The sequence below is a fragment of the Petromyzon marinus genome, chromosome 13, assembly GCF_048934315.1.
Source record: "Petromyzon marinus isolate PM22_M1 ecotype Great Lakes invasive population chromosome 13, UKy_Petmar_22M1.pri1.0, whole genome shotgun sequence".
Taxonomy (NCBI): domain Eukaryota; kingdom Metazoa; phylum Chordata; class Hyperoartia; order Petromyzontiformes; family Petromyzontidae; genus Petromyzon; species Petromyzon marinus.
Window position 1 is genome coordinate 15275060 of NC_133679.1, and position 59285 is coordinate 15334344.

Below are 59285 nucleotides of genomic sequence, written 5' to 3' on the forward strand. Positions count from 1 at the left end.
GAGTGTGTAGGCGAGCGAGTGACTGTGTAGGTGAGTGAATGAGTGTGTGAATGAGTGTGTAGGCGAGCGAGTAACTGTAGGTGAGTGAATAAGTGTGTGAATGAGTGTGTAGGCGAGCGAGTGACTGTGTAGGTGAGTGAATTAGTGTGTGAATGAGTGTGTAGGCGAGCGAGTGACTGTGTAGGTGAGTGAATGAGTGTGTGAATGAGTGACTGTGTAGGTGAGTGTGTGAATGAGTGACTGTGTAGGTGAGTGTGTGAATGAGTGACTGTGTAGGTGAGTGTGTGAATGAGTGACTGTGTAGGTGAGTGAATGATTGTGTGAATGAGTGTGTAGGCGAGCAAGTGACTGTGTAGGTGAGTGAATGAGTGTGCGAATGAGTGACTGTGTAGGTGAGTGAATGATTGTGAAGGAGTGTGTAGGCGAGCGAGTGACTGTGTAGGTGAGTGAATTAGTGTGTGAATGAGTGTGTAGGCGAGCAAGTGACTGTGTAGGTGAGTGAATGAGTGTGAATGAGTGACTGTGTAGGCAACTCTGTCGTGGACAGCGCTGTGGGGGGAGATCCAATTTTGATTGGCTCCTCCCCTCATGGCATATGTGTCCACCACAGGGGCTAAACGGGGGCTCTGGACGGGTGCGAGGGGCTGGTAACCCCTCCACCTTCAATTAATTACCACGAAACTACGAATTACACTTCACGTGGCCTCAGGGTGCACATAGCCTGGCACAAGCGTCGTGGTGACGTCACCGCCACTTAGTGGCGAATAGCGGTTGTTGTTGTTGTTGTGTAGGTGAGTGAATGAGTGTGTGAATGAGTGTGTAGGCGAGCAAGTGACTGTGTAGGTGAGTGAATGAGTGTGAATGAGTGACTGTGTAGGTGAGTCAATGAATGTGTAGGCGAGCGAGTGACTGTGTAGGTGAGTGAATGAGTGTGAATGAGTGACTATGTAGGTGAGTGAATGAGTGTGTGAATGAGTGACTGTGTAGGTGAGTGAATGAGTGTGTGCATGAGTGACTGTGTAAGTGAGTGAATGATTGTGTGAATGAGTGACTGTGTAGGTGAGTGAATGAGTGTGCATGAGTGACTGTGTAGGTCAGTGAATGAGTGTGAATGAGTGACTGTGTAGGTGGGTGAATGAGTGTGTGAATGAGTGACCGTGTAGGTCAGTGAATGAGTGTGTGAATGAGTGACTGTGTAGGTGAGTGAATGAGTGTGTGAATGAGTGACTGTGTAGGTGAGTGTGTGAATGAGTGACTGTGTAGGTGAGTGAATGAGTGTGTGAATGAGTGACTGTGTAGGTGAGTGAATGAGTGTGTGAATGAGTGACTGTGTAGGTGAGTGAATAAGTGTGTGAATGAGTGACTGTGTAGGTGAGTGAATGAGTGACTGTGTAGGTGAGTGAATGAGTGTGTGAATGAGTGACTGTGTAGGTGAGTGAATGAGTGTGTGAATGAGTGACTGTGTAGGTGAGTGAATGAGTGACTGTGTAGGTGAGTGAATGAGTGACTGTGTAGGTGAGTGAATGAGTGTGTGGATGAGTGACTGTGTAGGTGAGTGAACGAGTGTGTGAATGAGTGACTGTGTAGGTGAGTGAATGAGTGACTGTGTAGGTGAGTGAATGAGTGACTGTGTAGGTGAGTGAATGAGTGACTGTGTAGGTGAGTGAATAAGTGACTGTGTAGGTAAGTGAATGAGTGTGTGAATGAGTGACTGTGTAGGTGAGTGAATGAGTGACTGTGTAGGTGAGTGAATGAGTGACTGTGTAGGTGAGTGAATGAGTGACTGTGTAGGTGAGTGAATGAGTGACTGTGTAGGTGAGTGAATGAATGTGTGAATGAGTGACTGTGTAGGTGAGTGAATGAGTGTGCGGATGAGTGACTGTGTAGGTGAGTGAATGAGTGACTGTGTAGGTGAGTGAATGAGTGACTGTGTAGGTGAGTGAATGAGTGTGTGAATGAGTGACTGTGTAGGTGAGTGAATGAGTGTGTGAATGAGTGACTGTGTAGGTGAGTGAATGAGTGTGTGAATGAGTGACTGTGTAGGTGAGTGAATGAGTGACTGTGTAGGTGAGTGAATGAGTGACTGTGTAGGTGAGTGAATGAGTGACTGTGTAGGTGAGTGAATGAGTGTGTGGATGAGTGACTGTGTAGGTGAGTGAATGAGTGACTGTGTAGGTGAGTGAATGAGTGTGTGAATGAGTGACTGTGTAGGTGAGTGAATGAGTGTGTGGATGAGTGACTGTGTAGGTGAGTGAATGAGTGACTGTGTAGGTGAGTGAATGAGTGACTGTGTAGGTGAGTGAATGAGTGTGTGAATGAGTGACTGTGTAGGTGAGTGAATGAGTGTGTGAATGAGTGACTGTGTAGGTGAGTGAATGAGTGTGTGAATGAGTGACTGTGTAGGTGAGTGAATGAGTGACTGTGTAGGTGAGTGAATGAGTGACTGTGTAGGTGAGTGAATGAGTGACTGTGTAGGTGAGTGAATGAGTGTGTGGATGAGTGACTGTGTAGGTGAGTGAATGAGTGACTGTGTAGGTGAGTGAATGAGTGTGTGAATGAGTGACTGTGTAGGTGAGTGAATTAGTGTGCGAATGAGTGACTGTGTAGGTGAGTGAATGAGTGTGTGAATGAGTGACTGTGTAGGTGAGTGAATGAGTGTGTGGATGAGTGACTGTGTAGGTGAGTGAATGAGTGACTGTGTAGGTGAGTGAATGAGTGACTGTGTAGGTGAGTGAATGAGTGACTGTGTAGGTGAGTGAATGAGTGACTGTGTAGGTGAGTGAATGAGTGTGTGAATGAGTGACTGTGTAGGTGAGTGAATGAAGTAGGTGGACGAGTTCAGTGGGCGTGTCGTGGAGGTGTGCGCATCACGTGGTTTGTCTTTGCGAGGGGGAGCTGCGAGTGCGCCGAGGGGAAGGGAGAGTAGGGGGCGGGGTTGGGATTGAGGGGGGTGGGGGAGGGGCTGATGGTGGGGGGTGGGGCTGGTGGTGGGGGGTGGGGGAGGGGCTGATGGTGGGGGCTAATGGTGGGGGAGGGGCTGGTGGTGGGGGGTGGGGCTGATGGTGGGGGGTGGGACTCATTAGTAGCGCAGCGCAGTCATTAGCGGCGCTTTGTGTTGCGGGTTCGGGGCGGGTGGGGAGGGGTGGGGAGGGGTGGGGGTGCCGTGGTTGGGGGTGCCGTGGTTGGGGGTCGGCGGGCAGGCTTGGTCCAAGCCGGGGTCACCCAGAGGGAACGGGGCGGTCCGGGTGTGGGCCCGCGTGGTGAGTGCGTGGGTGAGCGAGGCACCACGGACCCAGGTGAGGGCACGCAGGTGTGAAGACGATGACGTGTTCCCTAAAGCCCCGACTGGACACGCAGCCCCAACAGTGAACCCAACTCTCGCTGTAACCTCGAAGGCCATGATTCGCGTGGGAAATTTCAGAGCAAACACTGCCGGCAATCGTCACTGCCACTGTGGCAAGCCTCGCATTGCTCCCCAAATCTGAACAATTCTGATTCAAGCTGCAAACCCTTCGACTGTGCGTGGGAGCTGCAACTAGACGCCGCGGTGGAGAGACGTTCACTCCCTCGCCTGGTAAGCAGGAGGTTCCTGGGTTCGATCCCGACCCTGACGCCTGCTGTACATTTGGACTTTGCTCGGTCTCCCCGTGGTCGTGTGGATTTTTCTCCGAGCCCTCTGGTTTTTCTCGACATTTAGAACCAACATCACGCGTTTAGAGTATGTTGCTGCTATACATTCCCACGTGATGAGCCACTTCGTTGCGCTATCATTTGTGGCCAGGTCGCTTCTGAAAAGGCTCAGTGGGCCTCACCTTGCTAAACAATTAAACGTCCAATCAGATCGGAGACGGAGCAACACGTGACTGCCTAATGTCGTCAGGCTTACTTCATTTGAAGCAAATTGTGGCTTCCAAAATCCAGCTCGAATGGGATCTGCACGGATGGCAGAGACAGCTTCTGATTGTTTGTCGAGTAACTCAGGTACCGTGTGGCTGGCTAATCGACCAGTCACTCATTAGTCACCTAATGAGTGACTGGTACTTGGCCTACCGCATCCATAATGAACCAGCCACGAGTACGGTGCGAGCTCTACCCCATCACAAATCACGAGGTTAACTCACAATCTAGATCAACCACTGGGCTTGCACAGTGTTCATCAAACCTTGCACTTTTATTGGCTCGAGAGATAACTCTGTCACTCCATTCCGCTGCCCTCCCCAGCCGCCGCAGTCGCTCGTGGTCCACGCGTTGCCCGTTGACGCGTTGCAGGCGATGATGGTTGTCCTCCTCAAAGTGCCACCGCGCCACTCGAGCTGTTTCGCGTTCGTTTCTCTTGTGAGAAGAAAAAACGTCGACTCCTGGAGGCCGCCCGGCAACTCTCGCCTCGCGGGCGACTCACGCGGCTGCGGCGGCTTCGGGGGGAGGGCTGGGTGGGAGTCGTGGTTAGGGCCCAGACCCCTCTCCCAGAGTCACAGGGTCTCACCCCGGGGTCGCGACGCTTCGACTAATCGAGTTTATTCGATGCGGGGATCCATCCACACCAACACACACCCTCGCTCACGCTGACAACAAGGTCGACGCCCACCGGAAAGCGTGAGGCAACGCCTATCCCAGGTGGGTCACCAACCTGTCCCTGATGTGTAGACTCCTTTGTCCACACGTCATGGACACATCCGTGCCCGTCCCGGGTTCAGTGCTGGCTGTACGCCTTTAAACAATTCTGCGTAGCAGAATGAATGAGTCCCAGGTGTGAGGTTGGCGAAGCTCACCTGCCCCACCAGGTAAGGAATAATACTGTACACTGACGCGCGTGTCGCAGGTGCGCACAATCATCTATCCCAGGTAAGGTGTGCACCTGTTGCAGTTGTTGAATTGTGTCCATGGCCGATACGCACACCTGTGCCTCTCGCAGGTGATAAGTACACACCTGTGCCTCTCGCAGGTGATAAGTACACACCTGCCCTCTGCAGTGGAATGAGTCGAGGTGAACAGACGTCACCCTACCCCACCAGGTGAACGTGCACGCCCCGGGTCAGGCCCTCCACGCTTTCCCGAGGCTCTGCAGGTGCTCCCGCGCTTTCATCCTGAGCGCCGCGATACTGGACGAGCGGCCTCCCACCCCCTCCCCACCGCCATCGCCCCCCACGGGGAATTTATCAGCAAACGCGGGGGGCCCGGAGTCCAATTCCATGCTGGCGTGAACAGCAACGGCTTGCTGCTGCTGATGCTGTTGGTGCTGCTGCTGCTGCTGTTGTTGTTGTTGGTGTTGATGCTGGTGTTGGTGCTGGTGATGGTGGTGGTTGATGGCGTGATGGTTGTGGAAACCCAGCGCCTGCATTGACGTGGGGCTGGTTCCACCTCCGCCACCACCTCCACCTCCTGCGCCACCGAGGAATCCGGTGGCTCCCCCGCCGGTTGCGCCCCCCGGGAATCCGACTCCCAGCCCCAACCCCACCCCGGGCGGACCTCCGTGGGGGGTTACGAACCCCGGGAGGCCGTGCATGGCCGCCCCCGCGAGAGGGGAACCCCCCAGCCACGTGTCCAGCCCGAGGGGCCCCGCGTTGCCGCCCGTGGCGGCCACCACCGCGGCGGCGGCGGGGGGGCCCGGGGGGAGCGGGTGGGGGTGGTGGTGGGGGTGGTGATGGGGGTGATGATGGTGATGGGGGTGGTGATGGGGGTGGTGGTGAGCCGCGGGGAGAGAGGAGCGACCGAAAGCGAGGGGAACCGGCGCGGGGTCGTGGAGTTTCATGGCCGTGGCCTCCAGCTTCTCTTGACGGCGCCACTTGGCCCGGCGGTTCTGAAACCACACCTGTGGACACACGTGACTCGTTAACACACGTGACTCGTTAACACACCTGTGGACACACGTGACTCGTTAACACACCTGTGGACACACGTGACTCGTTAACACACGTGACTCGTTAACACACCTGTGGACACACGTGACTCGTTAACACACGTGACTCGTTAACACACCTGTGGGCACACGTGACTCGTTAACACACCTGTGGGCACACGTGACTCGTTAACACACGTGACTCGTTAACACACCTGTGGGCACACGTGACTCGTTAACACACCTGTGGACACACGTGACTCGTTAACACACGTGACACGTTAACACACCTGTGGGCACACGTGACTCGTTAACACACGTGACTCGTTAACACACCTGTGGACACACGTGACTCGTTAACACACGTGACTCGTTAACACACCTGTGGGCACACGTGACTCGTTAACACACCTGTGGGCACACGTGACTCGTTAACACACCTGTGGGCACACGTGACTCGTTAACACACGTGACTCGTTAACACACCTGTGGACACACGTGACTCGTTAACACACCTGTGGACACACGTGACTCGTTAACACACCTGTGGGCACACGTGACACGTTAACACACCTGTGGGCACACGTGACTCGTTAACACACCTGTGGACACGTGACTCGTTAACACACCTGTGGACACACGTGACTCGTTAACACACCTGTGGACACACGTGACTCGTTAACACACCTGTGGACACACGTGACTCGTTAACACACCTGTGGACACACGTGACTCGTTAACACACCTGTGGACACACGTGACTCGTTAACACACCTGTGGACACGTGACACGTTAACACACCTGTGGACACACGTGACTCGTTAACACACCTGTGGACACACGTGACTCGTTAACACACGTGACTCGTGAATACACCCGTGGACACGTGACTCGTGAACACACCCGTGGACACACGTGACTCGTTAACACACCCGTGGACACACGCGACTCGTTAACACACCCGTGGGCACACGCGACTCGTTAACACACCCGTGGACACACGCGACTCGTTAACACACCCGTGGACACACGCGACTCGTTAACACACCCGTGGACACACGCGACTCGTTAACACACCCGTGGGCACACGCGACTCGTTAACACACCCGTGGACACACGTGACTCGTTAACACACCCGCGGACACACGTGACACGTTAACACACCCGTGGACACACGTGACTCGTTAACACACCCGTGGACACACGTGACACGTTAACACACGTGACTCGTTAACACACCCGTGGACACACGTGCCGACACTACACCCGTGCCGACACTACAACCGAACTCAACAAAACCAATCTATTAAGGCTATACCAGGGATCTTCGTCTTGTAATACATAAATGTTTGCGTGTCATTGTGTGTACATGTTTTAACGGTACATTTGTGTCTATTTTAGTGTGTGTTTGTAGAATTTACACACAGATGAGTGTGTGTGTCAGTGTGTATCAGTGTGTCTGCGTGTGTCCGTGTGTGTGCGTGCGTGTCAGTGGGGAGCGGTAGTGTAGCGGTTAGCGCTACGCTGCGCTATGAACCTGGCGACCCGGGTTCGATTCCCGCTCATTGCCAACACCAGTGACGATTATCTGAACCGGTCCCGGGCCTCCCCTAGGTCGACTCAGCCTCAAATGAGTACCTGGTGCGGTGTGTAAACATTGCCACTAGGGAGACAAAGGCGGCCGGGTGTGGTGCTGGCCACCCACCCCCTCGTGTACAGTGCCGGCCTTCATAGGTGCTCGCTAACAGCACTTGCCCCTACAGTCTGTTAAGGCTATATGGGGGATCTTTGTCTTTATCTTTGTGTGTGCGCGTTCAAGCTTCGCGTCGGTGTGTACAAGCACGATCAGAAGTATACACAAAGACAATGTTCCCCCGTGTAGCCTTTAACAGACTGTAGGGGCAAGTGCTGTTAGCGAGCACCTATGAAGGCCGGAACGGTACACGAGGGGGTGGGTCGCCAACACCTCGCCCGGCCGCCTTTGTCTCTCCAGTGCTGATGGTGACACACCGCGCGGGCTACATGACCCAGCCAACGCAGCCTTGCCTGACGGAGGAGCTCACCGATGGGACCTTGCCCAGATCTTTAAAAGATTTGTGAGCTCCTCACACAATCCAGCCTGGTTAAACCCAGGATGGATCGTAGGCAGGCTAGCCTAAATGTTTCTAATCGGCGAAGATGTTCCATTAGGGGGGTCCACATTTCGCAAGCGGGTAATGGGAGGGAATGACCGTGGCCGAGAAGACCTGAGGCTTAGTGCGGAGCGACAGACCAGGTAGCTTCCACCCAGCGTTACGCAACCGATTAAAAGATATTGCCGCTCGACTGATTCGGAGTGAGACCTCTGCTGTTAAACTGGAGCCGGTCATAAGCACACTGCCCAGGTATGGGAAACTCTCCACTTTCTCCACAACTGCCCCATCACCGATTGGGAGTTGTGGGGGTGGAGTGTCCGATGGTACAAAATACCCAGGCAGGTGCTTAGTTTTGGTGGGGCTGATGGTAAGGCCCCACCTCTTAGTGGCACGTTCCAGTCTCAGCAGCAGCGTCTCCAACTCCTCCTCTGACTGAGCAGCTATTACCAAATCATCGGCATACATAACGTGGTTGAGCAATAGGGAGCCATATCTTGACCGCACCCGGGCATCGATCAGCCTTCCATTATATCTGTACCAAATGGAGATTCCCCCGGTACAGCTATTGAAGGCTTCACGAACTACGTCGTCAAAATAGATGTTAAATAATGTGGGAGGCAGAGGACATCCCTGTCGCACCCCAAGGTGTACAGGGAATGGCTCTGACTCCCGGCCACGTAGTTTTACCCGGCCCCGCTCACCATCATGAAGGTCCTTAATGAGCGTGAGCAGAGGGTCAGGGACTCCAAAAGCACGAAGAACGACCCAGAGCCCAGGCCTACTGATGGTATCATAGGCCTTGACCATAATAAAGCAGAGATGTAGGTCTTGTTGGAATTCCCTACACCTCTGCTGTAGCAGACGGACAGTCACACACACAGTCACACAACAACAACCGCCATTCGCCACTAAGTGGCGGTGACGTCACCACGACGCTTGTGCCAGGCTATGTGCACCCTGAGCCCACGTGAAGTGTCGAACGCCCACTGGCAGGAGGTCACGGGGCAGACCCAGGTGCCACGGGTCGACTGACTGAGATGACTGGCTGATGCACCACCTGTGCCCCCTATTGTGCCAACCACACACTCACCCCCACACTCACCCCCACACTCACCCCCACACTCACCCCCACACTCACCCCCACACTCACCCCCACACTCACCCCCACACTCACCCCCACACTCACCCCCACACTCACCCCCACACTCACCCCCACACTCACCCCCACACTCACCCCCACACTCACCCCCACACTCACCCCCACACTCACCCCCACACTCACCCCCACACTCACCCCCACACTCACCCCCACACTCACCCCCACACTCACCCCCACACTCACCCCCACACTCACCCCCACACTCACCCCCACACTCACCCCCACACTCACCCCCACACTCACCCCCACACTCACCCCCACACTCACCCCCACACTCACCCCCACACTCACCCCCACACTCACCCCCACACTCACCCCCACACTCACCCCCACACTCACCCCCACACTCACCCCCACACTCACCCCCACACACACAAAGATAACAAAGATCCCCCATATAGCCTGTAACAGACTGTTGGGGCAATTGCTGTTAGCGAGCACCTATGAAGGCCGGAACGGTACACGAGGGGGTAGGTGGCCAGCACCACGCCCGACCGCCTTTGTCTCCCTAGTGGCAATGTTTACACACCGCACCAGGTACTCATTTGAGGCTGAGTCGACCTAGGGGAGGCCCGGGACCGGTTCAGATAATCGTCACTGGTGTTGGCCGTGAGCGGGAATCGAACCCGGGTCGCCGGGTTCATAGCGCAGCGCGCTAACCGCTACACTACCGCTCCCCCTACACACAGTCACACTCACCCCCACACACACAGTCACACACTCACCCCCACACGCTCGCACACACACATACTCACCCCTACACACTCGTACACGCACAGTCACACACAGTCACACACACACTCGTACACACACACAGTCACACACTCACCCCCACACACTTGTACACACACACACAGTCACACACTCACCCCCACACACGCACAGTCACACACACACACAGTCACACACCCCAACACACTCGCACACACACACACTCGTACACACACACACAGTCACACACTCACCCCCACACACTTGTACACACACACAGTCACACACTCACCCCCACACACGCACAGTCACACACACACAGTCACACACCCCCACACACTCGCACACACACACACTCGTACACACACACAGTCACACACTCATCCCCACACACTTGTACACACACACACATTCACACACTCACCCCCACACACGCACAGTCACACACACAGTCACACCCCACCACACACTCGTACACACACACTCACACACTGTCCCCCACACACTCTTACACACACACACAAAGATCCCCCGTATAGCCTTAACAGACTGTAGGGGCAAGTGCTGTTATCGAGCACCTATGAAGGCCGGCACGGCACACGAGGGGGTGGGTGGCCAGCACCACGCCTGGCCGCCTTTGTCTCCCTAGTGGCGACGTTTACACACCGCACCAGGTACTCAAGTGAGGCTGAGTCGACCTAGGGGAGGCCCAGAACCGGTTCAGATAATCGTCACTGGTGTTGGCCGTGAGCGGGAATTGAACCCGGGTCGCTGGGTTCGTAGCGCAGCGTAGCGCTACCCCCCCCCCCCCCACGTATACACAACAACAACAACAACCGCCATTCGCCACTAAGTGGCGGTGACGTCACCACGACGCTTGTGCCAGGCCATGTGCACCTTGAGGCCACGTGAAGTGTCGAACGCCCGCGGGCAGGAAGTCACAGGGCAGACCCAGGTGCCACGGGTCGACTGACTGAGATGACTGACTGATGCACCACCTGTGCCCCCTACTGTGCTAGTGTGTGTGTGTATACACACACACACTAGCACATACACACTAGCGCACATGCACACGCGCGCACTCTAGCACACACACTCGCATATACACTCTTACACCGTTGCCTGTATGCACATGTACACATCGGTACATCTCGGCCATCATTCACATCTTGATGAACAGAGCAACAATGACCACATCACCAGCATACACTGCATGGTTGGCCAATAAGGAGCCATCTATTGGTCGCACCCGGGCATCCATTAGCCTCCAACTCTACCTGCTGTACCAGATGGGAATTCCTCCGGTACAACCATGGAAGGCGTCTCGAATTGCGTAGTCAAAGAAGATGATCAATGGTGTAGAGGTCAGAGGACATCCCTGTCGCACCCCAAAGTGTACCTCGGCCTGCCCACCATCGTGAAGGTCTTTAGTGATTGTGAGCACATGGTCAAGGACCCCGAAAGCTCTGGCCTCTGAATGATATCGTATGGCTTGGTCAGGTAAATAAAGCAGAGGTGTAGGTCCAAACGCCTCTGTGATATCAAATGGACAGAATATGGCATCCGTGCAGGACCGCGCTCAGCCTGAAACCACATTGGGGCTACTCAAGTCTTTCCTCAGCTTGCCTGGCAAGGCGAAGTTGAATCATCCTTGCCAGGGCCTTTACAATCGTTGTGATGGCAAGCCGATGGTCAACGGGAAGCTCAGCTCCACGGTAGGTCTCAGTGTCAAGGACACGGACCCGTATTTACTCTTCCCTCACGAAATAGTCCAGCAAATATTCTTACTTGTACCCGGGGTGTATCCATGATGTGTGGATGCGCCGATGCCGCAACAGCGTGTTATTGAGCCGGACTAGCCAATGCTTTCCAATTACTGCGGCCCACGTGCCTATGTCATGACTCACTCAGGCATTGCAGTCACGTGACAAGATGCCTTCATCCCAATGACCCACTTTGGCCAGCTCCATGGACTGGAGGTCATGTGAAGCATCTGACCCATAAGCAATGCCTGTGTCCTGGCGCACATGTTCATCTTTGGTGGTGGCATGGGCAACCACCACCACCATCCTGTCCCTCCTGTTGATGGGGACGTGATCTCAGAGCTTCCTGCAGCTCGCTGCCACGCTCCAGAAGAGCCACTCCCTGCTCACTAATGGTATCCCGTCCCAAGCAGAGGTCTGAGTGGTCGCAGAAGCCAAAAGCAGTCCACCTGGAGCTGTATTCCCCAGAGGTCCATGTGGTGCCAGTCGAGCTCCCGACAGGGAACAGGCAGCCCTCTCTTTCTCCCCCCCCGCAGCCGTAGCGATTGACAATTGTTTCTGGAGACTCCCTGAAAGGGAGGGGGATGGGGGGGGGGGCTCAGTCCCTTGACATAGACCCCTGTTCCCTCGGGGGCCTCCGGTATATATTCCTACATCGATGGATCCTTGGGTATAGGAATGTGGGGTGGAGGGGCTTGGAACCATTCCAGCCACCCAGCGCCCCCGTTAGCCACGGTGGGGGCCGTGAGCCCAGCCACGAGGCGAACGGCTCAGGGCCTCTTCCCCAGCGGCATTCCTCACGGCGCACGGCAACGTCACCGTCGTCACCATCAAGGAGGTGGAGGTCGTTTCGCCAGACAGATACAAAGATCCCCCGTATAGTCTTGACGGAATTCTGGGGCAAGTGTCGCTAGCGAGCACCTACGAAGGCGGGGACGGCGCATGAGGGGGTCGGGGGGCCAGCACCACGCCCGACCGCCTTTGTCTCCCTAGTGGCAATGTTCACACACCGCACCAGGCACTCATTTGAGGCTGAGTCGACCTAGGGGAGGCCCGGGACCGGTTCAGATAATCGTCACCCGGTGTTGGCCGTGAGCGGGAATCGAACCCGGGTCGCCAGGTTCATAGCGCAGCGCGCTAACCGCTACACTATCGCTCCCCACCACACACACGTGCTCACACACACACGTGCTCACACACACACGTGCTCACACACACACGTGCTCACACACACACGTGCTCACACACACACGTGCTCACACACACGTGCTCACACACACGTGCTCACACACACGTGCTCACACACACGTGCTCACACACGCTCACACACTACCACACACGTGCTCACACGTGCTCACACACACACACTACCACACACACCCACACGTGCTCACACACTCAAACACCCACACGTGCTCACACACACTCACACGTGCTCACACACACACTCACACACACTCACTCACGTACTCACTCACACACGTGCTCACACACACACGTGCTCACACACTCATATACACACGTGCTCACACACGTACTCACTCACACACGTACTCACACACACACTCACATACTACCACACACACTCACACACTACCACACACACTCACACGTGCTCACACACTCACACACACTCACACACACTCACACACGTACTCACCCACACACGTGCTCTCACACACACACACTACCACACACACAAAGACAAAAAAACAAAGATCCCCCATATAGCCTTAACAGACTGTAGGGGCAAGTGCTGTTAGCGAGCACCTATGAAGGCCGGAACGGTACACGAGGGGGTGGGTGGCCAGCACCACGCCCGACCGCCTTTGTCTCCCTAGTGGCAATGTTTACACACCGCACCAGGTACTCATTTGAGGCTGAGTCGACCTAGGGGAGGCCCGGGACCGGTTCAGATAATCGTCACTGGTGTTGGCCGTGAGCGGGAATCGAACCCGGGTCGCCAGGTTCATAGCGCAGCGCGCTAACCGCTACACCACCGCTCCCCACACTCACTACCACACACACTCACACGTGCTCACTCACACACGTGCTCACACACACTCACTCACACGTGCTCACACACACACGTGCTCACACACACTCACACACTCACTCACACGTGCTCACACACACACACACGGACTCACACACACTCACTCACACACGTGCTCACACACACTCACACACGTACTCACTCACACACGTGCTCACACACACTCACACACGTACTCACATTCACACGTGCTCACACTCACACACACGTACTCACACTCATACACACGTAGTCACACACACACGTGCTCACACACACTCAAACACCCACACACACGTGCTCACACACACACTCACACACGTACTCACATACGTGCTCACACACACTCGCACACACACTCACAACAACAACAACCGCCATTCGCCACTAAGTGGCGGTGACGTCACCACGACGCTTGTGCCAGGCTATGTGCACCTTGAGGCCACGTGAAGTGTCGAACGCCCGCTGGCAGGAGGTCACGGGGCAGACCCAGGTGCCACGGGTCGACTGACTGAGATGACTGGCTGATGCACCACCTGTGCCCCCTACTGTGCCAACCTGCTGTGCTTTAGCCACCCGGCGCTCCGCTCGTTGTTCTGAGCGTCGCTCCTCCGCCCTCCGTTGTTGTTGGAGGGCGACTACCTCCAATTGCCCAGTAGCATCCTTCACGAGCCTCCTCCACAGAGGCCGATCTTGACACCGCTGGTACCAGTCATCGGCAAGTCCACTCAGCTCCACGTCCTCCTGTACCACATCACTCCATCTCTTCTCTAGCCCGTGCCGCGCCCGCTTAGCCCCCTCAATCCGGCCGAACAAAAGCTGTTTCAGCATGCGGTGGCTGGGCATGCGGGCTACATGACCCAGCCATCGCAGCCTTGCCCGCCGGAGGAGCTCACCGATGGGACCTTGCCCAGATCTTTCAAGGATTTGTGAGCTCCTCACACAATCCAGTCTGGTTAAACCCAGGATGGATCGTAGGCAGGCCAGCCTAAATGTTTCTAACCGGCGAAGATGTTCTATTAGGGGGGTCCACGTTTCGCAAGCGTAGAGAAGGGAGGGAATGACCGTGGCCGAGAAGACCTGAAGCTTAGTGCGGAGCGACAGACCAGGTAGCTTCCACACAGCGTTACGCAACCGATGAAAAGATATTGTCGCTCGACTGATTCGGAGTGAGACCTCTGCTGTTAAACTGGAGCCAGTCATAAGCACACTGCCCAGGTATGGGAAACTCTCCACTCTCTCCACAACTGCCCCATCACCGATTGGGAGTTGTGGGGGTGGAGTGTCCGATGGTACAAAATACCCAGGCAGGTGCTTAGTTTTGGTGGGGCTGATGGTAAGTGGCACGCTCCAGCCTCAGCAGCAGCGTCTCCAACTCCTCCTCTGAATGAGCAGCTATTACCAAATCATCAGCATACATAACGTGGTTGAGCAATAGGGAGCCATCCCTTGGCCGCACCCGGGCATCGATCAGCCTCCCATTATATCTGTACCATATGGAGATTCCCCCGGTACAGCTATTGAAGGCTTCACGAACTACGTGGTCAAAATAGATGTTAAATAATGTGGGAGCCAGAGGACATCCCTGTCGCACCCCAAGGTGTACAGGGAATGGCTCTGACTCCCGGCCACGTAATTTTGCACGGGCCCGCTCACCATCATGAAGGTCCTTATTGATTGTCAGCAAAGAGTCAGGGACTCCGAAAGCACGAAGAAAAACCTAGAGGTCATGCCTACTGATGGTATCATAGGCTTTGACCAGATCAATAAAGAAGAGCTGTAGATCTTGTTGGAATTCCTTACACCTCTACTGTAGCAGACGGACAGAAAATATGGCATTTGTGCAGGACCGCCCTTTCCTGAAACCGCATTGGAGCTCCGCAAGCCTCTCCTCAGCGTGCCTGGCAAGGCGATGTTGAATAATCCTTGCCAGGACCTTTCCCGGCATTCTGAGGAGTGAGATGCCCCTGTAGTTGTTATAGTCTGTGCGATCCCCATTCTTAAAGAGGGGGACCACCAAGGCATCCTTCCAATCCTGCGGAACCCGTCCAGTGGTCCAGACTGTTATTATGATGTCATGTAGGGCAGTCTGTGCACAAACGCCACCCTCCCTCAGCATTTCGCTTGGGAGATCATCTCTGCCCGCTGCTTTTCCTGGTCTCAGACTCCGGATCGCCTTCAGTACTTCCTCAACAGATGGCACCTCAGCCAGCACACACACGTACTCACACTCACTCACACTCACTCACACACGTACTCACAACAAAGATAACAAAGATCCCCCGTATAGCCTTAACAGACTGTAGCCTATGGAGGCCGGAACGGTACACGAGGGGGTGGGTGGCCAGCACCACGCCCGACCGCCTTTGTCTCCCTAGTGGCAATGTTTACACACCGCACCAGGTACTCATTTGAGGCTGAGTCGGCCTAGGGGAGGCCCGGGACCGGTTCAGATAATCGTCACTGGTATTGGCCGTGAGCGGGAATCGAACCCGGGTCGCCAGGTTCATAGCGCAGCGCGCTAACCACTACACTATCGCTCACACACACTAACACACACACTCACTCACACGCGCTCACACACCCTCACACACGTACTCACTCACACGTACTCACTCATACCCACACACGTACACACGTACTCCCTCACACTCACACACGTACTCCCTCACACTCACACACGTGCTCACACACACTCACACACGTACTTCCTCACACTCACACACGTACTCCCTCACACTCACACACGTGCTCACACACACTCACACACGTACTCACTCACACTCACACACGTACTCCCTCACACTCACACACGTGCTCACACACACTCACACATACTCACACACGTACTCCCTCACACTCACACACGTACTCAATCACTCACAAAAACTCACTACCACACTCACATACATACACACACTCACCCACAAATTCACACACACATAAATTCACACACACTCACAAACTCACTCCCACACACGTACTGACTCACGTACGTACTCACACTCACGCACACTAACACACACGTACACACACACGAATTCAGTCACCCACTCACAACACTCACTCACACGTACTCACACGTACTCACACACTCAATCACACACGTACTCACTATATACGTACTCACACACGTACTCACACACGTCCTCACACTCACTCACACTCGTACTCACTCACACGTACTCACACACACACGTACTCACACTCACTCACACACGTACTCACACTCACACGTGCTCACACTCACACACACGTACTCACACTCATACACACGTAGTCACACACGTACTCACAGTCACTCACACACGTACTCACACTCACACACACGTAGTCACACACTCACACACACTCACACACACGTACTCACACACAGACACGGGATTAGTGTGTACAGTAATCACCGATTTGCGGATTCACCGAGCGCTGGGATGCGATTACGGGCCCTGATTTAATCAAATTTGTCCGACATTGACTTAAGGAGTCGTCTCGCTCACATTGTGGGGGCCTGGGCCCCCTCGCTCATCCCGGGACCCCAGGGGACCTCCCTCTCTTCCCCCCAGCTCCGCACATCTCTCTCCGCGTGGGGTCACAGTCTGCTCCGTGATGCAACTCGCACGGTCACGCTCGTCCCGTTGGAATAATCATCATCATCAGCACAATCATCATCATCAGCAGCACAATCATCATTAGCGTAGTCGTCATGAGCCGTACAATCTTCATTAGAAACACCTCCGCCACCATCTCATCGCCAACAACAGAACCGCCAATTATATTATTAATCATAATAATTAATAATAATTACACTTATATAACTCGGTCACTACCCCCTATCATCCCCTACATCCAGCAGTGGATGGACTGGGCGGTGATGGATAAGTTATGGGGCTGACGTCAGAGCAATATCCCCCCCCCCTTGCCCCCCCCGCCCCACGGTTACCTGCAGGTGTGGTCCCTCCACCCCTCTCAGTCTCTCCACCTCTCAGTCTCTCAGTCTCTCTCCACCTCTCAGTCCCTCTCCACCTCTCAGTCTCTCAGTCTCTCCATCTCTCTCTCTCAGTCCCTCCATCTCTCTCTCTCTCTCAGTCTCTCCATCTCTCTCTCTCTCTCAGTCCCTCCATCTCTCTCTCTCTCTCTCAGTCCATCCATCTCTCTCTCTCTCTCAGTCGCTCCATCTCTCTCTCTCTCAGTCCCTCCATCTCTCTCTCTCTCTCAGTCCCTCCATCTCTCTCTCTCAGTCGCTCCATCTCTCTCTCTCTCTCAGTCGCTCCATCTCTCTCTCAGTCCCTCCATCTCTCTCTCTCAGTCGCTCCATCTCTCTCTCTCAGTCCCTCCATCTCTCTCTCTCTCTCAGTCGCTCCATCTCTCTCTCTCAGTCGCTCCATCTCTCTCTCTCTCAGTCGCTCCATCTCTCTCTCTCAGTCCCTCCATCTCTCTCTCTCTCTCAGTCCCTCCATCTCTCTCTCTCAGTCTCTCCATCTCTCTCTCTCAGTCGCTCCATCTCGCTCTCTCTCTCAGTCTCTCCATCTCTCTCTCTCTCAGTCGCTCCATCTCTCTCTCTCTCAGTCGCTCCATCTCTCTCTCTCTCAGTCCCTCCATCTCTCTCTCTCTCTCTCAGTCTCTCCATCTCTCTCTCAGTCCCTCCATCTCTCTCTCTCTGTCGCTCCATCTCTCTCTCTCTCAGTCCCTCCATCTCCCTCTCAGTCGCTCCATCTCTCTCTCTCTCTGTCGCTCCATCTCTCTCTCTCTCTCTCAGTCCCTCTCCACCTCTCAGTCTCTCAGTCGCTCCATCTCTCTCTCAGTCCCTCCATCTCTCTCTCTCAGTCTCTCCACCCCTCTCTCTCTCAGTCGCTCCATCTCTATGTCCGTCCCTTCGTCTTTCTCTCCGCGAGTTGCTCCGCTCCGCCAGGCTGCTCCTCCCTCCTTCCGCTGCCTCCTCTCTCCGTCCACTTTTTTTCCTCCTAAATTCCTCGTCAATTCACCTCTCCGTCCGTCCGTCCGTCCAGCCACCACCACTCTATCTCTTTGGCCTCTATGTGATGTGAGGAAGGGTTATTGACCGAAACGTCGCCTATTATATGTCTATGGGGCCTCTTTCCCAGTATCAAAATGATGGGAACAAATAAGACTAGCCGATAAAATAGGTGTTACGATTTTGATTTAAAGCTTTCGTGACTGCAGGGATTCATATTCTTGGTTCTTTCGGTGACTTTACCGAAAGAACCAAGAATATAGGTGTTACGATGTTCACACACCAAATAGAAACATCTTGCAAGGCACCAAGTCAGCATTAACCACACGTACTTGTGACAACACATGTAAACAAACATGCTCTCGTAATATTTGCAATGTCTTCGAACATCTTAACACCCAAACAGCTGTGTTAAGATGTTAAAACACCAAACTGAAACCTTTTACGAGGAATCATGTGTGCATTAACCACAATACTTGTGGTCAGAATGCAAACAAAAAATACTCTGATAATATGATGTATTGTCTTTGAAACTGATTGGTCCACACCAGAGACAGCTTTCTTTTTAGCCTAGTCTCAAGACGTCCTTGTAAAAGGTTTCAGTTTGGTGTTTTAACACCTTAACGCCTAAATCTTGACTTAAAGCTTTCGTGACTGCAGGAATTCATACTCTTTGAGTCTTTCGTTAAAGACAGACCCACAGAGTATCTTAACACAGCTGTTTTGTTGCCAGAACAAAAAGGGGAAAACCTATTCTCATATTTTGGAACTGGCAAAAGAGGTCCCATGATCCGAACAGCTGTTTCATTACCAGAATGGGTAAAGCCTATTCTTATTTTTTCGATCTTTTATATTCATATTCCTAAGGTTACACACACACACGGTGCTGTTATCGAGCAATGTGTTGAGTTTGTATTGGTGGTGTTTGTGCTGGTGGAGGTGGCTCGTGAAGGCCGCTGCTACTGGGCAGGTGGAGGCAGTCGCCCTCCACAAACAGCGGAGGGCGAAAGAGTGACGCTCACAACAACGAGTGGAGCGCCGGGCGCATAAAACACAGCAAGTTGGCACAGGAGGGGGGCACAGATGGTGCTACTCCCAGTCATCTCAGTCAGCCGACCCATGGTACCTGGGCCTGTCCCGTGACCTGCCAGCGGGCGCTCGATACTTCACGTGGCCTTAAAAGTGCACGTAGCCTGGCACAAGCGCCATGGTAACGTCACCGCTACTTCGTGGCGAATGGCGGCTGTTGTTGTTGCTGCTTTTACTGGAATCGGTCTCAACGCGATCGGCTCGAGCCGACCCGCACTGCGGGGAATTCATTCTTGTACACCGAGTCGTTAATAACACAGGCTTTTGAGTTAGATCATGTAAATATAATTGTGTCGTTAACCCACCACCACCCGACACAGCCAATTAGTACGGGTTGTCACGTGAACAAAACGTGCCCATTAGTTAACTCGTTCAGCACACCGGTTGTGTGTTGGAGAGTAAAACACACAACATTGACAATTCGAGTTGACGACGTTCCGCTGATGATCACAACAACCACAACCATGGCCATCAGTCGTGTTTGTGCTCGATCCATTTTCAATTTCTCGTGTCGATGGCGCACTTGCTCTGATCGCTATCTGAGACTCCCCCATCCACATCGCTATCTGAGACTCCCCAATCCACATCACTATCTGAGACTCCCCCATCATCATCACTATCTGAGACTCCCCCATCATCATCACTATCTGAGACTCCCCCATCATCATCACTATCTGAGACTCCCCCATCCACATCACTATCTGAGACTCCCCCATCCACATCACTATCTGAGACTCCCCCATCATCATCACTATCTGAGACTCCCCCATCCACATCGCTATCTGAGACTCCCCCATCATCATCACTATCTGAGACTTCCCCATCATCATCATCACTATCTGAGACTCCCCCATCATCATCACTATCTGAGACTCCCCCATCCCCCATCACTATCTGAGACTCCCCCATCATCATCACTATCTGAGACTCCCCCATCATCATCACTATCTGAGACTCCCCCATCATCATCACTATCTGAGACTCCCCCATCCATATCACTATCTGAGACTCCCCCATCATCATCACTATCTAAGACTCCCCCATCCACATCACTATCCGAGACTCCCCCATCCACATCACTATTTGAGACTCCCCCATCCACATCGCTATCTGAGATTCCCCCATCACAATCTGAGACTCGCCCATCCACATCGCTATCTGAGACTCCCCCATCATCATCACTATTTGAGACTCCCCCATCCCCATCACTATCTGAGACTCCCCCATTATGATCACTATCTGAGACTCCCCCATCATCATCATCACTATCTGAGACTCCCCCATCATCATCACTATCTGAGACTCCCCCATCCCCATCACTATCTGAGACTCCCCCATTATCATCACTATCTGAGAATCCCCCATCATCATCACTATCTGAGACTCCCCCATCATCATCACTATCTGAGACTCCCCCATCCACATCACTATCTGAGACTCCCCCATCCACATCGCTATCTGAGACTCCCCCATCATCATCACTATCTGAGACTCCCCCATCATCATCACTATCTGAGACTCCCCCATCATCATCACTATCTGAGACTCCCCCATCATCATCACTATTTGAGACTCCCCCATCCATATCACTATCTGAGACTCCCCCATCATCATCGCTATCTGAGACTCCCCCATCATCATCACTATCTGAGACTCCCCCATTCACATCGCTATCTGAGACTACCCCATCCACATCACTATTTGAGACTCCCCCATCCACATCGCTATCTGAGACTCCCCCATCACGATCTGAGACTCCCCCATCCACATCGCTATCAGAGACTCCCCCATCCACATCGCTATCTGAGACTCCCCCATCATCATCACTATCTGAGACTCCCCCATCATCATCACTATCTGAGACTCCCCCATCATCATCACTATCTGAGACTCCCCCATCATCATCACTATCTGAGACTCCCCCATCATCATCACTATCTGAGACTCCCCCATCATCATCACTATCTGAGACTCCCCCATCATCATCACTATCTGAGACTCCCCCATCCATATCACTATCTAAGACTCCCCCATCCACATCGCTATCTGAGACTCCCCCATCCACATCACTATTTGAGACTCCCCATCCACATCGCTATCTGAGACTCCCCCATCACGATCTGAGACTCCCCCATCCACATCGCTATCTGAGACTCCCCCATCCACATCGCTATCTGAGACTCCCCCATCACGATCTGAGACTCCCCCATCCACATCGCTATCTGAGACTCCCCCATCCACATCACTATTTGAGACTCCCCCATCCACATCGCTATCTGAGACTCCCCCATCATCATCACCATCTGAGACTCCCCCATCATCATCACTATCTGAGACTCCCCCATCATCATCACTATCTGAGACTCCCCCATCATCATCACTATCTGAGACTCCCCCATCCATATCACTATCTGAGACTCCCCCATCCACATCGCTATCTGAGACTCCCCCATCCACATCCCTATTTGAGACTCCCCATCCACATCGCTATCTGAGACTCCCCCATCACGATCTGAGACTCCCCCATCCACATCGCTATCTGAGACTCCCCCATCCACATCGCTATCTGAGACTCCCCCATCATCATCAATATCTGAGACTCCCCCATCATCATCACTATCTGAGACTCCCCCATCATCACTATCTGAGACTCCCCCATCATCATCACTATCTGAGACTCCCCCATCCATATCACTATTTGAGACTCCCCCATCCACATCGCTATCTGAGACTCCCCCATCCACATCACTTTTTGAGACTCCCCCATCCACATCGCTATCTGAGACTCCCCCATCACGATCTGAGACTCCCCCATTCACATCGCTATCTGAGACTCCCCCATCCACATCGCTATCTGAGACCCCCCCATCATCAACACTATCTGAGACTCCCCCATCATCATCACTATCTGAGACTCCCCCATCATCATCACTATCTGAGACTCCCCCATCATCATCACTATCTGAGACTCCCCCATCCATATCACTATCTGAAACTCCCCCATCCACATCACTTTTTGAGACTCCCCCATCCACATCGCTATCTGAGACTCCCCCATCACGATCTGAGACTCCCCCATTCACATCGCTATCTGAGACTCCCCCATCCACATCGCTATCTGAGACCCCCCCATCATCAACACTATCTGAGACTCCCCCATCATCATCACTATCTGAGACTCCCCCATCCACATCACTATCTGAGACTCCCCCATCATCATCACTATCTGAGACTCCCCCATCCACATCGCTATCTGAGACTCCCCCATCCACATCACTATTTGAGACTCCCCCATCCACATCGCTATCTGAGACTCCCCCATCATCATCACTATCTGAGACTCCCCCATTATCATCACTATCTGAGACTCCCCCATCATCATCACTATCTGAGATTCCCCCATCCATATCACTATCTGAGACTACCCCATCCACATCGCTATCTGAGACTCCCCCATCCACATCACTATTTGAGACTCCCCCATCCACATCGTTATCTGAGACTCCCCCATCATCATCACTATCTGAGACTCCCTCATCATCATCACTATCTGAGACTCCCCCATCATCATCACTATCTGAGACTCCCCCATCCATATCACTATCTGAGACTCCCCCATCCACATCGCTATCTGAGACTCTCCCATCCACATCACTATTTGAGACTCCCCCATCCACATCGCTATCTGAGACTCCCCCATCACGATCTGAGACTCCCCCATCCACATCGCAATCTGAGACTCCCCCATCCACATCACTATCTGAGACTCCCCCATCATCATCACTATCTGAGACTCCCCCATCATCATCACTATCTGAGACTCCCCCATCCATATCACTATCTGAGACTCCCCCATCCACATCGCTATCTGAGACTCCCCCATCCACATCACTATTTGAGACTCCCCCATCCACATCGCTATCTGAGGCTCCCCCATCCACATCGCTATCTGAGACTCCCCCATCACGATCTGAGACTCCCCCATCCACATCGCTATCTGAGACTCCCCCATCCACATCGCTATCTGAGACTCCCCCATCCCCATCACTATCTGAGACTCCCCCATCCACATCGCTATCTGAGACTCACCCATCCACATCACTATCTGAGACTCCCCCATCCACATCGCTATCTGAGACTCCCCCATCCCCACCACTATCTGAGACTCCCCCATCCACATCGCTATCTGAGGCTCCCCCATCCACATCGCTATCTGAGACTCCCCCATCCACATCACTATCTGAGACTCCCCCATCCACATCACTATCTGAGACTCCCCCATCGCTATCTGAGACTCCCCCATCCACATCACTATCTGAGACTCCCCCATCACTCTCTGAGACTCCCCATCCACATCACTATCTGAGACTCCCCCATCCCCATCACTATCTGAGACTCCCCCATCCACATCGCTATCTGAGACTCCCCCATCCACATCGCTATCTGAGACTCCCCCATCATCATCACTATCTGAGACTCCCCCATCATCATCACTATCTGAGACTCCCCCATCATCATCACTATCTAAGACTCCCCCATCCACATCGCTATCTGACAATCCCCCATCATCATCGCTATTTGAGACTCCCCCATCTACATCGCTATCTGAGACTCCCCCATCATCATCGCTATCTGAGACTCCCCCATCCACATCACTATCTGAGACTCGCCCATCCACATCGCTATCTGAGACTCCCCCATCATCATCATCACTATCTGAGACTTCCCCATCCACATCACTCTCTGAGACTCCGCCATCTCCATCGCTATCTGAGACTCCCCCATCATCATCGTTATCTGAGACTCCGCCATCCCCATCGCTATCTGAGACTCCCCCATCCACATCGGTATCTGAGACTCCCCCATCCCCATCGCTATCTGAGACTCCCCCATCAACATCACTATCTGAGACTCCCCCATCATCATCGCTATCTGAGACTCCCCCATCCCCATCGCTATCTGAGACTCCCCCATCATCATCGCTATCTGAGACTCCCCCATCCACATCGCTATCTGAGACTCCCCCATCGCTATCTGAGACTCCCCCATCCACATCGCTCTCTGAGACTCCCCCATCATCATCATCACTATCTGAGACTCCCCCATCCACATCACTATCTGAGACTCCCCCATCCACATCGCTATCTGAGACTCCCCCATCCACATCACTATCTGAGACTCCCCCATCGCTATCTGAGACTCCCCCATCCACATCGCTATCTGACAATCCCCCATCATCATCGCTATTTGAGACTCCCCCATCTACATCGCTATCTGAGACTCCCCCATCATCATCGCTATCTGAGACTCCCCCATCCACATCACTATCTGAGACTCGCCCATCCACATCGCTATCTGAGACTCCCCCATCATCATCATCACTATCTGAGACTTCCCCATCCACATCACTCTCTGAGACTCCGCCATCTCCATCGCTATCTGAGACTCCCCCATCATCATCGTTATCTGAGACTCCGCCATCCCCATCGCTATCTGAGACTCCCCCATCCACATCGGTATCTGAGACTCCCCCATCCCCATCGCTATCTGAGACTCCCCCATCAACATCACTATCTGAGACTCCCCCATCATCATCGCTATCTGAGACTCCCCCATCCCCATCGCTATCTGAGACTCCCCCATCATCATCGCTATCTGAGACTCCCCCATCCACATCGCTATCTGAGACTCCCCCATCGCTATCTGAGACTCCCCCATCCACATCGCTCTCTGAGACTCCCCCATCATCATCATCACTATCTGAGACTCCCCCATCCACATCACTATCTGAGACTCCCCCATCCACATCGCTATCTGAGACTCCCCCATCCACATCACTATCTGAGACTCCCCCATCCACATCGCTATCTGAGACTCCCCTATCCACATCGCTATCTGAGACTCCCCCATCGCTATCTGAGACTCCCTCATCGCTATCTGAGACTCCCCCATCCACATCGCTCTCTGAGACTCCCCCATCCACATCGCTATCTGAGACTCCCCCATCCACATCACTATCTGAGACTCCCCCATCCACATCACTATCTGAGACTCCCCCATCCACATCGCTATCTGAGACTCCCCCATCCACATCGCTATCTGAGACTCCCCCATCGCTATCTGAGACTCCCCCATCCACATCGCTATCTGAGACTCCCCCATCCACATCACTATCTGAGACTCCCCCATAATCATCACTATCTGAGACTCCCCCATCCACATCGCTATCTGAGACTCCCCCATCCCCATCATAATCACTATCTGAGACTCCCCCATCCACATCGCTATCTGAGACTCCCCCATCCACATCACTATCTGAGACTCCCCCATCCCCATCGCTATCTGAGACTCCCCCATCATCATCACTATCTGAGACTCCCCCATCATCATCACTCTCTGAGACTCCCCCATCCCCATCGCTATCTGAGACTCCCCCATCCACATCAGTATCTGAGACTCCCCCATCATCATCACTATCTGAGACTCCCCCATCCACATCACTATCTGAGACTCCCCCATCCCCATCGCTATCTGAGACTCCCCCATCCACATCGCTATCTGAGACTCCCCCATCCCCATCCACATCGCTATCTGAGACTCCCCTATCCCCATCGCTATCTGAGACTCCCCCATCATCATCACTATCTGAGACTCCCCCATCCACATCGCTATTTGAGACTCCCCCATCATCATCACTATCTGAGACTCCCCCATCCACATCGCTATCTGAGACTCCCCCATCCACATCACTATCTGAGACTCCCCCATCCCCATCATAATCACTATCTGAGACTCCCCCATCCACATCGCTATCTGAGACTCCCCCCATCCACATCACTATCTGAGACTCCCCCATCCCCATCGCTATCTGAGACTCCCCCATCATCATCACTATCTGAGACTCCCGCATCATCATCACTATCTGAGACTCCCCCATCCACATCACTATCTGAGACTCCCCCATCCCCATCGCTATCTGAGACTCCCCCATCCACATCACTATCTGAGACTCCCCCATCATCATCGCTATCTGAGACTCCCCCATCCACATCGCTATCTGAGACTCCCCATTCCCATCCACATCGCTATCTGAGACTCCCCCATCGCTATCTGAGACTCCCCCATCATCATCACTATCTGAGACTCCCCCGTCCACATCGCTATCTGAGACTCCCCCATCATCATCACTATCTGAGACTCCCCCATCATCATCACTATCTGAGACTCTCCCATCATCATCACTATCTGAGACTCCCCATTCCACATCACTATCTGAGACTCCCCCATCCCCATCCACATCACTATCTGAGACTCCCCCATCATCATCACTATCTGAGACTCACCCATCCACATCACTATCTGAGACTCCCCCATCCCCATCGCTATCTGAGATTCCCCTATCCACATCACTATCTGAGACTCCCCCATCATCATCACTATCTGAGACTCCCCCATCATCATCACTATCTGAGACTCCCCCATCCACATCACTATCTGAGACTCCCCCATCGCTATCTGAGACTCCCCCATCATCATCATTATCTGAGACTCCCCCATCCACATCACCATCTGAGACTCCCCCATCATCATCACTATCTGAGACTCCCCCATCGCTATCTGAGACTCCCCCATCATCATCACTATCTGAGACTCCCCCATCCACATCACTATCTGAGACTACCCCATCATCATCACTATCTGAGACTCCCCCATCCACATCACTATCTGAGACTCCCCCATCATCATCACTATCTGAGACTCCCCCATCATCATCACTATCTGAGACTCCCCCATCCACGTCACTATCTGAGACTCCCCCATCACTATCTGAGACTCCCCCATCATCATCACTATCTGAGACTCCCCCATCCACATCACTATCTGAGACTACCCCATCATCATCACTACCTGAGACTCCCCCATCCCCATCACTATCTGAGACTCCCCCATCCCCATCATCTTCACTATTTGCGACTCCCCCATCCACATCGCTATCTGAGACTCCCCCATCCCCATCATCTTCACTATTTGCGACTCCTTTCCTGATCGCTAATTGCCGTAACTTCTGTCGCTGTTTTTCTTCTTATTCTCCTCTTGTCCTTGTGGTTACCCCGGGCCACTCTTGCAAATGAGACTCCGATGATCATCTGTCGAGTTGTCACCCAGTTACAGCTAAACACACGAGCCACAGGTTCGCGACTGTGGCCGTGCATCCCAAGCTATGGCCCGCACAGTAAACCCACTGTGGTAGTCTGCGCTCCTTCAACGCAGCAGGAGGAGGCACAGACGACACAAACTCTCTCTCTCTCTCACTGCTGAAGCCCTCTCGTCGTGGCCAGCAGTGGCACTTAAGCTCCTGAACATCTTGCTGCCATCATATTGCTCGAGAATGGAACCTGGTGTAAACGAAACCAACCGGAAATATGAACTCACTCACTCACTCTTGCAAATGAGACTCTACCCTGGTCCCTTGAGTTCTTATCCCGGTTTAATAACATTAACGTCACAGCCTTCCGTTAATCTCTCGCCCCCCCCCCTCTCTCTACCCCCCACCCCACCACCTTCCTAGCCCCCCCTCTCTCTACCCCCCACCCCACCACTTTCCTAGCCCCCCCCATCTCTCCGTCTTCCAAACGAGACATCCTGATATTTTGAAGTCCCCACCTGGTGAAACAAAACCAATCTGAACCATTTAAACCCCCTCCTTTCTCCCTCTGCCCCCCTCCTGCCCCCCCCTCCTTTCTCCATCTGCCCCCCCCTCCTTTTTTCCTCTGCCCCCCCCTCCTTTCTCCCTCTGCCCCCACCCCTCCTTTCTCCCTCTGCCCCCCCTCCTTTCTCCCTCTGCCCCCCCCCCCTCCTTTCTCCCTCTGCCCCCCTCGTGCTCCCCGACACCTCCCCCACCCTCCCGCCCGTACCTGCACGCGGACCTCGGGCAGGTTGACCTTGAGCGCGAGCTCCTCGCGGCTGTAGACGTCCGGGTAGTGCGACCTCTCAAAGGCGCGCTCCAGCTCGTGCAGCTGGAAGGTGGTGAACGTGGTGCGGTTCCTGCGCGGCTTCTTGCGCGGCTCCTCCGGCCCGCACGCTCCCCCCACTCCCCCTCCCCCTCCTCCCGCTGCTGCTGCTGCTGCTAACGACGCCTCTGACGCCGCCGCCGCCGCTGAAGATGTCCCACTGACGACGCCGTCCTCGTCGTCGTCGCCACCCACGGATGTCCCCACCACCGCCGCCATCATCATCATCATCAGCACCCCGCCATCGTCACCGTCTCGATTCGCGCAGTCGGCCGCTGCCAAGGCTGGGCACGCAACCCCACAGGTTCCTGGGCTGGAGGGAGACAGCGGCTGCTCGTGATGGTGCTCATTATGCTGCTCATGATGATGTTGTTCCTGAAGTTCCTGATGCTGCTGCTGCTGATGATGATGATGCTGCTCTTCCTGGTGCAGCTGCTGCTGCTGCTGCTGCACTTCCTGAAGCTGATGGTGATGATGCTGCTGCTGCTGGTGATGATGGCTCTGGTCCTCTTCGTTCTCCGCTGTCGCCGAAATGAAGTCCGTGCCTGCGATCGGGGTCGTGGGAGGCGCAGAGGTCAAGTTCAGTGGGGTCGAGTGGGGGGCAGAGTGGCACAACGCGCACCTCCAGATTAAACCCCTCATTCGAGACCCAAACATCATCGCACCTCTTGGCTCTGACATCCCACCACCTCCTCATCGAAGACACCGGTGGTGGAACCATCAACCGCACGAGAACGTCAACCAGGCCCATGCCCACATCTCCTTCGTCGATGTAAAATTAGAGACACAATCCACAACAGAGCCATTGTGGCCATGCAACCCAAGCTAGGGTACCGCTCAGTGAACCGCTGTCGTCTGCGTTCCGTCAACGGAGGAGGAGGAACAGCAAAGCTACACGGGCTGCCTCCTGAAGCCCTCTCGTCGCGGCGAGCAGCAGCTCTCGACATTGACGCCGTGCTCCTGCAGAACGCATCGCCGCAGCCATCACTCGGGAGTAGGAAATTCTCGAGCTGTGTTATTGTTCTCTCAGAAGCACTTTCAGCCTCCTGCTCTCGTCCTCGCCTCTGTAAATGTCACAACAGAGTCCCACTCGCTACTCCTGCTGCTGCCTTGGCAGGGGTGAGCAACAACAACAACAACAACTCTACAGGTCCCGTGTCAATAACACCGCGTGTGTGTGGCCTTAAAAAAAACCTTTACATATTAAGCGACGTTTCGGGCAATGGACCTACTTCACAAGACACACGCCCCCCTTCATATATTTTTCATCCGTTCGATGACGGTCCGCGTTCAATGGTGTGTACCCATCCCGCGGTGTGGATGGTGGCGATGATGATGGGGCAGAGATCGACAAGCCCAGGCGGGGGCCCTGCCACATGTGGAGCCGCCGCCGCCGCCTCCTCCTCCGCCTCCTCCTCCGATCGTCGTTGAGCCGATCTCGGCCGCGTGCCTCCCACCCACTCGTGCCCGCGCCACGATGCACTCGGGTATTACCCGCACCTAATAGGATAATTCTCTCAGGAAGGGCCAATTTAGCCAGCACCTGGGAAAGGAGGTCACTGAAAGCATCCGAATCATCGGCCGTGCCTGTGACACATCCACTGATCTCTATCTTTGGTGGCGGCGTAGGCGACCGCCACCACCACTACCACCACCACTAACACCACCACCACCACCACAATTCCTCGCCTCCTGTTGATGTGGCGGCTAGCCCACATCTCCTCGCCACACTCTCACGCCCCCTTCACCCCTTTCTTCAGAAGAAGAGTCACTGCCTCGTGTCTAATGTTATCCTGTTCCGAGTCGAGGACTGGATAGAGGGCTGAGTGGAGCACAGTCCACCAATCGTGGTGACAGGTGCCCGAACCAGCGCACCGGACCTTCTGCTTTCCACAGAGCTTCAGGTGGTACCGATCCAGCTCCCGACAGGGGGTTGGCAGCCTCTCATCCCGAGCGAGCGCTCGGACATTCCACATGGCCTACCGCTCCTGGCTCCAAGGAATGAAACATCAAAGACAGCTGTCTCACACAACAACAGCCACCATTCGCCACTACGTGGTAGTGACGTCACGTCGGGGCTTGTGCCAGGCTCAGTACACCTAGAGATGTTAACTGCCTCGCCCGATTCATAGGAGGTCGATCCCGACCCTGACGCCTGCTGCTGCATATTTGGAGTCTGCGCGTCTCTCTCCCCGTAGCCGCGTGGACTTGCCTCTGGGTCCTCCGGATTCCCCCTCCACATTTAGAAACAACGCGCTTAAGAGTATTGGGCTGCAATACATTTCCAAGCGATAAGCCACTTTGTTGAGCTGCCATTTGTGGCCAGATCGCTTCTGAAAAAGAGCTACATAGCTCAGTGGCCCTTACCTGGGACATAGACACAAATAGTTGAAGGTTCGCTGTTGGCAGGAGGCCACACCGTGCAGACCGAGATTACATGGATTGACTGAGATGACTGCCAGATGCACCAACTTTGCTCCACACTGTCCCAATGCGCTGCACTCTCGTCGCCCGGCGCTCCGCTCGTTGTAATGGGCGTCCAGGCACAACGTACAATCAGTACAACATTTTCCAGTGCAGCCTAAATGGAAATGTTCGAACAAGTGCTGTGAGCGAGCATCTATGAAAACCGGCACGGCATACGAGGGGATGGGTGGCCAACACCACGCCCGACCGCCTTTGCCTCCCTCGTGGCGATGTTTACACACCGTAGCAGGTACTAATTTAAGGCTGAGTCGACCTAGGAGAGGCCCAAAACCGTTTCAGACGATCGTCACTGGTGTTGGCTAACCACTACACCACCGCTCCCCACGGACACACACACAGACACACACACACAGACACACACAGACACACACACCACACACACACACAGACACACACATACAGACACACACACACAGACACACACAGACACACACACACAGATACACACACACACAGACACATACAGACAGACACACGCAGACCTAACCCTAAGTACAATCACGGTGATGGCTACAGTTCGGAAGCAATAAACACCGCGCGTGTCGGACACGGAGGCGCTTGGCTGGGTGAGCGATGTCGACTCTCATCGTGGGCTACAAAGGGCTGGGGGCTTACGGCTGCGGACCTCCTCGACTTGTTGTTGTTGTTTCACTCCGCTCGGGGAGCTCGCAGATTCTGTACCCCCCTCCCCCCCCACAGTCAACAACTTTATCCGTGCTGCTGCCGCTGCGTTAGCAGTGGTGCACAACCAACAACAACTAAACTCCGTGTCAACAACAACAACTAAACTCCGTGTCAACAACAACTAAACTCGCTCCGTGTCAACAACAACTAAACTCCGTGTCAACAACAACTAAACTCGCTCCGTGTCAACAACAACTAAACTCCGTGTCAACAACAACTAAACTCGCTCCCTGTCAACAACTAAACTCCGTGTCAACAACAACTAAACTCGCTCCGTGTCAACAACAACTAAACTCCGTGTCAACAACAACAACAACTAAACTCCGTGTCAACAACAACTAAACTCCGTGTCAACAACAACAACTAAACTCCGTGTCAACAACAACTAAACTCCGTGTCAACAACAACAACTAAACTCCGTGTCAACAACAACTAAACTCGCTCCCTGTCAACAACACCAACTAAACTGCGTGTCAACAACAACAACTAAACTGCGTGTCAACAACAACAACTAAACTCGCTCCCTGTCAACAACAACTAAACTCCGTGTCAACAACAACTAAACTCGCTCCGTGTCAACAACTAAACTCCGTGTCAACAATAACAAATAAACTCGCTCCCTGTCAACAACAACTAAACTCCGTGTCAACAACAACAACTAAACTCCGTGTCAACAACAACAACTAATCTCGCTCCGTGTCAACAACTAAACTCGCTCCCTGTCAACAACAACTAAACTCGCTCCCTGTCAACAGCAACTAAACTCGCTGTGTCAACAACCACAACTAAACTCCGTGTCAACAACAACAACAACTAAACTCGCTGTGTCAACAACAACAACTAAACTCCGTGTCCACAACAACAACAACAACAACTAAACTCGCTCCGTGTCAACAACAACTAATCTCGCTCCGTGTCAACAACAACTAAACTCGCTCCCTGTCAACAACAACAACAGCTAAACTCCGTGTCAACAACTAAACTCGCTGTGTCAACAACAACTAAACTCGCTCCCTGTCAACAACAACAACAGCTAAACTCCGTGTCAACAACACAGACAACAACTAAACTCCGTGTCAACAACACAGACAACAACAGCTAAACTCCGTGTCAACAACACAGACAACAACTAAACTCCGTGTCAACAACACAGACAACAACAGCTAAACTCCGTGTCAACAACACAGACAACAACAGCTAAACTCCCTGTCAACAACACAGACAACAACAGCTAAACTCCCTGTCAACAACACAGACAACAACAGCTAAACTCCCTGTCAACAACACAGACAACAACAGCTAAACTCCCTGTCAACAACACAGACAACAACAGCTAAACTCCTTGTCAACAACACAGACAACAACAGCTAAACTCCGTGTCAACAACACAGACAACAACAGCTAAACTCCGTGTCAACAACAACAACAGCTAAACTCCGTGTCAACAACACAGACAACAACTAAACTCGCTGTGTCAACAACAGCTAAACTCCGTGTCAACAACAAAGACAACAACTAAACTCCGTGTCAACAACACAGACAACAACAGCTAAACTCCGTGTCAACAACACAGACTAAACTCCGTGTCAACAACACAGACAACAACAGCTAAACTCCGTGTCAACAACACAGACAACAACTAAACTCCGTGTCAACAACACAGACAACAACAGCTAAACTCCGTGTCAACAACACAGACAACAACAACTAAACTCCGTGTCAACAACAACAGCTAAACTCCGTGTCAACAACACAGACAACAGTATACAATAGGCGACTTTTCTGGGGGCAATGGGCCTCTCGTTCACGACCCCCTTCTACGCGCTCTAAAGAAATGCCATCGTGCCCAACTCTTCGGCCTCTCTCTAAAGACAAAAGCACGTCGTAGGCGACGTTTCGGGCAACGGCCCTTCCTCAGACCCTCTCTGTGCCGCGCTGACAGATGCTGGGCGCCCGAGACGTCGCCTGTCACGACCGCTCAAGGCCGCGCTGCCATTCACGACTGCGTCCCATGGCTCACGGGAAAGCCGCCGACAGCACTCCAGGTAGGGGGCCATCCATACTCTTTGGGGGGCCATACATACTCTTTGGGGGGCCATACATTGAGTACGTTACGCATGGAGGGAGGAGGGGGGGTTAACCCAAATGCGTAGCTTGTGTATGGGGGGGGGGGGTCTACTGACAATGCACGCATAGGAAACGGGGGGGGGGTGGGGGGTGAAGCTTCGATATTAATGATGTCTACATTGGCATTCAAATGAGTTAGATAGTCCGGCGGTGGACTGTTTGCTTAAACACGTTAATATTATTAATCCTTGAACGTTTCTGCGTGGATTAAATATCGGCCGTTCTATAGGATTCGGGGAGGGGGGGGGGGTCAAGCTGTACGTACGCAGGGGGGGGGGGTGGTGTAAGAACTCCGCGTGCGTACAGGGATGGGGGGGGCCGAGTTGACAGATTGTTGCGCGCCTACTCAATGGATGTCCCCTAAGCTCGCTGCCGCTCACGACCTACAGAGACAAAGGTCCCCCGTGTAGCCTTCACAGACTGCCGCGGCAAGTGCTGTTAGCGAGCAGCAAGCTTTGAAGGGCGACACAGCACTCGAGATGGCGAATGGCTATCGCCACGCCTGGCCGCCTTTGTCTCCCCATTGCTGATGTCCGTGCCGCGCCAGGCACACATTTCAGGCTGAGTCGACCTAGGTTTAGGCCACACGACCGGTTCGGATATTCGCTGTCACTGTCACTGGTCATGGAATCGAACTCGGATCGCGTGGTTCTTAACACAGCGCCCTAACCACTGCACCACCGTTCCCCACACACATTGACCGTGCCCACCTTTGTCTCCCCAGTGTCGATGTAGCCTTAAATGAGTATCTGGTGCGAAGTGTAAACTCATTTAAGGCTGAGTCGACCACGGCGAGGCCCAGGACCAGTTCAAATGATCGCCACTGATGTTGGCCGTGAGCGGGAACGAATTCTGGACGCCGGGTTCGTAGCGCAGCGCGCTAACCGCTACACCACCGCTCCCCACGCAGACACAGGCACGCAACACACAACACACAGACACACAACACACAGACACACAACACACAACACACAGACACACAACACACAGACACACAACACACAGACACACAACACACAGCCACACAACACACAGACACACAACACACAGACACACAACACATAGACACACAACACACAGACACAACACATAGACACACAACACACAGCCACACAACACACAGACACACAACACATAGACACACATCCACACAGCCACACAGCCACACAACACACAGACACACAACACGTAGACACACACCACATAGACACACAACACACAACACACAGACACACAACACACAGACACACAACACACAGCCACACATCCACCCAACACACAGACACACAACACACAACACACAGCCACACAACACACATACACACAACACACAGACACACAACACACAACACACAGACACAGGCACCTTCACGTACGGGACCATGCAGCCCCAGACTGAAGGCCACCACGTGTCTGACGGGACGTGTCGTAGCTCGTCGTGGGGAGTCGCACGTGCGAAGCAGGAACCAGGGACGCCCACGTACGGGCCAGCCACGTGTCACCCACTTGCAGCACTGCGTCCCGCCATAGGAACGTGGAATGTCTACTCTTGGCTCAGGGTCACGCCACGCTGTTGTTTTGCGGGGGCAGATAGAGGGAGACGCCTGGAGTCTTTGTGATAACTGTGAACTTTAGAGGCGGCTGTGAGCCATGGTCGGGAGTGGGGGGGGGGGGGCAGAATGTGACTTTCCAGTCTAAGAGTTGGGGGGCATTTGCCCCCTAAAACACCGCGCCCATGAATGATATTGCTGCATCTGCTGCTGATAATGATGACGATGCTGACGATCATTACGATGCCCATAATCGATAATCCATAATCCAAGCCGCTGCTACTGTGAACGTCGCTGTTGGTGCTGCTGATCATCATGACGACGATGCCCTTGATGATGATGATCATCGTAATTATAATCCTACGCCTGCCGATGCTGCTGATGATGATAACGACGACGATGCGTCTCTCATCCTCACCGTCCATGTCGCTGTGTGCGTTCGCGCCCAGGTAACAGCGCCCAGGAGGAGAAGTGTCGTCGTCGGCGCCGCTCTGTAGGAAGGGCGGAGAGTCTGGCTGATGCTGCTGATGATGATGACTCTCGTCTCGCTGGAAGCCCAGGATCGCCTCGATGCTGTGCGCCCGAGAAGCTCCCGCCGAAGCGAAGCCGCCCACGGGACTGGGGTCTCGATCCGGGGCACCGTGAGGACCCGACGCGTCCAGCAGGACCCCGTCTAGGTGCAGGGGGGCCCCCTCGAGGCAGGAGGGGTCCCGGCCGGGGTCTGGGGACAGCGCCATGGGGTCCCGACGGGCCCGCGCATCCGAGCCACGTGGCCCGGGGTGATCGAGGGAAGGAGGAGGAGGTGGTGGTGGCGGAGGAGGAGGTGGGATAAGGAGAGGAGGAGACGTGACGTGGGAGATATGAAGTTAAGGAGGAGATGGGGAGGGAGCTGTGAGGAGGAGATGGGGAGGGAGCTGTGAGGAGGAGATGGGGAAGGAGCTGTAAGGAGGAGATGAGGAGGGAGCGGTAAGGAGGAGATGGGGAAGGAGCTGTAAGGAGGAGATGGGGAGGGAGCTGTGAGGAGGAGATGGGGAAGGAGCTGTAAGGAGGAGATGGGGAGGGAGCGGTAAGGAGGAGATGGGGAGGGAGCGGTAAGGAGGAGATGGGGAGGGAGCTGTGAGGAGGAGATGGGGAGGGAGCTATAAGGAGGAGATGGGGAGGGAGCGGTAAAGAGGAGATGGGGAGGGAGCGGTAAGGAGGAGATGGGGAGGGAGCGGTAAGGAGGAGATGAGGAGGGAGCGGTGAGGAGGAGATGGGGAGGGAGCGGTAAGGAGGAGATGGGGAGGGAGCTGTGAGGAGGAGATGGGGAGGGAGCTGTAAGGAGGAGATGGGGAGGGAGTGGTAAGGAGGAGATGGGGAGGGAGCGGTAAGGAGGAGATGGGGAGGGAGCGGTAAGGAGGAGATGAGGAGGGAGCGGTAAGGAGGAGATGGGGAGGGAGCTGTAAGGAGGAGATGAGGAGGGAGCGGTGAGGAGGAGATGGGGAGGGAGCGGTAAGGAGATGAGGAGGGAGCGGTAAGGAGGAGATGGGGAGGGAGCTGTAAGGAGGAGATGAGGAGGGAGCTGTAAGGAGGAGATGAGGAGGGAGCGGTGAGGAGGAGATGGGGAGGGAGCTGTAAGGATTACTCTGCCCACGTGTTGTGATGATTTTCCCTTCCAGACAGCAGCGACGAAGAAAGAGCGGGGGGTGGCGATGGAGGGGGGGGGGGGCTCTGTTGAAAAAAAACCCACCAAACAACATAAATAAACAACAACAGGAACCAACGAACAACAACAACAACCAGAGGCTCGCTGCACGTACCCGGAGTCCAACTCAGAGCCCCTTCCCCGCGGTCGCGCGACGCGGCCTCCAAGCCAGGAGCCCTGGGGAACTCCTGCTCCTCCGCCTCCTCCTGCTCCTCCTGCAGCTCCGACGAAGGGGATGATGGAGTTGCCGGACGATACTCTGGAGTGTTGGTGGCTCTGGGAGCTGTTGCTGGAGATGTTCAGGGTTGATTATTCGAGCCACCGTTATCAACTCGAGTTCCTTGCCTGGAGTCGTAGCAGGAAGTGGAGTCGTCTGCTGGAGTTCTTGATATTTACTTGGCTTCCGAGAGGAAGTGGAGTTTGCTAAAGGTTGTCCCTGGAGGAACTGGAGTTGCTGAATGAATTGGAGTTGCTGGTGGAACTGGAGTTGCCAGAGAAACTGGAGTTGCTGGTGGAACTGGAGTTGCCGGTAGAACTGGAGTTGCTGGAGGAACTGGAGTTGCTGGAGGAACTGGAGTTGCTGGTGGAACTGGAGTTGCTGGTGGAACTGGAGTTGCTGGTGGAACTGGAGTTGCTGGTGGAACTGGAGTTGCTGAATGAATTGGAGTTGCTGGAGGAACTGGAGTTGCTGAATGAATTGGAGTTGCTGAATGAATTGGAGTTGCTGGAGGAACTGGAGTTGCTGAATGAATTGGAGTTGCTGGAGGAACTGGAGTTGCTGAATGAATTGGAGTTGCTGAATGAATTGGAGTTGCTGGAGGAACTGGAGTTGCTGAATGAATTGGAGTTTCTGGAGGAATTGGAGTTGCTGAATGAATTGGAGTTGCTGGAGGAACTGGAGTTGCTGAATGAATTGGAGTTGCTGAATGAATTGGAGTTGCTGGAGGAACTGGAGTTGCTGAATGAATTGGAGTTGCTGAATGAATTGGAGTTGCCGGAGAAACTGGAGTTGCTGGTGGAATTGGAGTTGCTGAATTAATTGGAGTTGCTGGTGGAACTGGAGTTGCCGGAGAAACTGGAGTTGCTGGAGGAACTGGAGTTGCTGGTGGAACTGCAGTTGTTTGGGAACTGGAGTTGCTGAATGAATTGGAGTTGCTGGAGGAACTGGAGTTGCTGGAAGAATAGAGTTGCCGGAGAAACTGGGGTTGCCAGAGAAACTGGAGTTTCTGCAGGGGCTGGAGTTGCTGGGGGAACTGGAGTTGCTGGATAAATTGGAGTTGCTAGATAAAATGGAGTTGCTTGGGGAACGGGAGTTGTTGCTGGAGGAACTGGAATGTCCAGAGTTGCTTGAGAAAATTGAGTTGCTGGAGGAATTGGAGTTACTGGAGAAACTAGAGTTGATGCTGGAACTGGAGTTGCTGGAGAAACTGGAGTTGCTTGTGGAACTGGAGTTGATTCTGGAACTGGAGTTGATGCTGGAACTGGAGTTGATGCTGGAACTGGAGTTGCTTGTGGAACTGGAGCTGATGCTGGAACTGGAGTTGATGCTGGAACTGGAGTTGCTGGAGAAACTGGAGTTGCTGGAACTGGAGTTGCTTGTGGAACTGGAGTTGATGCTGGAACTAGAGTTGATGCTGGAACTGGAGTTGATGCTGGAACTGGAGTTGATGGAACTGGAGTTGATGCTGGAACTGGAGTTGCTTGTGGAACTGGAGTTGCTTGTGGAACTGGAGTTGATGCTGGAACTGGAGTTGATGCTGGAACTGGAGTTGATGCTGGAACTGGATTTGCTGGAACTGGAGTTGCTGGTGGAACTGGAGTTGCTGGTGGAACTGGAGTTGCTTGTGGAACTGGAGTTGATGCTGGAACTGGAGTTGATGCTGGAACTGGAGTTGATGCTGGAACTGGATTTGCTGGAACTGGAGTTGCTGGTGGAACTGGAGTTGCTGGTGGAACTGGAGTTGCTTGTGGAACTGGAGTTGCTGGAACTGAAGTTGCTTGTGGAACTGGAGTTGCTGGTGGAACTGGAGTTGCTGGTGGAACAAGAGTTGCTGGTGGAACTGGAGTTGCTGGTGGAACTGGAATTGCTGCTGGAACTGGAGTTGATGCTGGAACTGGAGTTGCTTGTGGAACTGGACTTGCTGGTGGAACTGGAGTTGATGCTGGAACTGGAGTTGCTGGTGGAACTGGAGTTGCTGGTGGAACTGGAGTTGCTGGTGGAACAGGAGTTGATGCTGGAACTGGAGTTGATGCTGGAACTGGAGTTGATGCTGGAACTGGACTTGCTGGTGGAACTGGAGTTGCTGGTGGAACTGGAGTTGCTGGTGGAACTGAGTTGATGCTGGAACTGGAGTTGCTTGTGGAACTGGAGTTGATGCTGGAACTGGAGTTGATGCTGGAACTGGAGTTGCTGGTGGAACTGAGTTGATGCTGGAACTGGAGTTGCTTGTGGAACTGGAGTTGCTTGTGGAACTGGAGTTGCTGGTGGAACTGGAGATGATAGAACTGGAGTTGCTGCTGGAACTGGAGTTGATGCTGGAACTGGAGTTGCTGGTGGAACTGGAGTTGCTGGTGGAACTGGAGTTGATGCTGGAACTGGAGTTGATGCTGGAACTGGACTTGCTGGAGTCGCGCCCTGTGGCCCCGCGTCTCCGCGGGTTGTGATTGCGCGTGGCCGTGCGCGTTCCCAGCCCCGGGGGGAGGGGACAGGGGGCGGGGTGTTTGTGGGGGGGGGGGGGCTGGTGTGGAGACGGGGGGTGGGGGGGGGGTCGCTCCACTGCGTCCAGAGGCTTGAGTGACCCCCCCCCCCCACAGCGCATGCGCCACGTCGACCCCTAACACCAACCTCCCTCGTGTGGGAGATGAGGAGCAGGGGGGAGGGGTTGAAGATGAGAGGGTGGGGGAGGGGGGTTGAGAGGCGGGGGTGAGGACAGACTCACCCCCCCCGCCCCTCGCCTTGTCCGGATTAGAGAGGATTAGGCGCTCCCTTATGGTTGAGATGTCTCTAAAGTAATTGCTCTTAATTCTGGTGTAAGGCCCTGACAGGGGGTCGCGCGCGTGCCCCACCCCCCACTCCCACCCCCCACTCACACCCCCCAAGCCTCATCCCCCTCTACCCCCACCCCTCCACGCCCCCACCTCCCACTCCCTTCCCCGTGCCGCACGCGTGGCCCCCCACGGCCCCCCCCCAAACCCTTTCACGTGCAGGAGGCTCCCCAGAGAGACACGGAGATGATTCATTCACTCGTTCATTCGTTACGTCTTCATTCACTTATCCATTCACTCATTCACTGTTGCCTTCATTCACTCATTCACTCCGTCACATTCACTCGCCTATTTCATTACCTCCATTGATGACGTTATGCCCTGATTCATTCACTCATTATCTATGTTAGTATCTGTTCGCTGGTTCACTTTCACTCATTCCATCATTCATTCTTTTTTTCTTCCTACTGGAACTTTCCCCCGCTCGCGTGAAGAATTCGTCCTGGGACACCACCTCCACTCCACAGCAGTCACTCGCGCCCTGGCTCACCTCTTCAACCCCCCACCTCTTCAACCCGCCACCTCTTCAACCCCCCACCTCTTCAACCCCCCACCTCTTCAACCCCCCACCTCTTCAACCCCCACCTCTTCAACCTCCCACCTCTTCAACCCCCCACCTCTTCAACCCCCCACCTCTTCAACCCCCCACCTCTTCAACCCCCCACCTCTTCAACCCCCCACCTCTTCAACCCGCCACCTCTTCCTCGCCTCTCGCCCTCCACCCTGGTGCTCCCAGAGTCGCCGACGCCTCCATTCCTGCGACGGCGGCGGCGGCAGCGGCGTCCCCCCACTCACCCACCCACTCACCCACCCACTCACCCACCCACTCACCCACCCACCCACCCACTCACCCACCCACCCACCCCACCCACCCCACCCACCCACCCCACCCACCCCACCCACCCACCTACCCACCCACCCCACTCACCCACCCACTCACCCACCCACTCACCCACTCACCCACCCACTCACCCACTCACCCACCCACTCACCCACCCACTCACCCACCCACTCACCCACCCACTCACCCACTCACCCACCCACTCACCCACCCACTCACCCACCCACCCACTCACCCACCCACCCACTCACCCACCCACCCACCCCACCCACCCCACCCACCCACCTACCCACCCACCCCACTCACCCACCCACTCACCCACCCACTCACCCACTCACCCACCCACTCACCCACTCACCCACCCACTCACCGACTCACTCACCCACCCACTCACCCACCCACTCACCCACCCACTCACCCACTCACCCACCCACTCAACCACCCACTCACCCACCCACTCACTCACCCACTCACTCACCCACTCACTCACCCACCCACCCCACCCACCCCACTCACCCACCCACTCACCCACCCACTCACCCACCCCACTCACCCACCCACCCCACCCACCCCACTCACCCACCCACTCACCCACCCCACTCACCCCACCCACCCCACTCACCCACCCACCCCACCCACCCCACCCACCCCACTCACCCCACTCACCCACCCACCCCACCCACCCCACTCACCCCACTCACCCACCCACTCACCCACTCACCCACCCCACTCACCCACCCCACCCACCCCACTCACCCCACTCACCCACCCACCCCACCCACCCCACCCACCCCACTCACCCCACTCACCCACCCACTCACCCACCCACTCACCCACCCATTCACCCACCCACCCCACCCACCCCACTCACCCATCCCACCCACCCCACCCACCCCACCCACCCCACTCACCCACCACCCCACCCACCCCACCCACCCCACCCACCCCACTCACCCACCCCACTCACCCACTCACTCACTCACCCACCCACTCACCCACCCACTCACCCACCCACTCACTCACTCACCCACTCACCCACCCACTCACCCACCCACTCACCCACCCACTCACCCACCAACTCACTCACCCACTCACTCACCCACTCACTCACCCACTCACTCACTCACCCACCCACCCCACCCACCCCACCCACCCCACCCACCCCACCCACCCACCCACTCACCCACCCCACTCACCCACCCACCCCACCCACCCCACTCACCCACCCACTCACCCACCCCACTCACCCCACCCACCCCACTCACCCACCCACCCCACCCACCCCACCCACCCCACTCACCCCACTCACCACCCACCCCACCCACCCCACTCACCCCACTCACCCACCCACTCACCCACCCCACTCACCCACCCCACCCACCCCACTCACCCCACTCACCACCCACCCCACCCACCCCACTCACCCCACTCACCCACCCACTCACCCACCCCACTCACCCACCCCACCCACCCCACTCACCCCACTCACCCACCCACCCCACCCACCCCACCCACCCCACTCACCCCACTCACCCACCCACTCACCCACCCACTCACCCACCCATTCACCCACCCACCCCACCCACCCGACTCACCCACCCCACCCACCCCACCCACCCCACTCACCCACCCACCCCACCCACCCCACCCACCCCACCCACCCCACTCACCCACCCCACTCACCCACTCACTCACTCACCCACCCACTCACCCACCCACTCACCCACCCACTCACTCACTCACCCACCCACTCACTCACCCACTCACCCCACTCACCCACCCACTCACCCACCCCACTCACCCACCCACTCACCCACCCACCCACTCACCTCACTCACCCACCCACTCACCCACCCACCCCACTCACCCCACTCACCCACCCACTCACCCACCCACTCACCCACCCACTCACCCACTCACCCCACTCACCGCACTCAGCCACCCACCCACTCAGCCACCCACCCAGACAGCCACCCACTCAGCCACCCACCCAGCTACTCACGCAGCCACTCATCCACCCACCCACTCACCCACCCATCCAGCCACTCACCCACACACTCACCCCACTCAGCCACCCACCCACTCAGCAACCCACCCACTCAGCCACCCACCCAGTCAGCCACCCACTCAGCCACCCACCCAGCTACTCACGCAGCCACTCATCCACCCACCCACTCAAACACCCACCCCACTCACCCACCCACTCACCCACCCACTCACCCACCCACTCACCCCACTCACCCACCCACTCACCCACCCACCCCACTCACCCCACTCACCCACCCACTCACCCACCCACTCACCCCACTCACCGCACTCAGCCACCCACCCACTCAGCCACCCACCCAGACAGCCACCCACTCAGCCACCCACCCAGCTACTCACGCAGCTACTCATCCACCCACCCACTCACCCACCCATCCAGCCACTCACCCATACACTCACCCCACTCACCCCACTCACCCCACTCAGCCACCCACCCCACCCACCCCACCCACCCCACTCACCCCACTCACCCACCCACCCCACCCACCCCACTCACCCCACTCACCCACCCACTCACCCACTCACCCACCCCACTCACCCACCCCACCCACCCCACTCACCCCACTCACCCACCCACCCCACCCACCCCACCCACCCCACCCACCCCACCCACCCCACTCACCCCACTCACCCACCCACTCACCCACCCACTCACCCACCCATTCACCCACCCACCCCACCCACCCCACTCACCCATCCCACCCACCCCACCCACCCCACCCACCCCACTCACCCACCCACCCCACCCACCCCACCCACCCCACCCACCCCACTCACCCACCCCACTCACCCACTCACTCACTCACCCACCCACTCACCCACCCACTCACCCACCCACTCACTCACTCACCCACTCACCCACCCACTCACCCACCCACTCACCCACCCACTCACCCACCAACTCACTCACCCACTCACTCACCCACTCACTCACCCACTCACTCACCCACCCACCCCACCCACCCCACCCACCCCACCCACCCCACTCACCCACCCACTCACCCACCCACTCACCCACCCCACTCACCCACCCACCCCACCCACCCCACTCACCCACCCACTCACCCACCCCACTCACCCCACCCACCCCACTCACCCACCCACCCCACCCACCCCACCCACCCCACTCACCCCACTCACCACCCACCCCACCCACCCCACTCACCCCACTCACCCACCCACTCACCCACCCCACTCACCCACCCCACCCACCCCACTCACCCCACTCACCCACCCACCCCACCCACCCCACCCACCCCACTCACCCCACTCACCCACCCACTCACCCACCCACTCACCCACCCATTCACCCACCCACCCCACCCACCCGACTCACCCACCCCACCCACCCCACCCACCCCACTCACCCACCCACCCCACCCACCCCACCCACCCCACCCACCCCACTCACCCACCCCACTCACCCACTCACTCACTCACCCACCCACTCACCCACCCACTCACCCACCCACTCACTCACTCACCCACCCACTCACTCACCCACTCACCCCATTCACCCACCCACTCACCCACCCCACTCACCCACCCACTCACCCACCCACCCACTCACCTCACTCACCCACCCACTCACCCACCCACCCCACTCACCCCACTCACCCACCCACTCACCCACCCACTCACCCACCCACTCACCCACTCACCCCACTCACCGCACTCAGCCACCCACCCACTCAGCCACCCACCCAGACAGCCACCCACTCAGCCACCCACCCAGCTACTCACGCAGCCACTCATCCACCCACCCACTCACCCACCCATCCAGCCACTCACCCACACACTCACCCCACTCAGCCACCCACCCACTCAGCAACCCACCCACTCAGCCACCCACCCAGTCAGCCACCCACTCAGCCACCCACCCAGCTACTCACGCAGCCACTCATCCACCCACCCACTCAAACACCCACCCCACTCACCCACCCACTCACCCACCCACTCACCCACCCACTCACCCACCCACTCACCCACCCACTCACCCACCCACTCACCCCACTCACCCACCCACTCACCCACCCACCCACCCCACTCACCCCACTCACCCACCCACTCACCCACCCACTCACCCCACTCACCGCACTCAGCCACCCACCCACTCAGCCACCCACCCAGACAGCCACCCACTCAGCCACCCACCCAGCTACTCACGCAGCTACTCATCCACCCACCCACTCACCCACCCATCCAGCCACTCACCCATACACTCACCCCACTCACCCCACTCAGCCACCCACCCACTCAGCAACCCACCCACTCAGCCACCCACCCAGTCAGCCACCCACTCAGCCACCCACCCAGCTACTCACGCAGCCACTCATCCACCCACCCACTCAAACACCCACTAACCACACTCATCCCACTCAGCCACCAACCCACTCAGCAACCCACCAACTCAGCAACCCACCCACTCAGCCATCCACCCATCCAGCCACTCACCCACCCACCCAGCCACTCAGCCACCACACTGCAGGCCACCTCACTGCAGGCCACCTCACTTGAGGCCACCACACTGCAGGCCACCACACTGCAGGCCACCTCACTGCAGGCCACCACACTGCAGGCCACCTCACTGCAGGCCACCACACTACAGGCCACCACACTCCTCTCTCCTGCTGCGTCCATCGCACTGATTCTGCTGTGGAATCCCCTTTCTCGTCATCGTCCCCCCCCCGCCCCCCCAGGATCACGACCCTGCATCCTCATGTATCACGACCTGAACGGTGCTGCTTGTTGCTGGCCGCTTGGCGTTGTTGGCATTTGGTCACCGTGCCTGGCAATGGTGTTAAACCCATCACTCGCACGCCCGCCCATTCACACAACTCATTCAAACAACTCATTCAACACAACTCATTCACACAACTCATTCACACAACTCATTCACACAACTCATTCACACAACTCATTCACACAACTCATTCATACAACTCATTCACACAACTCATTCAACACAACTCATTCACACAACTCATTCACACAACTCATTCAACACAACTCATTCACACAACTCATTCACACAACTCATTCAACACAACTCATTCACACAACTCATTCAACTCAATTCATTCACACAACTCATTCAACACAACTCATTCAACACAACTCATTCACACAACTCATTCACACAACTCATTCACACAACTCATTCACACAACTCATTCACACAACTCATTCACACAACTCATTCACACAACTCATTCAACACAACTCATTCACACAACTCATTCACACAACTCATTCAACACAACTCATTCACACAACTCATTCACACAACTCATTCAACTCAATTCATTCACACAACTCATTCAACACAACTCTTTCAACACAACTCATTCACACAACTCATTCAACACAACTCATTCACACAACTCATTCAACACAACTCATTCAACACAACTCATTCACACAACTCATTCAACACAACGCATTCAACACAACTCATTCACACAACTCATTCAACACAACTCATTCACACAACTCATTCAACACAACGCATTCAACACAACTCATTCACACAACTCATTCAACACAACTCATTCAACACAACTCATTCAACACAACTCATTCACACAACTCATTCAACACAACTCATTCACACAACTCATTCACACAACTCATTCAACACAACTCATTCACACAACTCATTCACACAACTCATTCACACAACTCATTCAACGCAATTCATTCACACAACTCATTCAACACAACTCATTCAACACAACTCATTCACACAACTCATTCAACACAACTCATTCAACACAACTCATTCACACAACTCATTCAACACTACTCATTCACACAACTCATTCACACAACTCATTCAACAGAACTCATTCACACAACTCATTCACACAACTCATTCAACACAACTCATTAACATAACTCATTCACACAACTCATTCAACACAACTCATTCACACAACTCATTCAACACAACTCATTCACACAACTCATTCACACAACCCATTCAACTCAACTCATTCACACATCTCATTCACACATCTCATTCAACACAACTCATTCACATAACTCATTCACACAAATCATTCACACAACTCATTCAACACAACTCATTAAAACAACTCATTCAACACAACTCATTCAACACAACTCATTCACACAACTCATTCAACACAACTCATTCACACAACTCATTCACACAACTCATTCACACAACCAATTCAACACAACTCATTCACACAACTCATTCAACACAACTCATTCAATACTACTCATTCACACAACTCATTCAACACAACTCATTCAACACAACTCATTCACACAACTCATTCACACAACTCATTCAACACAACTCATTAACACAACTCATTCAACACAACTCATTCATACAACTCATTCAACACAACTCATTAACACAACTCATTTAACACACCTCATTCACACAACTCATTCACACAACTCATTCAACACAACTCATTCACACAACTCATTCACACAACTCATTCAACACAACTCATTCACACAACTCATTCACACAACTCATTTACACAACTCATTCAACACAACTCATTCACACAACTCATTCAACACAACTCATTCAACACAACTCATTCACCACAACTCATTCACACGACTCATTCACACGACTCATTCACACAACTCATTCACACAACTCATTCAACACAACTCATTCACACATCTCATTCAACAAAACTCATTCACACAACTCATTCAACACAACTCATTCAACACAACTCATTCAACAGAACTCATTCACCACAACTCATTAAACACAACTCATTCAACTCAACTCATTCACACATCTCATTCACACATCTCATTCAACACAACTCATTCAACACAACTCATTCAACACAACTCATTCACACATCTCATTCACACAACTCATTCACCCAACTCATTCAACACAACTCATTCACACATCTCATTCACACATCTCATTCAACACAACGCATTCAACACAACTCATTCAACACAACTCATTCACACATCTCATTCACACAACTCATTCACACAACTCATTCAACACAACTCATTCACACATCTCATTCACACATCTCATTCACACAACTCATTCACACAACTCATTCACACATCTCATTCAACACAACTCATTCAACACAACTCATTCACACATCTCATTCACACATCTCATTCAACACAACTCATTCAACACAACTCATTCACACAATTCATTCAACACAACTCATTCAACACAACTCATTCACACAACTCATTCAACACAAGTCATTCACACAACTCATTCAACACAACTCATTCACACATCTCATTCACACAACTCATTCACACAACTCATTCAACACAACTCATTCACACATCTCATTCACACATCTCATTCAACACAACGCATTCAACACAACTCATTCACACAACTCATTCAACACAACTCATTCACACATCTCATTCACACAACTCATTCACACAACTCATTCAACACAACTCATTCACACATCTCATTCACACAACTCATTCACACAACTCATTCAACACAACTCATTCACACATCTCATTCACACATCTCATTCACACAACTCATTCACACAACTCATTCACACATCTCATTCACACATCTCATTCAACACAACTCATTCACACAACTCATTCACACAACTCATTCACACATATCATTCACACAACTCATTCACACAACTCATTCACACATCTCATTCACACATCTCATTCAACACAACTCATTCACACAACTCATTCACACAACTCATTCACACAACTCATTCACACAACTCATTCAACACAACTCATTCAACACAACTCATTCACACAACTCATTCACACAACTCATTCACACAACTCATTCACACAACTCATTCAACACAACTCATTCAACAAAACTCATTCAACAAAACTCATTCACACAACTCATTCACACAACTCATTCACACAACTCATTCACACAACTCATTCACACAACTCATTCAACACAACTCATTCAACACAACTCATTCACACAACTCATTCACACAACTCATTCACACAACTCATTCACACAACTCATTCAACACAACTCATTCAACAAAACTCATTCAACACAACTCATTCACACATCTCATTCACACAACTCATTCACACAACTAATTCAACACAACTCATTCACACAACTCATTCACACAACTCATTCAACACAACTCATTCACACAACTCATTCAACACAACTCATTCACACAACTCATTCACACAACTCATTTACACAACTCATTCAACACAACTCATTCACACAACTCATTCAACACAACTCATTCAACACAACTCATTCACCACAACTCATTCACACGACTCATTCACACGACTCATTCACACAACTCATTCACACAACTCATTCAACACAACTCATTCACACATCTCATTCAACAAAACTCATTCACACAACTCATTCAACACAACTCATTCAACACAACTCATTCAACAGAACTCATTCACCACAACTCATTAAACACAACTCATTCAACTCAACTCATTCACACATCTCATTCACACATCTCATTCAACACAACTCATTCAACACAACTCATTCAACACAACTCATTCACACATCTCATTCACACAACTCATTCACCCAACTCATTCAACACAACTCATTCACACATCTCATTCACACATCTCATTCAACACAACGCATTCAACACAACTCATTCAACACAACTCATTCACACATCTCATTCACACAACTCATTCACACAACTCATTCAACACAACTCATTCACACATCTCATTCAACACAACTCATTCAACACAACTCATTCACACATCTCATTCACACATCTCATTCAACACAACTCATTCAACACAACTCATTCACACAATTCATTCAACACAACTCATTCACACAACTCATTCAACACAACTCATTCACACAACTCATTCACACAACTCATTCAACACAACTCATTCACACATCTCATTCACACAACTCATTCACACAACTCATTCAACACAACTCATTCACACATCTCATTCACACATCTCATTCAACACAACGCATTCAACACAACTCATTCACACAACTCATTCAACACAACTCATTCACACATCTCATTCACACAACTCATTCACACAACTCATTCAACACAACTCATTCACACATCTCATTCACACAACTCATTCAACACAACTCATTCACACATCTCATTCACACATCTCATTCACACAACTCATTCACACAACTCATTCACACATCTCATTCACACATCTCATTCAACACAACTCATTCACACAACTCATTCACACAACTCATTCACACATCTCATTCACACAACTCATTCACACAACTCATTCACACAACTCATTCACACATCTCATTCACACATCTCATTCAACACAACTCATTCACACAACTCATTCACACAACTCATTCACACAACTCATTCACACATCTCATTCACACATCTCATTCAACACAACTCATTCAACAAAACTCATTCACACAACTCATTCACACAACTCATTCACACAACTCATTCACACAACTCATTCACACAACTCATTCAACACAACTCATTCAACACAACTCATTCACACAACTCATTCACACATCTCATTCACACAACTCATTCACACAACTCATTCACACAACTCATTCACACAACTCATTCAACACAACTCATTCAACAAAACTCATTCAACACAACTCATTCACACATCTCATTCACACAACTCATTCACACAACTCATTCAACACAACTCATTCACACAACTCATTCAACACAACTCATTCACACATCTCATTCCCACAACTCATTCACACAACTCATTCAACACAATTCATTCACACAACTCATTCAACACAACTCATTCACACATCTCATTCACACATCTCATTCACACAACTCATTCACACATCTCATTCACACATCTCATTCAACACAACTCATTCAACACAACTCATTCACACAATTCATTCAACACAACTAATTCACACAACTCATTCACACAACTCATTCACACAGCTCATTCACACAACTCTTTCACACAACTCATTCACACAACTCATTCAACACAACTCATTCACACAACTCATTCAACACAACTCATTCAACACAACTCATTCAACACAACTCATTCACACATCTCATTCACACAACTCATTCACACAACTCATTCAACACAACTCATTCACACATCTCATTCACACATCTCATTCACACAACTCATTCACACATCTCATTCAACACAACTCATTCAACACAACTCATTCACACATCTCATTCACACATCTCATTCAACACAACTCATTCAACACAACTCATTCACACAATTCATTCAACACAACTCATTCACACAACTCATTCAACACAACTCATTCACACAACTCATTCAACACAAGTCATTCACACAACTCATTCAACACAACTCATTCACACATCTCATTCACACAACTCATTCACACAACTCATTCAACACAACTCATTCACACATCTCATTCACACATCTCATTCAACACAACGCATTCAACACAACTCATTCACACAACTCATTCAACACAACTCATTCACACATCTCATTCACACAACTCATTCACACAACTCATTCAACACAACTCATTCACACATCTCATTCACACAACTCATTCACACAACTCATTCAACACAACTCATTCACACATCTCATTCACACATCTCATTCACACAACTCATTCACACATCTCATTCACACATCTCATTCAACACAACTCATTCACACAACTCATTCACACAACTCATTCACACATCTCATTCACACAACTCATTCACACAACTCATTCACACATCTCATTCACACATCTCATTCAACACAACTCATTCACACAACTCATTCACACAACTCATTCACACAACTCATTCACACATCTCATTCAACACATCTCATTCAACACAACTCATTCAACAAAACTCATTCACACAACTCATTCACACAACTCATTCACACATCTCATTCACACAACTCATTCACACAACTCATTCACACAACTCATTCAACACAACTCATTCAACACAACTCATTCACACAACTCATTCACACAACTCATTCACACAACTCATTCACACAACTCATTCAACACAACTCATTCAACAAAACTCATTCAACACAACTCATTCACACATCTCATTCACACAACTCATTCACACAACTCATTCAACACAACTCATTCACACAACTCATTCAACACAACTCATTCACACATCTCATTCCCACAACTCATTCACACAACTCATTCAACACAATTCATTCACACAACTCATTCAACACAACTCATTCACACATCTCATTCACACATCTCATTCACACAACTCATTCACACATCTCATTCACACATCTCATTCAACACAACTCATTCAACACAACTCATTCACACAATTCATTCAACACAACTAATTCACACAACTCATTCACACAACTCATTCACACAACTCATTCAACACAACTCATTCACACAACTCATTCAACACAACTCATTCAACACAACTCATTCACACAACTCATTCAACACAACTCATTCAACACAACTCATTCAACACAACTCATTCAACACAACTCATTCACACAACTCATTCAACACAACTCATTCAACACAACTCATTCACACAACTCATTTAACACAACTCATTCACACAACTCATTCAACACAACTCATTCAACACAACTCATTCAACACAACTCATTCACACAACTCATTCACACAACTCATTCAAAACAATTCATTCACACAACTCATTCAACACAACTCTTTCACACAACTCAGTCACACAACTCATTCAACACAACTCATTCAACACAACTCATTCAACACAACTCATTCACACAACTCATTCACACAACTCATTCAAAACAATTCATTCAACACAACTAATTCACACATCTCATTCACACAACTCATTCACACAACTCATTCACACAACTCATTCAACACAACTCATTCACACAACTCTTTCACACAACTCATTCAACACAACTCATTCAACACAACTCATTCACACAATTCATTCACACAACTCTTTCACACAACTCATTCAACACAACTCATTCACACAACTCATTCACACATCTCATTCAACACAACTCATTCAACACAAATCATTCACACATCTCATTCACACAACTCATTCAACACAACTCATTCACACAACTCATTCACACAACTCATTCAACACAACTCATTCAACACAACTCATTCACAGAACTCATTCACACAACTCATTCAACACAACTCATTCACACAACTCATTCAACACAACTCATTCACACAACTCTTTCACACAACTCATTCAACACAACTCATTCAACACAACTCATTCACACAATTCATTCACACAACTCATTCACACAACTCATTCAACACAACTCATTCACACAACTCATTCAACACAACTCATTCAACACAACTCATTCACACAACTCATTCAACACAACTCATTCAACACAACTCATTCAACACAACTCATTCACACAAATCATTCAACACAACTCATTCACACAACTCATTCACACAACTCATTCAACACAACTCATTCAACACAACTCATTCACACAACTCTTTCACACAACTCATTCACACAACTCATTCAACACAACTCATTCACACAACTCATTCAACACAACTCATTCAACACAACTCATTCAACACAACTCATTCACACAACTCATTCACACAACTCATTCAACACAACTCATTCAACACAACTCATTCACACAACTCTTTCACACAACTCATTCAACACAACTCATTCAACACAACTCATTCAACACAACTCATTCAACACAACTCATTCACACAACTCATTCAACACAACTCATTCAACACAACTCATTCAACACAACTCATTCACACAACTCATTCAACACAACTCATTCACCACAACTCATTCAACACAACTCATTCAACACAACTCATTCACACAACTCATTCAACACAACTCATTCAACACAACTCATTCAACACAACTCATTCACACGACTCATTCACACAACTCATTCAAAACAATTCATTCAACACAACTCATTCACACAACTCATTCAACACAACTCTTTCACACAACTCAGTCACACAACTCATTCAACACAACTCATTCAACACAACTCATTCAACACAACTCATTCACACAACTCATTCACACAACTCATTCAAAACAATTCATTCAACACAACTCATTCACACAACTCATTCACACAACTCATTCACCACAACTCATTCACACAACTCATTTAACACAACTCATTCACACAACTCATTCAACACAACTCATTCAACACAACTCATTCAACACAACTCATTCACACAACTCATTCAACACAACTCATTCACACAACTCATTCAACACAACTCATTCACATAACTCATTCACACAACTCATTCAAAACAATTCATTCAACACAACTCATTCACACAACTCATTCACACGGTTAACGAGCGGTGGTGTCCCAACTACAGGGGGGTGGGCTTGGTCCCGGCACGGGAACGTGGAATCCCCAGGGCTCACCTGGCGGTCCCGAGCGTGTGCGCGGATTTCCGTGGGGGGGGTGGAGGGGGGTGAAGGGGGGGGGCTGTTAGGGGGGGGGGCGAGTGACACCGAGGGGTGGGGCCCATTAGCGCCCAATTAAGTGCGCGCTATCAATGAGGGCCCGCGGGGTTCAGGCCCCGAGGGGACCGCTCAGCCCCTCCCCCTCACCTCCCCCCTCCCCCTCACCTCCCCCCTCCCCCTCACCTCCCCCCTCCCCCTCACCTCCCCCCTCCCCCTCACCTCCCCCGCCCCCACAGCCCCCACCACTGCCTCCCTCCAGCAGCCCAATTAGCGATGCCCGGGGAGGGGCTGGGGGGACGGAGCGGGTCTGGGGGGTGGGGGCTGGGTAAGGCCCAGAGGAGAATGGAGAGAGAGGAGGGGGAGGGGTAACCCGCCCCCACTCCCCACCCCCCACCCCCCTCCACCCCCCCACTGACGATTCGCGGCCTTTAGGCTCCGTGGCCTCCATTGTCTCCGCGCGGCGCTCGCTAATTGCCGGTCGCCATGGCAACAGTCGCTCACCGCCCGCTCGCGGGGGCGGGGCCACAGCACTAATTGATGCGAGGGGCGGGGCCAGGAGACGAGTTGAGTTGTCAGTGTGAGTCTGAGTCTGTGTGAGTTTGTGTTAGTGTTTGTGTTAGAGTTTGTGTTAGTGTGTGTTAGTGTTTGTTGTGTGAGTGTGTGTTAGTGTTTGTGTGAGTCTCAGTCTGTGTGAGTTTGTGTTAGAGTTTGTGTTTGTTGTGTGTTAGTGTTTGTGTTAGTGTTTGTGTTAGTGTTTGTTGTGTGAGTGTTAGTTTGTGTGAGTCTCAGTCTGTGTGAGTCTGTGTTAGTGTTTGTGTTAGTGTTTGTGTTAGTGTTTGTGTTAGTGTTTGTGTTAGTGTTCGTGAGTCTCAGTCTGTGTGAGTTTGTGTTTGTGTTAGTGTTTGTGTTAGTGTTTGTGTTAGTGTTTGTTGTGTGAGTGTTAGTTTGTGTGAGTCTCAGTCTGTGCGAGTTTGTGTTAGAGTTTGTGTTAGTGTTTGTTGTGTGAGTGTTAGTTTGTGTTAGTGTTTGTTAGTTTGTGTGTCAGTGTGAGTCTCAGTCTGTGTGAGTTTGTGTTAGTGTTTGTTGTGTTAGTGTTTGTTGTGTGAGTGTTAGTTTGTGTTAGTGTTTGTTAGTTTGTGTGAGTGTCAGTGTGAGTCTCAGTCTGTGTGAGTTTGTGTTAGTGTTTGTGTTAGTGTTTGTGTGTGAGTGTTAGTTTGTGTTAGTGTTTGTTGTGTGAGTGTTTGTGTGAGTCTCAGTCTGTGTGAGTCTGTGTTTGTGTTAGTGTTTGTGTTAGTGTTTGTTGTGTGAGTGTGTGTTGTGTGAGTGTTTGTTGTGTGAGTGTTTGTGTGAGTTTGTGTTAGTGTTTGTTAGTTTGTGTTAGTGTTTGTTGTGTGAGTGTGTGTTTGTTGTGTGAGTGTTAGTTTGTGTTAGTCTCAGTTTGTGCGAGTTTGTGTTAGTGTTTGTGTTAGTGTTTGTGTGTGAGTGTTAGTTTGTGTTAGTGTTTGTTAGTTTGTGTGAGTGTCATTGTGAGTTTGTGTTAGTGTTTGTGTTAGTGTTTGTGTTAGTGTTTGTTGTGTGAGTGTTAGTTTGTGTTAGTGTTTGTTGTGTGAGAGTTTGTTGTGTGAGTGAGTGTTAGTTTGTGTGAGTCTCAGTCTGTATGAGTCTGTATGAGTCTCAGTCTGTGTGAGTTTGTGTTAGTGTTTGTTGTGTGAGTGTTTGTTGTGTGAGTGAGTGTTTGTTTGTGTGAGTCTCAGTCTGTGTGAGTCTGTATGAGTCTCAGTCTGTGAATTTGTGTTAGTGTTTGTTGTGTGAGTGTTTGTGTGAGTCTCAGTCTGTGCGAGTTTGTATTAGTGTTTGTGTTAGTGTTTGTTGTGTGAGTTTGTGTTAGTGTTAGTCTTTGTTGTGTGAGTGCTAGTTTGTGTTAGTGTGTGTTAGTTTGTGTGAGTCTCAGTCTGTGTGAGTTTGTGTTAGTGTTTGTTGTGTGAGTGTTAGTTTGTGTGAGTCTCAGTCTGTGTGAGTTTGTGTTAGTGTTTGTTGTGTGAGTGTGTGTTTGTTGTGTGAGTGTTAGTTTGTGTGAGTCTCAGTCTGTGTAAGTTTGTGTTAGTGTTTGTGTTAGTGTTTGTTGTGTGAGTGTGTGTTAGTTTGTGTGAGTCTGAGTCTGTGCGAGTTTGTGTTAGTGTTTGTGTGAGTCTCAGTCTGTGCGAGTTTGTGTTAGTGTTTGTTGTGTGAGTGTTTGTTGTGTGAGTGAGTGTTAGTTTGTGTGAGTCTCAGTCTGTGTGAGTCTGTATGAGTCTCAGTCTGTGTGAGTTTGTGTTAGTGTTTGTTGTGTGAGTGTTTGTGTGAGCCTCAGTCTGTGCGAGTTTGTGTTAGTGTTTGTGTTAGTGTTTGTTGTGTGAGTGTTTGTGTGAGTTTGAGTCTGTGCGAGTTTGTGTTAGTGTTTGTTGTGTGAGTGTTTGTTGTGTGAGTGTGTGTTAGTTTGTGTGAGTCTGAGTCTGTGTGAGTTTGTGTTAGTGTTTGTGAGTGTTTGTTGTGTGAGTGTGTGTTAGTTTGTGTTAGTGTTTGTTGTGTGAGTGTTAGTTTGTGTGAGTCTGAGTCTGTGTTAGTTTGTGTTAGTGTTTGTGTGAGTGTTTGTTGTGTGAGTGTGTGTTAGTTTGTGTGAGTGTCAGTGTGAGTCTCAGTCTGTGCGAGTTTGTGTTAGTGTTTGTGTTAGTGTTTGTTGTGTGAGTGTTAGTTTGTGTGAGTGTTTGTGTGAGTCTGAGTCTGTGCGAGTTTGTGGTAGTGTTTGTTGTGTGAGTGTTTGTGTGAGTCTCAGTCTGTGCGAGTTTGTGTTAGTGTTTGTGTTAGTGTTTGTTGTGTGAGTGTTAGTTTGTGTGAGTGTTTGTGTGAGTCTCAGTCTGTGCGAGTTTGTGTTAGTGTTTGTTGTGTGAGTGTTAGTTTGTGTGAGTGTTTGTGTGAGTCTGAGTCTGTGCGAGTTTGTGTTAGTGTTTGTTGTGTGAGTGTTTGTGTGAGTCTGAGTCTGTGCGAGTTTGTGTTAGTTTGTGTGAGTCTGAGTCTGTGCGAGTTTGTGTTAGTTTGTGTGAGTGTTTGTTGTGTGAGTGTGTGTTAGTTTGTGTGAGTCTGTGTGAGTCTGAGTCTGTGCGAGTTTGTGTTAGTTTGTGTGAGTGTTTGTTGTGTGAGAGTGTGTTAGTTTGTGTGAGTCTGTGTGAGTCTGTGTGAGTCTGAGTCTGTGCGAGTTTGTGTTAGTTTGTGTGAGTCTGTGTGAGTGTGTGTTAGTTTGTGTGAGTGTTTGTGTGAGTCTGAGTCTGTGCGAGTTTGTGTTAGTTTGTGTGAGTGTTTGTTGTGTGAGTGTTAGTTTGTGTGAGTGTTTGTGTGAGTCTGTGCGAGTTTGTGTTAGTTTGTGTGAGTGTTTGTTGTGTGAGTGTGTGTTAGTTTGTGTGAGTGTTTGTGTGAGTGCGTGTTAGTTTGTGTGATTCTGAGTCTGTGCGAGTTTGTGTTAGTTTGTGTGAGTGTTTGTTGTGTGAGTGAGTTTGTGTGAGTTTGTGTGAGTTTATGTGAGTGTTTGTGAGTGTTTGTTAGTTTGTGTGAGTGAGTTTACGTGAGTTTATGTGAGCGTTAGTTTGCGTGAGTGTTTGTAAGTGTTTGTTAGTTTGTGTGACTCTGTGCACGTTTGTGTGAGTCTGTGAGTGTTTGTGAGTGTTTGTTAGTTTTTGTGAGTGAGTTTACGTGAGTATACGTGAGTTTATGTGAGTGTTTGTGAGTGTTTGTTAGTTTGTGTGAGTCTGAGTCTGCGAGTTTGTGTGAGTGTTTGTGAGTGTTTGTTGTGAGTGAGTTTGTGTGAGTTTACGTGAGTTTATGTGAGTGTTAGTTTGTGTGAGTGTTTGTGAGTGTTTGTTAGTTTGTGTGAGTCTGTGCAAGTTTGTGTGAGTCTGTGAGTGTTTGTCTTTGTTAGTTTGTGTGAGTGAGTTTATGTGAGTGTTTGTTAGTTTGTGTGTGTCTGTGAAACTTTGTGTGAGTCTGTGAGTGCTTTTTAGTGTTTGTTAGTTTGTGTGAGTGAGTTTACGTGAGTTTATGTGAGTGTTTGTTAGTTTGTGTCACTCTGTGCAAGTGTTTGTGAGTGTTTGTTAGTTTGTGTCAGTCTGTGCAAGTTTGTGTGAGTTTGTGTGAGTGTTTGTGAGTGTTTGTGTGAGTGTGTAAGTGTTTGTTAGTGTTAGTTTGTGTGAGTCTGAGTCTGCGAGTTTGTGTGAGTGTTTGTGAGTGTTTGTTGTGAGTGAGTTTGTGTGAGTTAACGTGAGTTTATGTGAGTGTGAGTTTGTGTGAGTGTTTGTGAGTGTTTGTTAGTTTGTGTGAGTCTGTGCAAGTTTGTGTGAGTTTGTGTGAGTGTTTGTGTGAGTGTTTGTGAGTGTTTATTAGTGTTTGTGAGTGTTTGTTAGTGTTTGTTAGTTTGTGTGAGTCTGTGCAAGTTTGTGTGAGTCTGTACGTGTTTGTGAGTGTTAGTTTGTGTGAGTGAGTTTACGTGAGTTTGTGTGAGTGTTGTTTGTGTGAGTTTATGTGAGTGTTTGTTAGTTTGTGGGCGTGAGTTTAC

General features: G+C 51.9%; 2 protein-coding genes across 2 annotated transcripts; one reads left to right on the forward strand and one right to left on the reverse strand.

Moving 5' to 3' along the window:
- Positions 1 to 4123: 4123 nt before the first annotated feature.
- On the reverse strand, positions 4124 to 36296 carry LOC116942106 (uncharacterized). Its single transcript, XM_076066904.1, has 3 exons — positions 35978 to 36296; positions 28616 to 29256; positions 4124 to 5809 (listed from the first exon to the last, which is right to left on the reverse strand). The coding sequence occupies exons 1-3, from the start codon at positions 36294 to 36296 to the stop codon at positions 5033 to 5035; spliced, it is 1737 nt and encodes a 578-aa protein (XP_075923019.1). The 3' UTR covers positions 4124 to 5032.
- Positions 17343 to 20319, forward strand: LOC142924444 (uncharacterized). Its single transcript, XM_076066937.1, has 2 exons — positions 17343 to 17349; positions 17752 to 20319. The coding sequence occupies exons 1-2, from the start codon at positions 17343 to 17345 to the stop codon at positions 18696 to 18698; spliced, it is 954 nt and encodes a 317-aa protein (XP_075923052.1). The 3' UTR covers positions 18699 to 20319.
- Positions 36297 to 59285: the final 22989 nt, after the last annotated feature.

Bases quoted from the DNA above. Each gene is read 5' to 3' on its own strand.
- LOC116942106 (XM_076066904.1), bottom strand. From the start codon at position 36,296: ATGGCGCTGTCCCCAGACCCCGGCCGGGACCCCTCCTGCCTCGAGGGG. The intron at 29,257-35,977 runs GTGAGGATGAGA...CCCCGATCGCAG, and splicing joins CGCACACAGCGACATGGACG to GCACGGACTTCATTTCGGCG. The intron at 5,810-28,615 runs GTACGGGCGGGA...GTGTGTCCACAG, and splicing joins TGCCCGAGGTCCGCGTGCAG to GTGTGGTTTCAGAACCGCCG.